Genomic DNA, 71619 nt, shown 5'->3' with positions numbered 1-71619 from the left:
CTGGTTAGAGAATTGTCTTCCCTGCAAAAAGTTGTCAAGATGCTTGAAGAAGTGGTAGTCAGTTGAAGAGAAGGTCAGGTGAATAAGGCAGATGAGGCAAAACTTTGTAGACCAATTTGTTCAACTTTTGTAGCGTGGTTGTGTGATGTGTGGTTGTGTAAAGTATGGTCATGCATTGTTGTGGAGTAGAATTGGGCCCTTTCTATTGACCAATGCTGGCTGCAGGTGCTGCAGTTTTCAGCGCATCTCATCAATTTACTGAACATACTTTTCAGATGTAATGGTGTTGCTAGGATTCAGAAAGCTGTAGTGGATCAGACAGGCAGCAGACCACCAGTGACCATGACTTTTTTTTGGTGCAAGTTTGGCTTTGGGAAGTGCTCTGAAGCTTCTTCTCGGTCCAACCACTGAGCTGGTCTTCACTGGTTTTTGTCTATGAAACCCACTTTTCATCACACGTCACAATCTGATCTAGAAATGGTTTGTTGTTGCGTAGGATAAGAGAAGACAACACTTCAAAACAATGATATTTTGGTTTGCAGTCAGCTCATGAGGCACCCAGTTATCGAGCTTTACACATTTACAATTTGTTTCAAATGCAAATGACCATAGAATGGTCAATGTTGAGTTCTTTGCCAACTTCCTGTGTAGTTCTAAGAGGATCAGCTTCAACAATCCTCTCAATTGGTTGCTGTCAACTTTTGATGTTGGCCCACTATTCTCGTCATCTTCAAGGCGCTCATCTCCTTTGCATAACCTGAATCACCACTTCACTGTACATTTGTTAGCAGTTGGGTCAAATGCATTGATGTTGTCAGTTATCTCTGCTGCTTTACGACTCATTTGAACTTGAATAAAAAAGTCCCTTGAATTTACTTTTTGTCTAACATTAGTTATATAGTCTAAAATGAACAGCAAGTGATGCTAGGAGGGATTGGGGGTGGGAGGAGAAGGGGACAACAGAGAATGAGATGGCTGGATGGCACCACCGACTCGATGGACATGAGTTTGAGTGAATTCCGGGAGTTGGTGACAGACAGGGAGGCCTGGTGTGCTGTGATTCATGGGGTTGCAAAGAGTCGGACATGACTGAGCGACTGAACTGAACTGAATAACTAGCAAAAAGTCATAAAGCGACAAATATGTACAATGATGTATAAAATAACCACACTTAAGAATGTATCCCAATATCAAATGGTAAATTTCAACAACACAAAACCCCAATTATTTTTGCACCAACCTAGCTCCAATACTTTGGCCACATCATGCAAAGAGTTGACTCACTGGAAAAGACTCTGATGCTGGGAGGGATTGGGGGCAGGAGAAGGGGACGACAGAGAATGAGATGGCTGGATGGCATCACCAACTCGATGGAGGTGGGTTTGAGTGAACTCCAGGAGTTGGTGATGGACAGGGAGGCCTGGCGTGCTATGATTCATGAGGTTGCAAAGAGTCGGACATGATTGAGTGACTGAACTGAACTGAATGAAAGAATTATTGGATGCACTAAAGATTCTGATGGAAAGTGACAAAAGGATAGTCCAACTGGCATGCAAAACAGAAAGTTTTTTTATCCTGGCATTTCCATCAGAACCCTGCCCTGCCAGCTTTGTGTTCCATTCACATTGGTATTCCCTGAAGCCAGATGAGACGTTCTCAAATATTGAACTTCATACTTCCCAAAGTGGACTGGGTCCCTGCCATGGCTATCCCATGGATATTCAGGATATTCAGATAGGACCTTTGTCCTAGCGGAGGAACATATGCTCATTTAACTAGAGACTGGAACCCTCAGTAGACTGTGTTAGAATTTTAAGAAATTACACCCAATCTTGCTTGAAAAACAAGGAGATTGGGTTTCCTGTGGAGAGTTGGGAACCCAAGGATTTTCCCCTCTGTCCACATTTTGCAGAACCCAAGTGTTTTACCCTTTGAATCGCCTTTTCTCTCAAGGGCCAGACATTGGAACCCTTGGTTTCTATTTTCTCTGGCGGCAAAACAAAGATGGGCAAAGATCATCCCTGGCTTGTAGTGAATGATCACACCAACGGGGAGGTACAATCCTAGGCATTCTAGGAGCAGTGTAGGCACTTTGCCCTCCACATGGCTACTGGCCTCTTCCCCTTCTGGACTACTTATGTAATTAGCCATCAAATCAGTTTTTGAGTGGGATTGCAATTAAATAATGTTTGGTCTTTCATGCCCCTATGGGGCAAGAAGAGCTTACTTTTGTTATGATTCTAGGTATATAAAAGAAAATTTGGTGAACTTAATATTTACAAAAACATACTCAGTGCCAGAATGGAGCTATAGGGGTGAACTGAACAAATAAGATCCTTATTCTTAGATCATTGTCGGCAACTACCCTAGAGAAAAGGATTGTCATATACTTAAGACCTTTCATCTTGCCTGGTCTTAAAAAATCAGACATTATGATTAACACATAGTATGTTTAACCTTGTAATTCTTCTAACAAGTAATCATGGCACCCAAATTAGCTTATAAATATAAAAACAGCAACAGAATAACAGTTCAAAGAGCACATTACAAAACACATTCTACTTATTTCATCCTAAGTTTGACTGAATTCACCCAGCAATTTTTTTTCTAGGAACCTTCCAAGGTTTGTCTTAAGAAAACCATCGTAAAAAAACAACAGTGTTTCAGCCCCTAGCCTCTCTGAGAAGTTTCCATGGACATAACTGGAAGCACTTCCTACATATCTACTTCTCAAGTCTATACACACACTTACCCAGGGAATTTCCCTGCCTGGCCCCCCCTATACACACACAGACAAGGTCCTTCTCAGGTAGATCAGCTCAACCCTTTGCCAGGACCAGGTGTGTGACTTACCAGTTCATTCCCTTCCAGGCAGACGATGGTAAGTTCTCCTACTCTGCTGCTAATGCTCAAGGAGCAACTCGGAAGCATGGTGGGTAGAATGAGCTTATTTCGCCATTTTGGCCCATTTCACCTCCTTGACATGTGAACCAATACAATGAAGTCAGAAAAACAATTTATACTATTCTTTATTATAGGAATTATGTTGCTTCTGCATGTACCTAACCCATGTCTACTTTGGTGCCCAATCCTAACTCAACAGTAGCCACCTTCAAGCTTAAACTACATCAGAGGTTGTGTTACACAGTATCAACATGACAATACATGTATATTGTAGCCCCTGAAAAAGGCAAAGCCCACAGTTTTCATAGGCTTGCCTCACAGTTTGATTCCAGCACAGTTGTTCCCACTTCATACTCCGAAGACCTGTAATGAATAATTTTCGCTCCACACAATAGCCCAGATACAGTCTTAATTCATCTTCATTATGATATATAGCTTTTTGTGCCTAGTCCTATTCTTTATCCCCATGCTTTCCTCCTCCCTTCTTCATTTGTCACAGATTTAGAGAAGACAAAGGCAGAATATTATGTAGTTACTAGAACTATGAACATTCCCGTGGTGACATACAAAGATCCAAATTTTTGCCCAAGGAGATTATGGGTGAGCCTTCCTTTCAACGCATTTGTTTTACATTTTTCTTTGTATTATTTCCAGTCTCTACCCTGATGTCACAGTCCCTGTTCTAATCCAAAGACAAACACATATCGATGCTGAATATATTACTGTGGCCTGAAGTTTGCCAGGCAGGGCATCTTTCTATTGAAGGGCAGGACTGTCAGAAGAGGTGCTAGGAAACTAAGGCAGTGCTGCAAAGATGCTGGGAAAAGGCAAAATGGGAAGGTCACCACAGGCAAAATCCATGGCTTGCCTTCCTTGTCCCTGAGAAAGGAACAAACGTTCAGGATGGATCTGAGATCTTCACAACTACTCTGTGAGGTAGGAGAGGATGCAGTTACTACACCCATTTTCCCACTGAGGACACTTAAAATCTTTCAAAGACTGGGGTGTTCAGTCCTGAATGTAATGAATGATATGCCAACATGTGACCTGAGAAGCGAGTTCATCAACTTTGTTTCATCTGAATGTGAGAAATACTTTACAATCTATGTACTCGTCTCTCCACAGCTCTGTGAGAAATAACTGGCTGTATGAAGGCCATTTCCGTTTCTTCATCCACGAAGTGAAAATAGAAACAAAGGTTCATAGGTTTCTGATCCTGATATTTAGAGAAAAGGGCAGGAAGAGGACACAGGTTTATTTGAGTCTGAGATAGTGACTCGCCCAGCTTGTGCTCAGAGAGCACAAGCCACTGTGGGTGATCTGGGCAGTCAGTGACACATTTTTCCATTTGGGAGGTCAGAGTGCTGGGGTCAAACATGGGTGCTCAGAGGTGGCAAACCTCAGGTGAAGCATCCTCCTGCTGGTGTTGGCACAGTAACCAGCTCTGGACACAGACAGGATTCTTCTGGTTATTGGTAAACCTGACCCAGAGGGTTTCCTGAAGGTCAGATCTACTTCATTATCCTCATTGATTTATGGCCCTGACACAGATGTGGATGAGGGGTGTGACCTGCAGAAGGGACTGTCCTGATCCTTAGGACCACTGTGATCCTCACCAAAAGCCTTGTGACATTTCCCACAGGGCTGTGATGCTCCTCTGGCCAAGCCTCGGCTTTTTAACATGAGTGGTTTAGTGGGAGACATTGGGCCAGGAGTGAGAGACCACTGGGTCAGGCAATGGGATTCCTGGGTTCCAGGCTCAGCTCAGTTCTCTGGGCAGGATCACCTCACCAGGGGCAGGGTCCTCCCTTCAGACCCCTGCGGGCCAGGTGAAATTCCAAGGCCTCCGGCTAAAACGGTGGCTTAGTCCTCCCCGTCCAGGGAGCAGATGGCCAGGGGAGCGGTGTTGTTGGCTCCGATGCTGTAGCAAGGGCTGAAATAGGGCAGGAGGCGCCCAGGGAAGGGGTAGTGGGGGAAAGTGAAAATGTGGGAGCCGTTGTCAGTCACGTTGTAGAAGGAGATGTCATGAGCCTCATAATCCAGGAAGACTCCCACGCGGCGGGGAGGGATGGGCAAGGATAGGAGGGGGTACTCGTCAGTGCCTGCCCGGTACTCATTGCCCTTCCTCAGCCTGATCACCCAGAATCCATAGTGGGGGGATAGGAAGACCACCTCCTTCCGGTCCACGTTCTCCTTACACACGCCCAGGCCCCATTCAGACCTGTCTCCCACCTCTACCTCCCAGTAGTGCCGGCCCGAGGAGATGCACTGACTGCCCAGGACAATGTTGTAGCGGTAAAATCTTTCAGGGTTGTCGGGCAGCTTCTGCTTGGTGTCTCCATAGCGCACACATTTCCTGTCCTCAGACACGATAAGGCGAGAGTAGGCAGTATCTGGATCCAGCCGCACATCCGCTGAGGAAAAAGGTCTTGGTTGCCACCCTGACACAGAGTGAGGGGGCCTGGGTGACATCTCTGTGACAGACACAGCCACAGGTTTCCTCCGTGATGGGTGAGGGTGAGGACAGATGGGGCATCCAGAGGGCACTGGGAGATCTCATTCCTCGGGGAGGGGTCCCACTCCCCACTCACCACAATTCTGCCCTGCACTCATTACCTGCATATGTCTTCAGGATCTCTCTGAGCCCCAGCACACGGCAGTCTGTCTTCAGCTCCAGGGAGACTGGTTCTGGTCTCTGCAGACTCCAGGACTTGCTCCTGGTAGATGGGGAAGGCCTTGGGGTCAGAAGTCCTGGCTCTGCCAAAGGGTGGGGTCTTCCCTTAGTACAGGGAAAGGGGCTTGGCCAGGAATGGAGTCAGTGAGCTGCCCCTCCTCACAACACCAGGCAGAACAGGGAGGTGATGATTATTTGACTGGGCTGAACAGTCTATGGCACAGAGATAGTCACATTCCTGGGCCATGAGAAGGGTTAGGTATGACTCTGATATTGGGAGAGGCAGAGGTGCAGAGTATGCAGACTCAGAAGACCAACGCTCATGCAGACACCTGCAGCCACTCCCTCTCCTTGGGCCACCTGCTTAGGCCACCACACATTTTATAGCTCTCACCAGAATTCTTATTGGTAATGGTTGAAATGAATTTGACCAAGTAACAATACAAATTAAAAAAAGAAAGATGTTCAAAGCTTCTTTATCCAATACAACAGAATAGGGAGAAGGTTACAGACTAGCACCCACTTTTCTGTAGGTACTTGGTCTATGTTCCTTCCCCATTTCTAGCTCTGGCCCGGCCCCACTATCCCAAAGATGGAAACATACCTGTTTAAGACTTCCTGAATACCCTAGAAGGAGAAAAAGGCAGCACATGAGTATGCCCTATTCCTCAAAGGGACCAGACAGACATAGAGTCTCTCTATGGAGAGGGAGGCAGAGAGCTGGAAAGGAGGCATGCAGGGGTAGAGGGGAGGAGCCTTCAGGAGTGGGCAGGGCAGACCTAGCCCTCTTGCCAGATTGGCCGACCTTGGGCTCCATCTCAACTCTCTGGCCAGAGGGGAGGAATAGGTATGATGCAAGAGCTGCCTAAACGATGCCCATCTAGGAAGTTGCGAGGCCATTCACCAGATCAGGGTATGGGAACAACCAGTATTGGTGGTGGGTAATAAGATCCGTGCTGTCTGGCTGAGTGCTGACAGGCCCTACTGAAGTCTAGGCATTCCCCTCTCTCAGAATGCCAGGTTACCTTCATCTCTGGCTCAGACTTCCCAGGAAAACCTGCTCCTCACCTGCAGCATCCAGCGGACAGGCCTCTGAGACCTCTCTTCCAGCTCTGCAATCATCCTCCATAGGACTCGGCTTTGCTGGATGAGTGCCTCATGATTTAACTCCAGTTTCTGCATGATCTCCCCTTCCTCCTGCTCCAGGCTGGCCAGAGCTGCAGCGGCCTCCACCTCCAGCCGCCGACCTGGTGGCTGTTTTTTTTTTAGTAATCGCCGATATTTCTCAAACTCCCATATGATGCTCTGCTTTCGGGTTTCCACCTGTATCTGCACAGCCAGGATAAGAAATCAGCACAAAAACCCCCAAAAGTTAGTAGAAGGAAAGAAATCATAAAGGTCAGAGCAGAAATAAATGAAAAAGAAATGAAGGAGACAGTACCAAAGATCAATAAAACTAAAAGCTGGTTCTTTGAGAAGATAAACAAAAACAAATCATTAGCCAGACATCAAGATAAAAAAGGAGAAGACTCAAATCAATAAAATTAGAAATGAAAAAGGGGAAGTTACAACAGACAGCACAAAAATACAAATAATCATAAGAGATTACTATAAGCAACTATATGCCAATAAAAAGGATAACCTGGAAGAAATGGACAAATTCCTAGAAAAGTTTAACCTTCCAAAACTGAACCAGGAAGAAATAGAAAATATGAACAGATGAACCACAAACACAGAAATTAAAACTGTAATAAAAAAATCTTCCAACAAAAAAAAGCCCAGGGCCAGATGGCTTTATAGGTGAGTACTACCAAGAGTTTATAGAACAGCTAACACCTATTCTGTGCTAACTCTTCCAGAAAATTGAAGAGGAATTAAAAACTCCCAAACTCATTCTGTGAGGCCACCATCATCCTAATACTAAAACCAGACAAAGATGCCAACAAAAAAAGAAAATTACAGGCCAATGTCACTGATGAACATAGATGCAAAAATCCTCAACAAAGTTCCAGCAAACAGAATCCAACAACACATTACAAAGATCATATTTATGATCAAGTGGGCTTTATCCCAGGGATGCAAATCAATCAATATGATACACCATATTAACAAACTGAAAGATAAAAACCATATGATCTCGATGCAGAGTAAGTTTTTGATAAAATTCAACACTCATTTATGATAAAAACTCTCCAGAAAGTAGGCATAGAAGAAACATACCTGAACATAATAAAGGTCATACATGACAAACCCATAGCAAACACTATTCTTAATGGTGAAAAACTGAAAGCATCTCACCTAACATCAGGAACAAGACAAGGGTGGCCACTTTTGCCACCATTATTCAACATAATTTCGGAAGTTCTAACCACAATAATCAGAGAAGAAAAAGAAATAAAAGGAATCCAGATTGGAAAAGAAGTAAAACTGCTTGCAGATGACATGATACTGTATCTAGAAAACCCTAAAGATGCCACAAGAAAATTACTAGTGCTAATCAATGAATATAGTAAAGTTGCAGGATATAAAATTAATACACAGAAATCCCTTGCATTCTTATACACTAACAATGAAAAATCAGAAAGATAAATTAAGGAAACATTCCCGTTCACCACTTCAACAAAAAGAATAAAATACCTGGAATAAACCTACCTAAAAAAACAAAAGACCTGAATGCAGAAAACTGTAAGACACTGATGAAAGAAATCAAAGATGACACAAACACATGGAGAGATATACCATGCTCTTGGATTGGCACAATCTATCTTGTGAAAATGATTATACTACACAAAACAATCTATAGATTCAACACAATCCCTATCAAACTACCAATGATATTTTTCACAGAACTAGAACAAAAATTTTCATAATTTGTATGGAAACACAAAAGACCCCAAATAGCCAAAGCAATCTTGAAAAAGAAGGATGGAGCTGGAGGAATCAACCTTCCTGACTTCAGATTATACTATAAAGCTACAGTCATTAAGACAGTACGGTACTGGCACAAAAACAGAAATACAGACCAATGGAACAAGATAGAAAGCCCAGAGATAAATCCACACATCCATGGGCACCTTATGTTTGACAAAGGAGGCAAAAATATACAATGGAGAAAAGATAGTTGCTTCAAGTAAGTGGTGCTGGGAAAATTAGGCAGCTATGTGTAACAGAATGAAATTAGAATACTTCCTAACACCATGCACAAAGATAAACTCGAAATGGATTAAAAGACCTTAATGTAAGACATAAACTATAAAACTCTTAGAGGAAAACATAGGCAGAACACACTCTGACATAAATCACAGCAAGATCCTCAAAGACCCACTTTCCAGAGTAATGGAAATAAAAACAAAAATAAACAAATGGAACCTAATTAAACTTAAAAGCTTTTGTACAGCAAAGAAAACTATAAACAAGGTGAAAAGACAACCCTTGGAATGGGAGAAAATAACAGCAAATTAAACAACTGACAAAGATTAATCTCCAAAATATACAAGCACCTCATGCAGCTGAATACCAGAAAAACAACCCAATCAAAAAGTGGGCAGAAGACCTAAACAGACATTTCACCGAAGAAGACACACAGATGGCTAATAAACACATGAAAAGATGCTCAATGTCGCTGATTATTAGAGAAATACAATCAAAACAACAATGAGGTATCACCTCACATCTGTCAGAATGGCCATCATCAAAAAACCTACAAACAATAAATGCTGGAGAGGGTCTGGAGAAAAGGGACACTCTCTTGCACTGTTGGTGGGAATGATACAGCCACTATTGAGAAGAGTCCTATGGAGATTCCTTAAAAAACTACAAATAAAACTACCAAATGACCCAACAATCCCACTACTGGGCATATACTCTTAAGGAAACCATAACTGAAAAAGACACACGTACCCCAATGTTTGTCGGAGCACTATTTACAATAGCTAGGATAAGGAAGCAACCTAGATGTTCACTGACAGATGAATAAAGAAGTTATGGTACGTACATACAATGGCATATTATTCAGCCATAAAAAGGAACACATTTGAGTCAGTTCTAATGAGGTGGGTGAAACTAGAGCCTATTACACAAAGTGAAGTCAGTCAGAAAGAGAAAAACAAGTATCATATGTTAATGCATATATGTGGAATCTAGAAAGATGGTACTGATGAACCTATTTGCAGGACAGCAGTGGAGGGGCAGACAAAGAGAACAGACTGGTGCGCATGGTCACGGAAGAAAAGGGTGGGGTGAACTGAGAGAGCAGCATTGAAACATATACATACCATATGTAAAACAGACAGCAGGTGGGAATTTGCTACATGAAGCAGGGAGCTCAATCTGGTGCTCTGTGAGAAGAGGGGTGGGATACGGTGGGAAGGAGGAGAGAGGTTCAAGAGGGAGGGGACATATGTATACCTATGGTGATTCATGTTGATGTGTGGCAGAAACCAACACAATATTGTAAAGCAACTATCCTCTAATTGAAAAAAAAAAGAAATCAGCAGATACTGGTCGTATAAGGGCCACCCAGGATTGAGGAAACTGGCATGTGCATATACACACACTCTGAAATGTTTTGGTACCAACTGTGTGCCCGGCACTATAAAGGCAAAGGTAAAGGCTACTTTTCCTACTTTCCTATTCCCACAGCTCCAGGACATGCTCCTTAGTCCCTATTACCAACTCTTATTGACCCCAGGAGGGCTCAGGATACTATCTCGGCACTCTATGTTGTAGATTAGCTTCCATTTTCAGAATAATATATTCTATTTTCAGAAGCATTACCCTTAAGCCTCTAAGACAGTGTAAAATTACACTGTTAGTTGCTTTTGTTTCTTACTGGTGTTATATCAATTCTTCATGCTGTTTTAGATTGATTCAATGTTACCTCCCGTTGAGTGAGATAGTTTGACAGTTTCGGGCCTTGAGTTTATTTCCAAGATGATTTTCCAATATTTTAATTACTTAACTTTTAGTAAATATGCTTTAGTTGAGGAAAGAGAAACAGAAACTATACTCTGCTAAGCATTAAACAAGTCATATCTCTGTGAGCTAAAGTACAAGTGAGGTGTGCACTTTTCCTTTCTCACATATGAAGATGTAAGCCCAGAGGTTCTCCCTACATCACATTCAAGGAACTTAAAAGCAAGTGGTTCCAAGGTTTGCTTAAAGCTGCACACCTGGTACAGAAAGCTGGTATGAGGACCCCAGGCTTTCTGACCTCAAACCCACATTCTGCCTCACAGGGATAAGGAGGGGGCCATGAGGAAGCCAGCTTCAGGACAACACAGGGACCAGACAGACTCCTTTCCTCAGGGGGAAACTTGCCTTCCAGTTGGCAGTTCGTTTCCTCTCACCAACTTCCAGCTTCCAGGACTCTTCCTGCTCTTTCCTCAGATGTTCCAGAGCCTCATGGAGTTTCCACTGAAAGAGATAAAAACCTCATGAGGACACCTCGGGCAGCCTGCGTGGATTGCCAGGCTTCCGAGCATTGGCAGGTGATGGGAAAACAAGCATCCCCCAGAGGATGGGCCAGAACGGATGCTGGGAGAAAAGGGAAGCCACGGAGGATTCCTGCCCAGATGACAGGGAAGGTCTTTCCATCTGAGAATCATTTAATCTCTCACAGTCTCTAAGTTTCTGTAAAGTAAAAGAAAAGATCTGTTTCCACCTTGCCAGAAAACTACCTTGGACTTTTCCTATGCATGCCTCTTTTCATACTCTCCTGCCTTGTTATCCTACAGCCTCCTAAACATTGTTATTCAAAGTGTGGCCCATGTGTGTCAGCAGCATCAGTATCGCCTGGGATCTTGTTAGCAATGCAGGACCTTGGGCTTCACCCTGCTGCTTCTGCTGCTAAGTCGCTTCAGTTGTGTCTGACTCTGTGCGACCCCATAGACGGCAGCCCACCAGGCTCCTCCGTCCAGTGGGATTTTCCAGGCAAGAGTACTGGAGTGGGTTGCCATTGCCTTCTCTGTGGGCTTCACCCTAGACCTCCCTGAATTAGAATCTGAATTTTTGCAAGATCCTTGCATGGTTTATATGGACATTAAAAGAGTACTATCTTAGATACTAATGCAAGAGATTACTACTGGAAAGCATAAAGTAATCTCATAACAATATTAACCATTTTATTAAAGATTTACCAATAAAACTGAGGCTTAGAGAGTGACCTATCCAAAGTTATTCAGCTGGTAAATGGCTGGGCTGGGATTTAACTTAGCTCTTTAATTCTTGTGTGTAAGGTATATTGCCTCCCTATTCTAACACTTGCAAAACAAAATAAACACTTAATTTTTCAGAAATTCTCTTTGCAGAGGAAAACAACTAAATCAGGGATTCATCTAACACTTTTACCTTCTAATCTCAGCTTTAAGAATTAAGACCCATAAAGGATCAATGTATCACAGAATCATTGGGATGATTCTGATAAAGATGTCAGCATGGACATCTAAGGAAAAAGAAGTTACAAGTCAATAAGGATAGCTATAAAAAAGGAGCAGTGTGTGTGTCAGAGATGGCTTTCCCAAAAGACCCCCCAATAAATAAAAGGTAAGGAGAAGAGAAAGAACACTAGGTAAGGAGAAAGAAGACCTGAGTTCTAGTATTTGATCTTTCTTTCACTAACTTAAGTCAGAAGGGACCCTACAACATGAGATCAGACAATCTAACTCAATCCTAAATGACTCTGCCATGGCCCTTTCTAGCTCTAAAACCAATGATCATGATCTCAGATTTCCAAGCCTTCATTTCTGTCCATAAAATTAGCAGTTTAAAGTGACTCACCTGATATCAGAAGATTATTTGTGGCTTTGCTAGGAGTTTGCAGGTTCTGATAGGTACAGTCTTGATGGTCTCATCCAAGGCACCCAGAACCCCAGCTAACCCAAACTGCTGCTGCTAAGTCACTTCAGTCGTGTCCGACTCTGTGTGACCCCATAGACGGAAGCCCACCAGGCTCCCCCGTCCCTGGGATTCTCCAGGCAAGAACACTGGAGTGGGTTGACATTTTCTTCTCCAATGTGTGAAAGTGAAAAGTGAAAGTGAAGTCGCTCAGTCGTGTCCGACCCTTAGCGACCCCACGGACTGCAGCCTACCAGGCTCCTCCATCCATGGGATTTTCCAGGCAAGAGTACTGGAGTGGCTTGCCATTGCCTTCTCTGAACCCAAACTGGTCTCCCTCAAATTCTCAGTAAGGAGAGCAAGTGTGGGTTAGGCATTAAGGTCTGTGGGATCAGGAAAGGGGTGGGAGTAGCTTTGGAAGTGGAAGGGAAGGAAGAAAGGTCATAAAAGCAAGGAGAGGTGCAGCTCACTGGATCAGGCACCCAGGACCTGGTGGTGTGAGAAGTCAAAGGAATCAGTTCTCATCTTGTCTCTGGGGCTCCCTCTCAAGTTCTTGATCTAGAGATAGCCAAGTGAGGGGCAGGGGAGAGACTGGATTGGGGACAGGGGCTGGCCTCCATCTCCCACCTTATAATCCCAGGCGACATCCTCCATGGGCACGACACTGTGGGCCTGATGCTCAGGGGACCGGCCGCAGGCCTCGCACATGATCAGGCCATCCTCTTTGCAGAACATCTTCAGCTGTTCTCTGTGGGGTTCACACACGTCAGCCCTCAGCCCCATTCCAGGATGCAGCCCCAGCCGGCGGATTTTTTCCACAACGTTGGCCAGCTGCCAATTAGGCCGCAGGTTCCTGGGCTGGATGGGAGCCCGGCACAGGGGACATGAGTAACCCCAGTTCTGGGATTCTCCTGGGACCTCCCAGAGTCCTGAGAGACAGCTGTGGCAGAAGCTGTGGCCACAGTCGATGCTCACAGGCTCCTTGAGGAAGGTCATGCAGATGGGACAGGCCACTTCTTCTACTACAGCTTCCATCAATGCTGCGGGATCCATGGTTCCTGTCACACCCTCCGCAGAATAGGAACAAAACCAGGTTGAGGCACTGAAGGCTGAGAAGGAAAGAAACACAAGTAAGAGAAAAAGGAGCAGAAGAGCAGCGGGAGCAGTAATAGGAACAGGTAGTGATTGAAAACAATAGCTGCCTCACTTGGATCTTTTATGGTGGTGGTTTAGTCACCAAGTTATGTCTGACTCTCTGTGACCCCACGGACTGCAGCCTGCCAGGCTCCTCTGCCCATGGGACTTCCCAGGCAAGAATACTGGAGTAAGTAGTCATTCCCTTTATGAACCCTGTTTATAATAAGCACTAGCCTTCCCAGCTGAATCTGATTGGGTTATGTTTCTCACATCACAGAAGGGGCATCTGGGGATGCCTGAGAGTTGGGATGTTGAGAATTCTCAGTTTCCATTCACCTGATCATCTCTGACCTCCTTGGGGTTCACTGGCCAGACCAATCTCACTCTACCTCTATCAAGCTCTGTAGAGTAACACTATTCCTCTTGAACTTGGGTGAATTCAAGAGAACTTAGCCATGTGGCGCTTCAGTAGCCAAACTAAGGCCAGAAATACTCCCAGCCTCACTCTCCAGGATGTTTCTATATATATTTACGTCAAGATGCAGAAAAGTCAATATGCCAGAAGCCTATGGCCTATAGGCTCATTTTGTTTTTGTGTGATACACACTGGATATAAGGAAACCAGCAATACTTCCCCACCTCCTGAAAACCTCTGCCCACTTCTCCAGTACTAACATTCACTAAGATTTCAAGACGATCTCCTCAGTGATATGTCAGAAGCAGATATGGACAAATAGCCCTTGGAAGATAAAAACAAAGGTCATCTGATGATAATTAAACCCATTATTGATGAATTCACTACTCCAGCAAGAGACCTGAGATTTCTGCCCAGGCTATATGTGTGTACAAAGGAACAATGGTAGGCTCTTGGTACCACTGGCAATATGTATTTGTTCACTGTGCAAGTGTGTATTACCCACTAGTCTATAAAGGGAAGAGCCCCGATGATCTTAGTCACCATTTTATCCTGAGGACCTAAATAGTGCCTGCCATGCAGTAGTGCTGAATAAATACTTGACCTAGACATACAAAATAGTTCCTAAACCCAAAATGCTTTTATAACTAGTTAGGGAGTTGAGAGCATACTATACATTAGTAATAACAGCAAACACTCCTTGAACACACTATATGCCAGGCAATCCTTTGAGCTTTTTAAATGAACTGACTCAATGTATTTCACAACCCTACGTAGAAATCATTACTCTACTCTTCTCATATTACAGAAGCTTGGTCCTGGGCTCCATCATTCTATCCTGGGCAAAGTATCTAGCCTCTCTAGCTTCAAGGATAATAAAAATTCAAGAGGAGAGAGAAATCACGGTGGTTTAGGGTAGTTCAGTAAGTCTTCCTGAAGAAGTGGGGCAATAAGTTGATTTTGAAGGACTGTTACAGGAAATCAGCAGGTCTTGACTTCTCACTGGCCTCCTTGCCTCTTGCTTTTCCTCCTCCCACTGTCACTACCACACTGTAGGATCAGTATCCTAAAAGCTTGTCTTACTGTCACTAACCTATTGAACTGCCTATCCTGGTTCCCCAGCCCTTAGTGCCTCCTCTTGACCCTGAAACAGCCATGTCAAGCAAAAGAGGAAACTTCCACACTTTCGTGCAGATCCCCCATGTCCATTCATTCCACCCCACTTGGATTCCTGCTGTCCCTCCAGCTTGAAATGACCTCCAAATTCCTGCTCTGAATGTCATTTGACATCTATGTGTCTTACTTCCCACAGTACAAGTTTCATGAGGATAGGGACATGGTTTGTTTACTACCATATCCTCAAGCCCAAAAGCAGTGCTCAAATATTTTTGAATACGTGAAAATTAAATGTAAATGTTGAGGTCCAGCTGTTAGAAGGCTGTATATGAAAGAAATGTCAACATCCTCATCTAAAACGGAGGGGCACCAAGAGATACCAGCCACACAACAGACATTGATATCTATGATTTATAGCTACGGTGGACTAACAAATGAATAAAAACAGCTACTGAAAACTGATAAGACGGTAGCTGAAGGGAAGTCGAGTAAATACCAAAATGACAAAACAAGAAAATAGGATGGAAGCATATTATTTAGAGAGCCATAAAAAGCTGTAAACATAAAAAAGTTAAGTGATGGCCTCTGCAAGTCTCTGCAAAAAGGATTTAGGGCTAGTATCTATTGCCTTATTATTTTGTTTTTATTATACACAAATTCCTCGGACAAAACTTTAATTTTCAAATGTTTAATTGCTTCAACCTTGCGTTCGGTAGAGCCGGGGGCCCTCAAGGAAAGACGTTTGCTGGGAAAGGGGGCGGAGACTGAAAGAGACTAGAGAGGTGGGGCCAGAGAGGGAGACGGGGAGGCGGTGACCTCCGCGATTCGGGAGCAGAGGGGGATGGTAACTTCCGGGGCACAGGAGGCCAGGCAGAGCCCCAGGGCACAGGGCGGGTGAGGGCAGAGTAAGGCTGATCGCTTGCAGGACCTCTGAAGGGGCACAATTGTCTACCCACCTCCCTCGTCAGCCGGAACTAGCGCCCCGAGGCGGAAACCGAAAATGGAGACGCCCAGTTGGTTCCCATGGTCGAGTGTCCGCAGCGTCCGAAGTGCTTGGCTTCGCCAGAGCGGCACTTACCGCTGGCCCGGAGACGAAGACCCCAGCAGCGTCCACCTCCTCGGCCGCCTTTCCCGCAGCGCTCTGAGGCCCCGCCCACAGGGAAGGAGCCAATGAGAGGCGCGCAGGACCGGGCGTCGGGATCCGCCCCGCCGGCGGCATCTTTGCGGAAGCAGCCAATCACAGATAGGGATCGGGACAACCCTAGCCAGTCGGAGCAGGGGACGGGGCTGCGCCCACCTTTCACGCGTTCCGTTCCGTTCCGTTCCGTTCAGTCTCTCAGTCGTGTCCGACTCTTTGGGACCCCGCGTGACTGTAGCCTACCAGGCTTCTCCGTCCATGGGATTCTCCAGGCAAGAATACTGGAGTGGGTTATCATTTCGGCGTATTTTCTGTTTTTCTGGCCCCTTCCCCTACTCAGAACCCTTTAAACTGTAGATGGGCCCAGGAGTCAGTCGAGGACAGGTCGAAGTGGTGAAACACGTGGATGAGGCCGTTCAGGCTAGGCAGTGGCAGAAGCCCAGCTAGCCCTCGGGCCAAAGACCCCTTTGCGTCTTACACTTCCGCTCTGGATGACTAGTGGTTCTTCTGGGCGAACCTTGTTCCTTCCAGGTGGTTGCCCTGGACCTAATAGTATTCCTTAGCCAGTTTTCTACGTTAAAGTCAGCACCCTATGAGATCAACCAGGTCTGGTTCTGTGACCCAGTTTAGTGCAGGTCTGGGCACTGATAATGCAGTGGACTTTGTAGTTTCCTGCAAGATGAGCGACCTCTCCTGGCTCCAGATGGTGATTTCTCATTAAAAAACCCTGGGTTTTCCTGGCAAGCTCTTATCCTTCAGTACTTCAGCAGGCAGCCTCTTATCACTATTGCCACAACCTCGCTTCAGAATTAGAAACAGATGGTGGGAACTGGCGGAGTGTAAGTGGAATCCCTCTTTCGAAGCTGCTATAGAAATTGGGAAAAAAATAATGTAAACAAGGGGTGCTCGACCCTCTCAGAAACACACAGACTGCTACTTAAGGCGATGATTTCTTTGTAGTCTCTGCACCTTGTCCTTTTCCTATCCTTCAGTGTTTCAGTTCAGTTCAGTCGCTCAGTCGTGTCCGACTCTTTGCGACCCCATGAATCACAGCATGCCAGGCCTCCCTGTCCATCACCAAATCCCGCAGTTCACTCAAACTCATGTCCATCAAATCGGTGATGCCATGCAGCCGTCTCCTTCTCTGTCGTCCCCTTCTCCTCCCGCCCCCAACCTTTCCCAGCATCAGAGTCTTTTCTAGTGAGTCAACTCGTCGCATGAGGTGGCCAAAGTATTGCAGCTTCAGCTTTAGCATCAGTCCTTCCAATGAACACCCAGGATTGATCTCCTTTAGAATGGACTGGTTGGATCTCCTTTCAGTCCAAGGGACTCTCAAGAGTCTTCTCCAATACCACAGTTCAAAAGCATCAATTGTTCGGCCCTCAGCTTTCTTCACATTCCAACTCTCACATCCATACATGACCACTGGAAAAACCATAGCCTTGGATAAGCAAATAAAGACACATCCTGTTTGCATTGAAAATAACCAGGAAATCCTCCCAGTTGAAATTTAGTTCAAAATGATTTTCTTGTTGGGGCGAATAGACTCTGTGGATCTTCATGCCAAGTCAGGGCTTGGGACGTGGTTTTAATTCTGAAGGGTGAGGCCCAGAAAATTCCTGAAACTAATGAGGCCATGAATAAAAAAAGAAGAAAAGAGGTAGTTGAGGTCTGAGCTGTACCGTACATCTCATTTGGATCTGGAGACATGGTTGCCTAACAGAATAATAAATGGATTAATTGAAACAGGACACTTTCAAAAAGTTTTGAGCACTCACTTTTTATACTTTATGCTGGGTTCTGGAATTATAACCACAGGCCACAGACTGTTCAAGAAACTCAAAATCAAATTGGTTGTAAGTTGGCCTTTAAACATTGCAGGGGCCAACTGTACAGTCAAAAATCTGTGTATAATTTTTGACTCCCCCAAACCTTAATTGCTAGTAGCCTACAGTTGACCTGAAGTCTTACCAATAACATAAACTGTCAACATATTTTGTGAGTATTATATACTATAATCTTATGATAAAGTAAACCAGAGAAAAAATGTTATTAGGAAAATTATAAAGAGAAAATGCAGTTATTCTACTCTGCTATATTGATTGACATAATAACTTTACATCTGTTTACAAGATGAATTATCTATCAGTACCTTCATCAGTGGGCTCCCCTGGTGACTTAGTGGTAAAGAATTCACTTGCAATGCAGGAGCCACAGGAGATGTGGGTCCAGATCCCTGGAGGAGAGCATGGCAACCCACTCCAGTATTCTAGCCTGGAGAATCTCATGGACAGAGGAGCCTGGAAGGCTACAGTCCCTAGAGTCGCAAAGAGTCAGACACAACTGAAGTGACTTAGCAAGTATGCACCTGCATCAATATTGTCTTATGTGATATAAAACACTGTAGATGTTACAAAGATTATTAACATTAGACATAAAAGTCAAAAGATAACATGAAAAAGAAATTAATATTTATAGTTATAACAATTCATGCATGGATAACGAAGCAGCAATATGATTGCTTTTTGGTAGGCTGGTGTAATTGATATGATTGCTTCACTGTAGCCTATACACTAATGAATGAATTGTTATAAAATTTTCACAGTATTATAGTCATATTAATAATACAGTATTGGAAATTGCTTCATGTTTTATAAAACTACTTACCTGTGATAATAGGCTTATATACAATTTCTCTATTTAAGAGAGACATACTGTACAGTAATGTAGTCCTTTGAAAGCAAAGTTATGAAACAGCAAGAAATGAACACATTATTTTATATTAAATATTACTCACCTATGTCTGTGTGAGGACAGACTAGTATCTACATATAATTTATGCATTCATGATATACATTTGTCTTATTTTTTCAGTATTTCCAGGCTACATGGTTTACCTATGAAATTTTTCAGATTATTGCAAATCTCTAAAACATTTTCTAATATGTTAATTGAAAAGCATCCTCATGTAAGTGGACCCACACAATTCAAACTTGTGTTGTTCAAGAGTTAGTGGTACTTGTCTGGAGCTTCTGTAAAGTTAAAACAGTTAAAGGGAAGATCTTTTTCATTTGTAACTTGGCAAGTTTTCCATAACTATGACTGACTCTCAAGGGCCCTGGCAAAAGGACACATTAGTATTGCTGGGGAAGGCTGTTTGTGTTCACTAGCAGAAAGCTGGACGGAGCAGTTCTGAAGACAGATCAACCCGCTGCACAGAGACAGCAGCTCTCCTTCCTGGCATCCATCAGGGTGCTTTGTTTGCTGTGAGAGGCAGACAGGTGTTCCAGGTGATGCTCTTTCTTGGATACATCCCATGATTGTAACTACAGATCCCAACCCTCTGCCTTAATCCAAGGTGGACCAGGACAAGTTGAGTGACTCACTGTGGAATAGGCTCTATTTGTGCTAAGGGAGAGGAGTGACAGGGAATTGAGTCCCAGCTTTCCATGGTGATAACCTGCTTGATAATACACACTTTATTGACTTCCTTTCCTTCCCTTTCTCATTCCCACCACCCCTACTGTTTTGCCTTGGGAACTACTTGAGTTTGGATTCATGTTTCCAGTTTGTTTCTGGGGCATTCAAACTAAGACAAATCAAATTATCAGCTAAGACAATTCTCAATTAATTTCTCCATGTTATCATAGTAATTATGAAAGTGTGATATTGGTGCAGGGTACCAGTAGGCCATTGAATAGAAATAAAAGCCCAGATGTACACCTGCTCATATATGGCCAATTGTTAAATGACAAAGGTAGTACTATGGAGCAATGAGGAAAGAGGGATATTTTTAATAAATGTTACTGGAAACACCAAATACCATATGGAAAAAATGAAACATGAACCCTAACCTCATACTATTCACATGTGTATTGTAGCTATAACAATAAAAGTCAAAACAATTAAACTTCCCCAAACAAAAGAGAATTTTCATAACCTCAGGTAGAGATTGATTCCTTAATGCTAGCTAATTCGTCCATGACTACTAATTGAGTGTCTATGATGTAATTGGTACTCTTTCAAGTGATCAGCAATATATCAGTGGACAAAACAGAAATATGCTTTTGTGGAACTTTCCGGTGCTGTAAAGAGCAATATTGCATAGGAACCTGGAATGTTAGGTCCATGAATCAAGGCAAATTGGAAGTGGTCAAACAGGAGATGGCAAGAGTGAACATCGACATTCTAGGAATCAGTGAATTAAAATGGACTGGAATGGGTGAATTTAACTCAGATGACCTTTATATCAACTACTGTGGGCAGGAATCCCTTAGAAGAAATGGAGTAGCCATCATGGTCAACAAAAGAGTCCGAAATGCAGTACTTGGATGCAATCTTAAAAACGACAGAATGATTTCTGTTCATTTCCAAGGCAAACCATTCAATATTACAGTAATCCAGGCCTATGTCCCAACCAGTAACTCTGAAGAAGCTGAAGTTGAACGGTTCTATGAAGACCTACAAGACGTTTTAGAACTAACACCCAAAAAAGATGTCCTTTTCATTATAGGGGACTGGAATGCAAAAGTAGGATGTCAAGAAACACCTGGAGTAACAGGCAAATTTGGCCTTGGAGCATGGAATGAAGCAGGGCAAAGGCGAATAGAGTTTTGTCAAGAGAACTCACTGGTCATAGCAAACACCCTCTTCCAACAACACAAGAGAAGACTCTACACATGGACATCACCAGATGGTCAACACCGAAATCAGATTGATTATATTCTTTACAGCCAAAGATGGAGAAGCTGTATACAGTTAGCAAAAACAAGACCAGGAGCTGACTGTGGCTCAGATCATGAACTCCTTATTGCCAAATTCAGACTTAAATTGAAGAAAGTAGGGAAAACCACTAGACCATTCAGATATGACCTAAATCAAATCCCTTATGATTATACAGTGGAAGTGAGGAATAGATTTAAGGGACTAGATATGATAGAGTGCCTGATGAACTCTGGACGGAGGTTCATGACATTGTACAGGAGACAGGGACCAAGACCATCCCCATGGAAAAGAAATGCAAAAAAGCAAAATGGCTGTCTGAGGAGGCCTTCCTTACACATTGCTGTGAAAAGAAGAGAAGCGAAAAGCAAAGGAGAAAAGGAAAGATATAAGCATCTGAATGCAGAGTTCCAAAGAATAGCAAGGAGAGATAAAGCCTTCCTCATTGATCAATGCAAAGAAATAGAGGAAAACAACAGAATGGGAAAAACAAGAGATCTCTTCAGGAAAATTAGAGATTCCAAGGGAACATTTCATGCAAAGATGGGCTCGATAGAGGACAGAGATGGTATGGACCTAACAGAAGCAGAAGATATTAAGAAGAGGTGGCAAGAATACACAGAAGAACTGTACAAAAAAGATCTTCAGGACCAAGATAGTCATGATAACGTGATCATTGACCTAGAGCCAGACATCTTGGAATGTGAAGTCAAGTGGGCCTTAGAAAGCATCACTACGAACAAAGCTAGTGGAGGTGATGGAATTCCAGTTGAGCTATTTCAAATCCTGAAAGATGATGCTGTGAAAGTGCTGCACTCAATATGCCAGCAAATTTGGAAAACTCAGCAGTGGCCACAGGACTGGAAAAGGTCAGTCTTCATTCCAGTCCCAAAGAAAGGGAATGCCAAAGAATGCTCAAACTACCGCACAATTGCACTCATCTCAAACGCTAGTAAAGTCATGCTCAAAATTCTCCAAGCCAGGCTTCAGCAATATGTGAACTGTGAACTCCCAGATGTTCAAGCAGGTTTTAGAAAAGGCAGAGGCACCAGAGATCAAATTGCCAACATCCGCTGGATCATGGAGAAAGCAAGAGAGTTCCAGAAGAGCATCTATTTCTGCTTCATTGACTATGCCAAAGCCTTTGACTGTGTGAATCACAATAAACTGTGGAACATTCTTCAAGAGATGGGAATACCAGACCACCTGACCTGCCTCTTGAGAAACCTATATGCAGGTCAGGAAGCATCAGTCAGAACTGTACATGGAACAACAGACTGGTTCCAAATAGGAAAAGGAGTGCGTCAAGGCTGTATATTGTCACCTTGCTTATTTAACTTATATGCAGAGTACATCATGAGGAACGCTGGGCTGGAAGAAGCACAAGCTGGAATCAAGATTGCTGGGAGAGATATCAATAATCTCAGATAAGCAGATGACACTACCCTTTATGGCAGAAAGTGAAGAGGAACTCAAAGGCCTCTTGATGAAAGTGAAAGAGGAGAGTGAAAAGGTTGGCTTGAAGCTCAACATTCAGAAAACGAAGATCATGGCATCTGGTCCCATCACTTCTTGGGAAATAGATGGGGAAACAGTGGAAACAATGTCAGACTTTATATTTTTGGCTCCAAAATCACTGAGGATGCTGATTGCAGCCATGAAATTAAAAGACGCTTACTCCTTGGAAGGAAAGTTATGACCAACCTAGATAGTGTATTAAAAAGCAGAGACATTACTTTGCCAACCAAGGTCTGTCTAGTCAAGGCTATGGCTTTTCCCGTGGTCATGTATGGATGTGAGAGTTGGTCTGTGAAGAAAGCTGATTGCCGAAGAATTGATGCTTTTGAACTGTGGTGGCTGAGAAGACTCTTGAGAGTCCCTTGGACTGCAAGGAGATCCAACCAGTCCATTCTAGAGGAGATCAGTCCTGGGTGTTCATTGGAAGGACTGATGCTAAATCTGAAACTGCAATACTTTGGCTACCTCATGCGACGAGTTGACTCACTGGAAAAGAGTCTGATGCTGGGATGGATTGGGGGTGGGAGGAGATGGGGACGACAGAGAATGAGATGGCTGGATGGCATCACCGACTTGATGGACATGAGTTTGAGTGAACTCCGGGAGTTGGTGATGGACGGGGAGGCCTGGCGTGCTGTGATTCATGGGGTCGCAAAGAGTCGGACACGACTGAGCGACTGAACTGAACTGAACTGAACTGAAGCCAAGAATTTGAGTATATCTCTGGCCAGAGGTCTCCATTATTGGTTGGACCTTTTAACATTCTGTATATGTTGAATGATTTTTTTCCTTATTTCTTTAGAAAAATATTGAAACAAAAATATAGGGATATACTGTAATTATAAAAGTTCACCATACTCAGTGAAATACCATTCTTATTACTATAATAAGTGAAAAAAAATGCTTGAAATGTGCCCATGAAACCCCTTCATTCAAAAATTGTGCCAACTTGATGCTACTAAGAACAAGATATCAAGGGAACATTTCATGCAAAGATGGGCTCGATAAAGGACAGAAATGGTATGGACCTAATAGAAGCAGAAGATATTAAGAAGAGGTGGCAAGAATACACCGAAGAACTGTACAAAAAAGATCTTCACGACGAAGATAATCACGATGGCGTGATCACTCACCTGGAACCAGACATCTTGGAATGTGAAGTCAAGTGGGCCTTAGAGAGCATCACGACGAACAAAGCTAGTGGAGGTGATGGAATTCCAATTGAGCTATTTCAAATCCTGAAAGATGATGCTGTGAAAGTGCTGCACTCAATATGCCAGCAAATTTGGAAAACTCAGCAATGGCCACAGGACTGGAAAAGGTCAGTCTTCATTCCAATCCCAAAGAAAGGCAATGCCAAAGAATGCTCAAACTACCGCACAATTGCACTCATTTCACACGCTAGTAAAGTCATGCTCAAAATTCTCCAAGCTAGGCTTCAGCAATATGTAAATCGTGAACTTCCAGATGTTCAAGCAGGTTTTAGAAAAGGTAGAGGCACCAGAGATCAAATTGCCAACATCCGCTGGATTATGGAGAAAGCAAGAGAGTTCCAGAAAAACATCTATTTCTGCTTCATTGACTATGCCAAAGCCTTTGACTGTGTGGATCACAATAAACTGTGGAACATTCTGAAAGAGATGGGAATCCCAGACCACCTGACCTGCCTCTTGAGAAACCTGTATGCAGTTCAGGAAGCAACAGTTAGAACTGGACATGGAACAACAGACTGGTTCCAAATAGGAAAGGGAGTACATCAAGGTTGTATATTGTCACCCTGCTTATTTAATTCATATGCAGAGTACATCATGAGGAACGCTGGGCTGGAAGAAACAGAAGCTGGAATCAAGATTGCCGGGCAAAATATCAATAACCTCAGATATGCAGATGACACCACCCTTATGGCAGAAAGTGAAGATGAACTCAAAGGCCTCTTGATGAAAGTGAAAGAGGAGAGTGAAAAGGTTGGTTTGAAGCTCAACATTCAGAAAACGAAGATCATGGCATCTGGTCCCATCACTTCTTGGGAAACAGTGGAAATAGTGTCAGACTTTATTTTTTTGGGCTCCAAAATCACTGCAGATGCTGATTGCAGCCATGAAATTAAAAGACGCTTGCTCCTTGGAAGGAAAGTTATGACCAGCCTAGATTGCATGTTAAAGAGCAGGGACATTACCTTGCCATCCAAGGTCCATCTAGTAAAGGCTATGGTTTTTCCCGTGGTCATGTATGGATGTGAGAGTTGGACTGTGAGGAAGGCTGATCGCCAAAGAATTGATGCTTTTGAACTGTGGTGCTGGAGAAGACTCTTGAGAGTCCCTTGGACTGCAAGGAGATCCAACCAGTCCATTCTAGAGGAGATCAATCCTGGGTGTTCATTGGAAGGACTTATGCTAAAGCTGAAGCTCCAATGCTTTGGCCACCTCATGCGACGAGTTGACTCACTGGAAAAGACTCTGATGCTGGGAGCGATTGGGGGTAGGAGGAGACGGGGAAGACAGAGAATGAGGTGGCTGGATGGCATCACCGACTCTGTGGACATGAGTTTGAGTGAACTCCGGGAGTTGGTGATGGACAGGGAGGCCTGGCGTGCTGTGATTCATGGGGTCGCAAAGAGTCGGACATGACTGAGCGACTGAACTGAACTGAACTGAACCTGTTACACATGCCTCGGTTGAAGTAACTGATTTGTGAGCTATGAGTGAACATCAATACGAGGACCAATAATTTCTGCATGAAGAGTGAGTGAAAGAGGACTCTATAAACCTCCCCTTTTAAATATACACATTAGTGTCCAACTCCCCTTTCCACAAATAGGAGGATAAGATCTGCTCAGAATTATGGAGACTAATTAATCTCAGAATGTTAAAGGCTTTATTTGAAGCAAAGGGGAAAAGAGTCAAGCGATTCCATCAAAATTAGGCTTCAGGAAAGATCTTTCTAAGGAAGGAGGTTTAAACAGATATCAGAAAGCTAAAACTTAATAAAAACAGGGAGGAGGGTGAGTATTTTTACCATGAGAGAAAATACGTGAACGTTGAAGGTGAAATAAAGAAAGCATGGCGCATTGAAGCAAGAGGCCAATTTCAGTGTGTCTGGGAGTTGGCACTCAGAAAGGGAGGTAGAGTGGTTTATGATGGGATGGAAAAATGAATGGAGATGGCACATGAAGGCTTTAATAACTGTATTATGAAGTGTGAACTTGAACTTTCTATTCTAAAGTCAATGGGACGATGTTGTGAACTGATGTGTGTTTGGAAGATCAAACTGGTGGAGAGTGAACTGATGGCAAAGGTATTCTATGAGGCTGGCAGGTGAACAAATGATTCTGATGATCTCCACAGAGATTATCTTGGTTAGGAGGCAAAAGACATGGACAAAAAGAATCTGATTCACAAGATTTCCAGGAATTAAATTTAAGAGAACTTGGTGACTGATTGGGTGGGATCAGAGAGAGGTGAGAGAGAGGGAGAAGGCAGAGATGATGGATTTTAGGTTCCTGGCTGAGGTAACAGACACGGAACAGAAAACAGACTAGGGACATAGACTGAGGATCACAGAAAGTGAACGTGGTTGGAGGCACTGAGTTTGAGATGCCTGCTGCTGCTGCTAAGTCACTTCAGTCGTGTCCGACTCTGTGCGACCCCATAGACAGCAGCCAACCAGGCTCCCCCGATCCTGGGATTCTCCAGGCAAGAACACAGGAGTGGGTTGCCATTTCCTTCTCCAATGCATGAAAGTGAAAAATGAAAGTGAAGTTGCTCAGTCGTGTCCGACTCTTCACGACCCCATGGACTGCGCCCTGCCAGGCTCCTCCATCCATGGGATTTTCCAGGCAAGAGTACTGGAGTGGGTTGCCATTGCCTTCTCCTTGAGATGACTGAGGGATGCTTAAATAATGTCCAGCAGGCATGACCACGTCTGGAGTTCAGGGTGTTGGTTTGGCCTATTTGGGGGATGATATGGGAGCAATTAAGATTTCTCATGGTCACTATATAGGGGGGAAGGACAGAGGGTCTACCTGGGTCACAGCATTGAAGAACTTCACTACGAATATGAGAAATAAAGGATTCTCTACTAATTCCATCCTGTTGACATTTACTTTTGTTTAATCTCTTTAAGCTTCAAATTTGTAGAAATTCTCCTTTGAGCTATTAATACTTCATGTATAGTCCATTTCATTCCTTCTCTTCCCATGCAGACTTATCAAAATATTGGTCTACATCCACTTTCTCCATTTCTTCCCAACTCACTCACCCCTCACTCTGCTGTTTTCAAGATTCCATTCCTAGCAACACCTCAACAGTTCTTCACAAGGTAACCAGGGACCTTTCATCTTCAGGACTCCAACTACTTGATCTCTCAGCAGCCTCCAGCACTGCTGTCCGCTCTTCCTCCCTAATGTATTTGCTTCCTTTGGCTGTTGTAGCACTATCTCAACTAGATTTTCTCCTATTTTGTTGGTTCTTCCTGTTGTTTTGAGCAATAATAATGAACATAATAATTCACTGGAGAATGGCTAGTCGTTATTGTTCAGTCACTAAGTCGTGTCTGACTCTTTTCAACTCTATGAACCGCAGCATGCCAGACTTCCCGGTCCTTCACTGTCTCTTGGAATTGCTCAAACTCATGTCCATTGAATCAGTGATGCTATCCAACCGTCTCATCCTCTGTCAATCATTCACTGGAGAATTTCTGGTATCTCGCTTTATTTTTCACATCAAACAGGCTAAGGATGGTAAGTGGTTGAGCTCAGATTTAGACATAAATTTGTTCCTTGATAAAGTCCCACATTTAAACAGCTATTCTGCTGCTGCTGCTGCTAAGTCACTTCAGTCGTGTCCGACTCTGTGTGACCCCATAGACGGAAGCCCACCAGGCTCCCCCGTCCCTGGGATTCTCCAGGCAAGAACACTGGAGTGGGTTGCCATTTCCTTCTCCAATGTGTGAAAGTGAAAAGTGAAAGTGAAGTCGCTCAGTCGTGTCCGACCCTTAGCGACCCCACGGACTGCAGCCTACCAGGCTCCTCCATCCATGGGATTTTCTAGACAAGAGTACTGGAGTGGCTTGCCAGCTATTCCACACTATCTCATTTTGGATGGGGAGGGGGGGCCAGGAGAGGAGTATTAGCAGCAGCCTGAGGAATAAAGAATTGGCTTATTAGGGAGAGGAGAAAGAGCTTAGGGGCAGCCGTAGTGCAGTGGTAGGAGCTCAGATACAAGGTAAGTTAGGTCCTTAGTTCATCGTTCTCAGAGTCAGTGAGCAAGTAGCGACGAGGCTGCAATTCGCCTATATTACCGTAAGGGGGCACCATCGAGAAGCGAGAGGCACAGCTCGGGATCCCCTAGGACAGTGCGTCGGGACCGAGAACAAGACTATTCACATCCGTGTGCTTTTAAGTGCGCGCCCTCACCTCCATTCCAGCAGCTCTTTTCTTCCAGTGCCGGTCATCTCTCACCTCCACTTATTCCCCCTCTCTCTAGTCTCCTGAGGGGCCTTAAAATAGTGCAGCCCCCCGGGGTAGGAGTCGGGGTTCAGCTTTCCTTGGGTGCCTGAGCCGAGCGGTGCTCCCAGGGAGTCTGGCGACCTTCACTGTTCATCATCCCTCACGCTCCCTAGAGCCCCCAGAGAAGCTATATAAGGACAGTTGCCTGGGGCAGCGTCGTTGTAGGAAAGTGTGCCAGGCTTAGGTCAGGGTGGGGAGGGGAGGGCACGGGCAGGGAACCTTGCCCAGGTCCTGAGAAGTTCACGGAGACCGGGAAGGGAGGGCGCATTGCCGGAGGAAGCCTGCCCTTTGCTCACACAGCCTGCCAGCGCGCCCCGTTCCCGAATCCACCGTCAGGATCCCCGACCCAGTTCAGTGACCTTCCCAAAGAGGAATTCCTTCTAACCGCTGTGAGGGTCATTCCAAACTTTGTCTACCCATGCGCCAGGAACCTCCTCAGTTCTAGCTTCTCACCCTTCACTGAAACATGAGGCAAGGGGAATAAATTTTCCCAGAGAAAAATATTTGTGTATGTTGGTGGTGGTGGTAGCAACTGGTAAATAAAGAAACAAATTGAGAAGCTTGGCAGGAAAGTTAAGTGGGAGCCACACTGGGAAGGGCTTTTAATGCAGACTGTTGGATTCCAATTTGATCTTGAAGATTATGGGAGTCACCTGTAACTTGCTAAACAGGAGCCTGACATATCCAGTTTTTCTGTTTAGATGTCAGCCATGTGGAAGGTGGATTGAAGAATCTGATTCTGGAAGCAGGGAGGTGAGTTCTGAAGTTCTTTTCATAATCAGAGCAGAATGAATGATATAATGAGGTTGGGAGGGAGGGAGGATGTGTCGAATAAAAAGAAGGCCTTGATAGATTATTTGGAAAAACAAAAATCACAGTAGAGGAGAAAGAGCAGAGACGGGACTAGCTTCCCTGACCAGGATGACATGGGTGACTCATTGGTACCATTCAGAGGGGTCCTATTTGGGACAAAATACGAAACTCTTCGGATTATCCAAGTAGAAATATGAAGAGGAAACATGTTATATGTATTTGGATCTCAGGACAGAGGCTTAGAACAGAGTGGTCTGTGTAGAGGAAGGAAGTTGAGCTTGTTCTGAGTTCACCAGGGAGGGTAGTGGAGGAAGGAGGATATGCCTGTGGATACCACATGGCACTGGCCGCAGTGAAGACTGATTTGTCTTTTCATATCTCAGCCGTGTCTGGTTTCCATGTCACACTCCAGCTAAGCAAATCTGAGAATGACTCTCATGTGGGTCTTAAGAGAGCTCAATGAAAGACTATGTTTCATTCTTTGTTAAGGGCTGGAATCTCCCTACCTCCCAGAACACCAGAACAACTTTTCCTAAATTTCTCTGATTAAAAAAAAAAAAAAAATCACTGGGACAGAAGAGATTTATTGTTCTTTTTAACCAGATTTCTGGACCCCTCCCCTGGAAAATCTGATTCTATGGGTCTGAAGTAGCACCTGAGAGACAGTGTTTTCAATAACAGCTTTAGCTAATTCCATCAGTGAAGTCTGAGAAATATTACTCAAGCTGAAACACAAACGTATCTCTTGAAATTGAGTCTTAGATGGACACCCCTACCCCCACCCTACTTTCTGCCCTGAAGTCAGTTGAGAATGGATTTTAAAAGGCAACCACAGACTGAGCCTCAAACTCTGAACCCAAACAGACCCTAACCCTAACATACACTAGCAAAGCTGGGTTCTAGAAGGATTTGTGCAAGTCTGGCAGTGCTGGTTTAGAAGGGACCAAAAGCAGGATATATGATCAGCAACATCAGCTCTGGAAATGAAAGGCGTTGCACGTGTATCCTGGGTGGGCTTCACACACTGAGATTATTAATCTCCCGGGACCCCCGGGAGGTACATCTATGACGAACTAGAGCAGATAATGTTATGTGGCAGCCTGAATGGGAGGGGAGTTTAAGGGAGGACAGTTCAGTTCAGTTCAGTTGCTTAGTCATTGTGTCCAGCTCTTGCACTGCAGCACGCCAGGCCTCCCTGTCCATCACCAACTCCTGGAGTCCACCCAAACCCAGGTCCATAGAGTCGGTGATGCCGTCCAACCATCTTATCCTCTGTCGTCCCCTTCTCCTCCTGCCCTCAGTCTTTTCCAGCATCAGGGTCTTTTCAAATGAGTCAGCTTTTCACATCAGGTGGGCAAACTATTGGAGTTTTAGCTTCAACATCAATCCTCCCAATGAACACCCAGGACTGAACTCCTTTAGGATGGATTGGTCGGATTGTCTTGCAGTCCAAGGGACTCTCAAGAGTCTTCTCCAACACCATAGTTCAAAAGCATCAATTCTTCGGTGCTCAGCTTTTTTATAGTCCAACTCTCACATCCATACATGACTAATGGAAAAACCACAGCTTTGACTAGATGGACTTTTGTTTACAAAGTAATGTCTCTGCTTTTTGATATGCTGTTAAGATTGGTCATAACTTTCCTTCCAAGGAGTAAGCGTCTTTTAATTTCATGGCTGCAATCACCATCTGCAGTGATTTTGGAGCCCAGAAAAATAAAGTCATCCTCTGTTTCCCCATTTATTTGCCATGAAGTGATGGGACTGTATGCCATGATCTTAGTTTTCTGAATGTTGAGCTTTAAGCCAACTTTTTCACTCTCCTCTTTCACTTTCAACAAGAGGCTCTTTAGTTCTTCTTCACTTTCTGCCATAAGGGTGGTGTCATCTGCATATCTGAGGTTATTGATATTTCTCCTGGCAATCTTGATTCCAGCTTCTGCTTCTTCCAGCCCAGCGTTCCTCATGATGTACTCTGCATATAAGTTAAATAAGCAGGGTGACAATATACAGCCTTGACGCACTCCTTTTCCTATTTGGAACCAGTCTGTTGTTCATGTCCAGTTCTAACTGTTGCTTCCTGACTTGTATACAGGTTTCTGAAGAGGCAGGTGAGGTGGTCTGGTATTCCCATCTCTTTTCAGAATTTTCCACAGTTTATTGTGATCTACACAGTCAAGGGCTTTGGCATAGTCAATAAAGCAGAAATAGATGTTTTTCTGGAACTCTCTTGCTTTTTCGATGATCCAGCAGTTGTTGGAAAATTTGATCTCTGGTTCCTCTGCCTTTTCTAAAACCAGCTTCCACATCTGAAAGTTCACGGTTCGTGTACTGCTGAAGCCTGGCTTAGAGAATTTTGAGCATGACTTTACTAGCATGTGAGATGAGTGCAATTGTGTGGTAGTCTGAGCATTCTTTGACATTGCCTTTCTTTGGGATTGGAATGAAAATAGACCTTTTCCGGTCCTGTGGCCACTGCTGAGTTTTCCAAATTTGCTGGCATATTGAGTGCAGCACTTTCATAGCATCATCTTTTAGGATTTGAAATAGCTCAACTGGAATTCCATCCACTAGCTTTGTTTGTAGTGATGCTTCCTAAGGCCCACTTCACTTCACATTCCAGGATGTCTGGCTCTAGGTGAGTGATCACATCATCGTAATTATCTGGGTTGTGAATATCTTTTTTGTACAGTTCTTCGGTGTATTCTTGCCACCTCTTCTTAATATCTTCTGCTTCTGTTAGGTTCCTACCACTTCTGTCCTTTATTGAGCCTGTCTTTGCATAAAATGTTCCCTTGGTATCTCTAATTTTCTTGAAGAGATCTCAAGTCTTTCCCATTCTATTGTTTTCCTCTGTTTCTTTGCATCGATGACTGAGGAAGGCTTTCTTATCTCTCCTTGCTTTTCTTTGGAACTCTGCATTCAGATGCTTATATCTTTCCTTTTCTCTTTTGCTTTTCGCTTCTCCCTTTCACAGGGGCCTCCTCAGACAGCCATTTTGCTTTTTGCATTTCTTTTTTTTGGGGATGGTCTTGATCCCTGTCTCCTGTACAATGTCACGAACCTCTGTCCATAGTTCATCAGGCACTCTATCAGAACTAGTCCTTTAAATATAAGGTAGGACAGTTACATGTGTATGTACAGCCGAGTTCCTTCACTGCTCATCTAAAATTGTGACAGCATTGTTAATCAGCTGTACCCCCAAAACAAAATAAAAGGTCTTTTAAAAATGTAAAAAAAAAAACGAATTAAAGCAGAATGAGACTGAAGTTTTGCAATTAACAGGAGTACTTAGTCATTCTGTTTGCTGCCCTGTTTCAGTGCCGTTTCCTAAGTCCCCTCTCTCCTCTGAACCATGACTGAGTAATATTTCTCCTCTTCCCTTTCATAGACTTCGGACTTGGGATGCAGAAACCTTGGCTCTTGGTTCCTGCCATGACTGTGCCAAATGGAACTCTGGTCCACCCAGCATACTTCCTGCTGGTGGGCATCCCTGGTCTGGGACCTAACACCCACTTTTGGCTGGCTTTCCCCCTGTGTTGTATGTATGCCTTGGCCACCCTGGGCAACCTGGCTATCATCCTCATCATCCGCGTGGAAAGGCACCTGCATGAGCCCATGTACCTCTTCCTGGCCATGCTTTCCACCATTGACCTAGTTCTCTCCTCCGTCACCATGCCCAAGATGGTCAGCCTCTTCCTGACAGGTGTCCAGGAGATCGAGTTCAATGCCTGTCTGGCCCAGATGTTCCTTATCCATGCTCTGTCAGCCATGGAGTCAGCTGTCCTGCTCGCCATGGCATTTGACCGCTTTGTGGCCATCTGCCACCCACTGCGGCATGCTTCTGTACTCACAGGGCCTATGGTTGCCAAAATTGGACTAGCTGCCCTGACCAGAGGGTTTGTACTCTTCTTCCCTCTGCCCTTCATCCTGAAGCGGCTGTCGTACTGCCGAAAGCGCACTGTCACACACTCCTTCTGTCTGCACCAAGATATTATGAAGCTGTCCTGTACTGACACCAGGGTCAATGTGGTGTACGGGCTCTTTATCATCCTCTCGGTCATGGGCGTCGATTCCCTCTTCATTGGCTTCTCCTATGTCCTCATCCTGAGGGCTGTGTGGGAGCTGTCCTCTCAGGGGGCAGCGCTCAAGGCTTTCAGCACCTGCATCTCCCATCTCTGTGCCGTGCTGGTCTTCTATGTGCCACTCATTGGGCTTTCCGTGGTGCACAGGCTGAAGGGCCCCACTTCCCTGCTCCATGTGGTCATGGCTAATGTCTATCTACTGCTACCGCCTGTGGTTAACCCTGTAGTCTATGGAGCCAAAACCAAGGAGATTCGTTCCCGGGTCTTCCATATATTCTCACAGAATGGCAGGTGAGCAGGATTTCCTCCCCAGTGTCCTTCAGTTCAGTTCAGTTCAGTTGCTCAGGCTTGTCTGACTCTTTGCGACCCCATGAATCACAGCATGCCAGAACTCCCTGTCCATCACCAACTCCCGGAGTTTGCTCAAACTCACGTCCATCGAGTCAGTGATACCATCCAGCCATCTCATTCTCTGTCATCCACTTCTCCTCCTGCCCCCAATCCCTCCCAGCATCAGAGTCTTTTCCAGTGAGTCAATTGTCACATGAGGTGGCCAAAGTATTGGAGCTTCAGCTTTAGCATCAGTCCTTCCAATGAACACCCAGGACTGATCTCCTTTAGAATGGACTGGTTGGATCTCCTGTCAGTCCAAGGGACTCTCAAGAGCCTTCTCCAACACCACAGTTCAAAAGCATCATTCTTCAGTGATCAGCTTTCTTCCTTAGTCCCTACCAAAGATGGCAGGGTTCAGGTCCTGTTGGACGTCTTGGTGATTGGATCATCCAACCCACTGGGCTCTCTGCTCCAAGTTATCTAAGTAGACCTTCAATTTCTATCTCTAGAAATGGGTCACTTCAGAAGAACCAGTTTTGACAGGACGTGCTGGATAGTGATCACCCTACACTCCCTTCCTATGGTGACCTTGCCTTATTTCTCTCCCCCAACTAGAAAATGCCTGTAATTTTGATATGCAAAGGCTGTAAATGATACACATCATGATTCATTCCAGTCTTGATGTATGATTTTTATTATTTTGCTCCCATGTATCCGCACAGTGAATATGTGTTAGCTATAACTTCTTTCTTGGATCCCAAAGAGGCAACACAGTCACTTTTAGGGGTTAATAAAGGTATTTGTGTGATGGTGATTGAAGAGAGGGGAGAGAGATGGTAGTAAGCAAAGAGACAGCTCCCATGAAGTGTTTATGTTTCTATATATATGGGGGTGTATTTATGTGGAATCTGCCAATGTCATCTCTGTGGATTATTTTTCCATAAGGGTGATGTTTATCGTGTTTGTAGCTGTAAGTATGTAGGTATGTTTGTGTGGCTATATGTGATTTTAGCCTGTGTGTGTCTGTGAGTACACAGAATATGTGCCAGCTGGTCTGCCTGGCTTCTGTGTCCTGTCATGTATAATATTTCATGAATAATGTCTATAATTCCACATTTATTGTGTTTCTGTGACCTTTGTTAGTCGGTATATGATATGCATCTATGTGAGAATGGTTGGAGAGCATGTGTATCTAATGAGAATAGATGCTTCCTCTTTTCCTCATATTTGTAATATGTAAATGTAGAATGTAATATATAAAATATAGACTGTATTAATAATATATAAATGGTAGGGTGTAGAATGTAGAATGTTGCGTATTTGTAACAATGTAGACTATATAATACATATAAGTGTGTGGAATATGTAGTGTTGGGATGACTGTGTCTTTTGGCTTGTTTATCTTTGGGTGTATGCCTGTGATGCAAAGTATTTGTGGTATGAAATCCTTTTGTGTAATATGTATGTCTTTAGTCATATATAGATGGAATATAATACCTGAAGGGTATGTGTTTACAAATGTGTGTATGTATGTATTGTTTGTGATTACTATGTTTTAAGGCATATTGCACTCATTTGTTCAATGGGTGGGGATTATAAGGCACAAGAATGTGCCATAATGAACTTGGAAGCTGTTAGGTCAAAAATGTTCACAGTGAAGAATTATAGGTAGAAAATAATGTGGGTTCATTTGAGGGAGATGAAAGAATACTGAAGTAAGACTTATAAGGTTAAAATCCTCGAAATATCATAAAATGGCATGCTGTAAAACCTCTCTGGATCTCATTTCCTATTCTGAAGAATGAAGCTACAATGGCAGTGATGCTGTAAAGCTTAAATCCTGCGAACCTCCTATGTAAACTGAAAAGTGTAAACATGCAAGAAATGATCGTATTCATGGTTGTCTTATTGTGCAGCTTTAAGAAACAATATCCACATCATGGTCCATGTGAATGGTGCTCCTGTATTGTGCAGTGCAACACCAGTTTGGCCTTGTGTGGCCATCCTGATTTACTGTTATTAATGAAAACATTATTATTTACTATCTCATAATAAATTGTTTTCACAGAGCTTCAGACAAGTTGACATTTATTTTTCCCATGCTGGTGTCTGATTTACAAGTGATGTTCAAATTTACAAATGAAATTCAAAGAAGGCACAACCTTGCCAAGAAGTTCCTTTAAACATGGTTGATAGCTGTATCAGAAAAAGACATTGTGGGGTGGGGATTAGAGTCAATAGAGGTTAGGATCACTAGCTTTAATATTTGGGCTCATTGCTTAGCCTACTGCACCTCAGTAATTTTGGAAATTGTAAGTGCTGTAAAAAAGGAAATATAATGTACCTCCTGTTGGGTGATTGTGGGGTTAAGTAGAATAACAGATGTGAAAACACATGGAAAATAGACAGTGATCGATACACGTTGGTGGAAATGGTTTTAAATAATAAAACTGATTAAATGAAGTATAGTTATTCCATTTTAGGGAATATTCAAACAGAGACTTCACCTTTCATAAGGCCCTGCTGTGCCAAGGGCAGAAACTAGTCTCTTATCCAAGTTACGGTGTCTCTGGTTTTAGATTAACTCGTGGCCTTCTTTCTCAGGAGATCTTGGGAAATCTTGGAGTCTTCTAGAATCTCTTTATTTTGATAAATGGTGGTGACTGGGGTAATTGTCACTGGTTTGAAAACTTGGCTAAGTGCCAGACTACATTAAGGGCTTCCCCGAGGCTCCCACAGACTCTGTTTCCCTTGATCATAAACTTTAAAGCTTTCTTTTCCAACTGGATGTTTATCCCTCTGTCATAGAGCTTAAATAGTTTTATGATAGCTGTATGTTTATCTTCCATCACAGAACTGAAATATCCTTATACATAGTTGTCTGTCTCCCTTGAGGATGAGGACTAGGCTTCTCTGTCTCCAGGGCTGACATACTGGATGCTCAATGGCTGTCTGTCTGGGACCTCTCAGAGACAAGGAGAGCCTGAGTGGGTTCTGGTTTACTTACTTAAGATAAACCAAATTCACTTATCCCTCTCTAAACCCCCTCCAACCCCCATCCACACTCATCTCTTATTCCTGTCTCTATAAATTATAGTCCTTAGTTTGACTGGTACTATTTTATAAAGTCAACAAAGTACTTTCCCCACCCATTAATGATCAATTATGGTCTAAAATTCACATGATACTGCAGATAATATTTCGTTAATTATTCCCCACTACAGAGGCAGGATCCTTCTGTATTCTCTACTCAATGCCCTGTGAATCTTGAAGTTCTCCAATCTGGCAGGTGGGAATAGTCACTATATGTGACCCTATGTGAACCCTGGGTGGGGAGGCCATCTCTAATTTTTCCAGGTGGCTCTGTCCCCAGTCTTAAGTAGCTTGATCACATACGTGTGGGCTCAGTACTCAGCTGGATTCTTGCAGAGGAACCGCTACATGTCTCTAGAGTTCTCTCTCTCTATATATAGATCTCTCACCTCCGATACCTGGTCTTCAAATTCTAGCTAGCTGGGACTTCCAGGACTATCAGCTCTCCATCTTTAACTTAAGATGTCCTCTGGACTCTGCATTCTCCTTCCCTGGACTGCAGCAGGGAACCTCTCAAGGCAGTAAGCTGGGGAAACCCCAGGTTCATTCCATTTGTTTCCCATGCCTCAGGGCTCACTGTCCTTCATTGCCTGATATCTAGTATCTTGCAAACTTTTTTTTAATGTATGCTGTCTATTTTACTGTTCATGCGGTTCTCAAGGAAAACATACTGAAGTGGTTTGCCATTCCCTTCTCCAGTGGACCACATTCTATCAGACCTCTCCACCATGACCCGTCCGTCTTGGGTGGCCCCACATGGCATGGCATCTGGTCCCATCACTTCATGGGAAATAGATGGGGAAACAGTGGAAACAGTGTCAGACTTTATTTTTTTGGGCTCCAAAATCACTGCAGATGCTGATTGTAGCCAGGAAATTAAAAGACGCTTACTCCTTGGAAGGAAAGTTATGACCAACCTAGATAGCATATTAAAAAGCAGAGACATTACTTTGCCAACAAAGGTCCGTCTAGTCAAGGCTATGGTTTTTCTCGTGGTCATGTATGGATGTGAGAGTTGGACTGCGAAGAAAGCTGATCGCCGAAGAATTGATGCTTTTGAACTGTGGTGTTGGAGAAGACTCTTGAGAGTCCCTTGTACTGAAAGGAGATCCAACCAGTCCATTCTGAAGGAGATCAATCCTTGGTGTTCATTGGAAGGACTGATGCTAAAGCTGAAACTGCAATACTTTGGCCACCTCATGCGACGAGTTGACTCACTGGAAAATAGTCTGATGCTGGGAGGGATTGGGGGTGGGAGGAGACGGGGACGACAGAGAATGAGATGTCTGGATGGCATCACCGACTCGATGGACATGAGTTTGAGTGAACTCCGGGAGTTGGTGATGGACAGGGAGGCCTGGCATGCTGTGATTCATGGGGTCGCAAAGAGTCGGACACGACTGAGTGACTGAACTGAACTGAACTGGTCTATTTTAGGTTCCTTCAGGTGGGATGTTACCTCATGTTATTCTCTCTTGGCCAGAAGTAGAAGTCCCTGGGGTGTCTTTCACACCCTTTCAGTCTATGGGAGTTTGAGGGAAGCAGCAGAGATGGCTCCAGGGCGATGGCAGTGAGTGACAGGCTGCAGGTTTACAGGTACCTGGAGATCTTGTAATCACTAGTTTTAATATGGTCTGAGTTGGAATTGTCTGATTTGACATTGTCTAATAAGCCTTTGACTGTGTGGGTCACAATAAACTGTGGAAAATTCTGAAAGAGTTGGGAATACCAGACCACCTGACCTGCCTCTTGATAAACCTGTATGCAGGTCAGGAAGCAACAGTTAGAACTGGACATGGAACAACAGACTGGTTCCAAATAGGAAAAAGAGTACGTCAAGGCTGTATATTGTCACCCTGCTTATTTAACTTATATGCAGAATACATCATGAGGAACGCTGGGGTGGAAGACACAAGCTGGAATCAAGATTGCCAGGAGAAATATCCATAACCTTAGGTATGCAGATGACACCACCCTTATGGCAGAAAGTGAAGAGGAACTAAAGAGCCTCTTGAGGAAAGTGAAAGAGGAGAGTGAAAAAGTTGGCTTAAAGCTCAACATCCAGAAAACTAAGATCATGGCATCTGGTCCTATTACTTCATGGGAAATAGATGGAGAAACAGTGGAAACAGTGTCAGACTATTTTTTTGGACTCCAAAATCACTGCCGATGCTGATTGCAGCCATGAAATTAAAAGATGCTTGCTCCTTGGAAGGAAAGTTTTGACCAACCTAGATAGCATATTAAAAAGCAGAGACATTACTTTGCCAACAAAGGTCCGTCTAGTCAAGGCTGTGGTTTTTCCCGTGGTCATGTATGGATGTGAGAGTTGGACTGTGAAGAAAGCTGATTGCCAAAGAATTAATGCTTTTGAACTGTGGTGTTGGAGAAGACTCTTGAGAGCCCCTTGGACTGCAAGGAGATCCAACCAGTCCATTCTAAAGGAGATCAGTCCTGGGTGTTCATTGGAAGGCCTGATGCTAAAGCTGAAATTCCAATACTTTGGCCACCTCATGTGACGAGTTGACTCACTGGAAAAGAGTCTGATGCTGGGAGGGATTGGGGGCAGGAGGAGAAAGTGACGACAGAGAATGAGATGGCTGGATGGCATCACTGACTCGATGGACGTGGGTTTCAGTGAACTCTGGGAGTTGGTGATAGACAGGGAGGCCTGACGTGCTGTGATTCATGGGGTTACAAAGAGTCGGACACAACTGAGCGACTGAACTGAACTGAATTTTTCATAGCTTATATCAGCATGCCCTGTGTTGTGAATTTAAAACTTGCAGTTGTGAAATTGATCAGTAAAAACACAAGGAGAAACCAATGAAAATTCACTTTGCTTTATTAATAGATTTATTAAAAATTATTTAAATATGTAACATACTTAGTTTCTCATTCCCACTGATCTCTAACCCTCTAAAATGTTCTCTCACTATTTTTGCCCTTAAGAGAGAAACCAGATGGCACTGGTCTTATATGGCTGGAGCTGGAGGTAGGGGAGGGCTAAGGAAACCACATCCTCCTTTCTCAACAAGAAGTTCAAGGCCAGGGAATAGAAGGCAGAGGCATGGTCCCCAGGGATCCCTGTTATGTATTAGCTAGAGACGGGCCCTAGAACCTGGGGGATAAAGAAGACGCAGCCCGATAGCTTTTGGGAAAGGCAGACGGGTCCACTGGGATGCAGGCCCAGCAAGGACCGAGCGGGCACCACCCTTGGAAGGAAGGTGGAGGCCAGAGAAAGCTTCAGGAAGGTGATGAGTTGGCCCTAATCATGGGGTCTCCGTGAAAGCATATCCTGCTTTTCCTCTGGTTGAGTTTGATGAGGCTGGGGGAAATTTGGAGAAAGCCTCTCCCAGAGACCATGGCCACACACATGAGTTTCTTTAGACTCTCTGTACTCATTCACCCTAACTTCACATTGGGAGCTGGCAGAAATACTCCAATGGCACAAGGCCCATCTGGGGAGGACTCTAGAGACCCCTTACCCACTACCCCTCCTTCCCCATACCCCAAGCATACCTTCTCAGGACATTAGTCCCACAGCTGGCTATGAGGGGTATCTGAGGATAGACCCTCTGGGCAGTGCCCTACCCCCAGCAGGGAGAAGCCAAAAGAGGGGAGGAGATATGACAGAATAAATAAGCCTGACGAGGGAGGGGGCGGAGACTGAGAGGGCGGGACTACAGTGCAGCCTGCCAGATCACTGCTGGAGGAGTCCTGGAGAGAAGGGCACTCGTTCCTTCAGTGCAATTGAGGTGAGTGTGGGAGGCTGGAGGTGACTCCGGGGGTGTGGGTCTCCTGCAGCTAGGGGTCCCTCATTAGACCTGCTAAGTGAGTGAGAGGCCAGGCCAGGGAGAACCAGAAGTAGGGAGTGGGGCTGGGGATGTGAAGGAGGCCCTGGACTCAAAGGACAGACTGCCTCAGCAATTTCTGTGCTCATGTGGTGAAGGGAACGTGGTTGGTGCTGGATGCTTCTTTTGCAGTTTTTAAGACATTTTCCTGTGATCAGTTTACTTGGGCGCCCATCTCGAGCCTGGTGGGGATGGGGCTAAATGAAGGTGGTGGGGCCAAGAACAGACGGGGCTGGGGCCACGCTAGAGTTGGACTGGGGTTTGGTGTGTGAACAGGGCTGGTTGCGCCCAGGTTTTTGGTGTGGTTGAAGCTCAGTTTACGATCAGGGGTCAGATTATAGCCCTGTGTGGGGTGTGGGCTCTGAATGCGGTCTGGGCTCATGTTGTACTTTACATCAGGAGTCAGGCTGTGCTGAGTCTAGAACTTAGCACAATTCCTGGGGTTCTGATCCTGACCCAGTCCACATCTAGGATCAGGGTTCAGTCTTCAGCCCACTCAAAAAACTGGATTTTGTGTCCACGCTGTGACTTCTCCTGCCTTGCACTCTTTAGGTGCCCCCTCCCCTATTCCGCCCCCCCCCCCCCGCCCCCGCCCACACACACATATGCACACACACTGAGCCACTTGCAGCTTTTCAAACAGGGTGTGTTCTCGTTCTCTCTGGGTCTTTGCACTTGTAGAATGCGCTTCTGAAAACAAATTAGATCAAGTCTATTGCTTAATTCGCCCCAAGTCACTCAGAATTAAATCAAAGCTCCAGGCCACGTCCTGCAAGTCCCTGCATGACCTGTCGCCTCCTCTCCTCTCTGACCTCATCTCCTACAACTCTCCTATGCTCTTGATATTCTGGCCACCTTGACCTTCTTCCGCCTGTGAATCCCCACAGCAGAAGAGCTTTTTCTCTTGTCTCCTCTGCCTGGAACTCTCTTTGCCTCGATCTTAAAATGGCCAGTGTTTTCTCTTCACACGTCTCTCAGTTGGTATGTCACCACCTCAGAGAAGCCTTCACTGACCCCCTGTCTCAAATAGGGTTGTTGTGCCCCTGTCCTTTTCTGTCTCATCACTCTGTCTTATCTTCAGGGCACTTACCTTTATATGAAAGGTTCTTGCTTATTTGTTTCTTTTCTATTATGGCTCTCCTAGTGCTTGAGCTCCATAGAAGCACTGATCTTTTCGGTTGTATCCACTGTTTTGGGCACATTGTAGGTACTTGATGTGTTTCGTCATCTAAATGAATGCTGCTGGCTCCATGTCCCCAAACCTGCTAACTGTGACTGGCCCTGCAAGTCTTGGCTCAGAGGTCACCTCCTCAGAGCCTGACAAGTTGGTGAACTCTTGTTTGCTTTGTTCTGAGCCGCTTGTACTTACCCCTGCCTTAGCATTTATCACAGCATGTTTTAATAGCTGCATATTTGTCTCAGTTTCTCCCCCCCGCCCCCACCCCTGGAAGGCTGAAACATGACCTGTTTACTCTGTGTTTTAGTATCTCTGGTGCTTAGTCTGGCATAGTCTGATATTTGAAAAAACCAAAAAAAATGTATATTAATCAAAGACCGAGTTCAGGCTGTTCTCCTGCATATAGACGATAGTCAAAGAAGCTCGGAAGGTCTCTGATAAGGATCAAAATGTGAAGGTGTGTGGGAACCTTATTGGCTCTGGTCCTACTTGGGAAGTGGAGGGGCAGGGCCATGAACCCTTGGAGCTCTGACTGGGGTTGATTTTGGAGGGACAGACTGGATTGAGTGAGGAGAATGGGGATGGGAGGGAGAGTGGTTATGGGAGCCTCACTCTGCCTTTTGTGAGTCAGAAATTGTACTCTCTCATCTTTCTAGTCTCTTTGTGGCCATTCTAAAAAGAATGACCAAGGCCCTGTAAGGGTTCATCTGCATTATAAAATACAAGCAAGGTATGAGGGGCAGATAATGCGGATGACTTGGGTGGATGTGGTACTCTTCTAGGGTCTTCCTCGGTGGCTCAGCGGTAAAGAATATGCCTGCAATATAGGAGACACAGGTTCGATCCCTGGGTTGGGAAGATCCCCTGGAGGAGGGCATGGCAACCCCCTTCAGTATACTTGCCTGGTGAATCCCATGGACAGAGGAGCCTGGTGGGCTATAGTCCATGGGGTCGTAAAGAGTTGGACATGACTGAGTGACTTAGCATGCATGAATCATACCCTTATAGAGTATGAAGAGAAGGTGCCCTCTCCATGAATTGGGTGATGAGCACTGGTAGTCCTCCCAGTCACAGCATCACCCCTGAGGACTGCCTTCCCTCTATGGCCTGGCAGTAACAGTCAGAGGTTCCCAGGTATTCCTGGGCTTCCCTCCAAGAACATTTTCTTCCAGATGTTCCCACAGATGCTGGCAGGGGCACCAGAGGCCCCTACTCCACTGTTCTAGGCACAGAACATTCTGTGTGTGTAGCCAAGGTAAGAGCAGTGATCACAAACCCCCTCTTCCATTCCCTTCTTTTCGCCCTTCCCCACTGAACCCAAGTGGGGACAGCTGGTCAGGTGTCCTGAGTCCTAGAGAAGCCCTTTGGATTAATGGGTTTTTTAAATTTTGGATTCCTTGGAGATTAACCTTGAAATAATCCTTAAAAATCATTCAAAAGGAGACTGGGAGAGAGGCAGGGCAGTAGCTTGGCATATTGGAAAGCACATGGATATGATGCTGAGAGCTATGATTAAGCCTCAATATCCTTGTATGCAAAATGGGATTAATGATGTCTGCTTGACAGCTTGATGAGAGGCCTGTATTGAATGAGAAGAAAGAACTCAATAGAGGGTAAAGATTTTTACTTTCCACTGTGGGCTCTGCCCAAGTCACAGCCAGAAGAATTGGGACTGAAAGGCGGGAAGTGCCTAAGTCCCAGTCCAGGAGGGTCCTCTTTACTGCCCTCTTGGTTTCTCTTCCAAGGATCTAACTGGGCCAGGTGTTCTACTTGCCAAGCCCCTTTTCTACTTTGCCTCTGGGGCAGATTTGATTAGCTTTCAGAAGGTGCAACACTATTAAAGACAGTTAAAGGGGAAAACATACAGGTGTTGGAGTTGAACAGTCTAGGTCAAATTTCTGTTTTACCAGTCAACTATTAAACCCTGGGAATATTTAACTTTTTTGGGGGGGCCTTCAGTTTTCTCACCTATAATGTAGACATGATACATAAAAGTCTTATTATGGATAATTGTTCCTGGGTTAAATAATCTCTATACAGGCAGGATCTGGCATTTTGTAGGGGGTCCGTGACTTTTGTTTTAATCATAAAAACAATAGAATCAATGCTGGCAGTGATCTCGTTATTCTCTTGGATAGTGTATCCCTGACCACTTTTCCATGCTTCTCTGACATGGAATTTAGAGACTTTGGGGAAGAATCTGAGGATGGTCTGGGATGGGGGCTGAGCTGGCACTGAGGGACAGAGTCCTGGAGGCCAGGGGGAAGGAGTGTGGAGGATTGAAAGCCTCAACAAAGATTTCTACTCCACCTCACTGGAGGCTCTAATGCCCTGTCCTCAAGAAAGGGCTAAGATTTATTTTCACAGTTCTCCAAGAAACATTCCCGAGACTTGTTAAAATGGTGTGACTTCTCAGAGAAAATCTCAAGCATAGAGCTATCCCCTGGGGGTTTAAGGCAGTGTAGGCTTTCTAAAAAAGTAAAAGACCCTTTCTTTGTTTATTTTTCCTTGATTATGTTCTGTTTTCAAAATAGAGTGATTTATCTCCAATTTCCTTCAGAGCTTCCAAATGTTATCTGAGTGTGTGCCGTGGTTCCAATTACTAACAGCTGCTCAGGCTGGCAGTCAGCTGGCAGGACTGTGGGAGACTGGGGTGCCTCAGGGCTGAGCAGTCTGAAGGGTGATGCCTGGGTCATTGGGTTGGCTCCCCCTCCAGTCCTTCATTTCTCTCCTGCAGCCGCCATCTGAGGTCCAGCCCGATTTTACCTCAGATAGCTGTCCACTTTATGCTGTCGAGGCACCTCTCCTCTGGGCCAGCTAAATCCTCTCTGATTTCTGGTGTCTCCATCTCAGTTCTCAGTCTTTGCCTTTGTGAGAGATTGGCTGCTAGTTAGTATGCATGTGTCTATGAGGATGTGCTTGAGGTAAAGTGGAAATTAAGATGACAAATGGGAGGGGGTGATAAAAAGTTTTTGGAAACCTCAGACATTTTCAGAGCCCTTATTCCCCATTTTTAAGTAAACATGAAAAAAAAAGCACTTTGTACACTGTGATGCTGTTTTATGATGTCTTTTGACATTCTTGACCTCGATTTTGCAACAGCACAGTGAGGTTATTATCATCTGCTGCATTTACTTGGACCCAGGACTTGCATTTATAGTCCCAGCGCTCCACTCAACACATCAGTTTACCCTCTATGTAACAGGATTGAATGTGCCAACCCATAATTTCTTCTCAGGATATTTCCTAAGGCAGCGCATCTTTATCCTGGGGACTGCCCAGTTTTGCATTGTCTGTCCATGTGAAGTTTCTGGATGGTATTGATATCTGACCCTCTGGAGCACCAGAGCCTTTTTGCTGACATCTCCAGGTCAGGGATCCTTGGTCACCCTCTCTCTCAGGTACAAACTGTGCTGCATGTGTCACCGAGTCCAAGCTCATTCTGCTCACCACACAATAGGCCAATAAATCTGGGAGATGAGGTATTGAGGCAAGTGATATGACTTTGGAAAGCTGGCTGACTGACAAAATGGCAGACTAGTGTCTCAAAATAATCGTATTGTTTTGGATGCCAGGGCTTAGATGCTAGGTTCTTTTATGGATCAGAGATGGGGGAGGTGAGGAAACAAAGTAAAAGACCATTTAATCCTTGCAAATGTCTCCTAGAATGGCAAACCTTGGGCAGAGGGACGTGTTAATTTCACTTCAGTTCAGTTCAGTTCAGTTCAGTCGCTCAGTCGTGTCCGACTCTCTGCGACCCCATGAATCATAGCACGCCAGGCCTCCCTGTCCATCACCAACTCCCGGAGTACACTCAAACTCATGTCCACAGAGTCGGTGATGCCATCCAGCCATCTCATTCTCCATCGTCCCCTTCTCCTCCCACCCCCAACCTTTCCCAGCATCAGAGTCTTTTCCAGTGAGTCAACTCGTCGCATGAGGTGGCCAAAGTATTGGATTTTCAGCTTTAGCATCAGTCCCTCCAATGAACATCCAGGATTAATCTCCTTTAGAATGGACTGGTTGGATCTCCTTGCAGTATAAGGGACTCTCAAGAGTCTGGTGGTATGAAATGGAGTATCTCCTGTCATATCAATAAACAAATATGCCACAGCTATCTGCGATTCCGGCTCTCCACATGTGAATTTCTGAGCCAAGCTGGTAAGCAAGAGACAAAGGGCACCATTTCCCACACAAAGAATTCAAGGATGTCCCAGTCTTTCACAGGTGGGCAGGGTCAGGCTATCTGCCTGTGAGTCAAACAAAGGGACCATAGCCCAGGGCTCAGGCAGAGGTGGGCAGGCAGGGCTCCCCGAGGCAGGCAGGCCATTATGAATGCCTATAATAACAAAAGGGCTTCCCTCATAGCTCAGTTGGTAAAGAATCTGCCTGTAACCCCTGGGTCGGGAAGATCCCCTGGAGAAGGACAGGGGATGGGAAAATCCCTTGGAGAAGAAAACAGCAACCCACTCCAATATTCTTGCCTGGAGAATGCTATGGACAAAGGAACCTGGCAGTACAGTCCATAGGGTCACAAGAGTCTGACACGACTTATCGACTAAACCACATAATAACGAAATCGGCAAAATAAGATTTAAAGTCACAGAAGCAGATCCAGTATGGAGTCAGATTTAACCCTTCCCAGTTACATATGTCCATTTTGCATTTATTTAGAGTCAAGGCTTTGCTCTTGACCTGTTCTCCATGTATCCATTCTCATGACCTCTGGATCCCTGAATGAGAAAGATCTTTTCTGTTTGAGCCTAATATTTATTGTTCTGAACTTAGAACTCCCTACTATGAATTTCCAGTTTTTATTTTTTCTCAGAAATCTCTATAGTTTAGACAGTTGGCAGTCTTTCTTATCCCCTTGGCTGTGCTACCCTCATTAGACATTTACTGAGGAATTCTTCTTGTGATAAAACTCTTTTTTATTTTCAACTAACATTAACTAAACACAGGATTGGGTCCCTGCCATTCAGGAATTAAAAATTTAGTGACAAACAAACATAGCAATAATTCTAGTTCAGTATGGCAAATGCATAAAAAGAGACCTAAACAAGTTCTTTGGGAGCACAGAACAGGAAACGTTTAATTATACCCAAGGGGATCAAGGGGAAAGAGGTTCAGGAAATTGAATAGCAGAAAGACAGTAAACCAGGATGTGGAAGATGCAATTTTGCCCAGTGGGAAGAAAACGAGGGAGATTTAGGAGGAAAGTAACAAAAGAGAAGTTAAAAAAAAAAAGACAAATCGACACAGAGGCAAAAAACCAATGCTACACTTATGAAATGGTATGTATTTCAATGTGCCTGGAGTACAGGGGCCTTGGGAAGAGTGGTTAGAGAGAAATTAGGGCTGGATGCTGAAAGGCAGAGCTTTGCTCCACCCTACCGAAATCAGATTGATTATATTCTTTGCAGCCAAAGATGGAGAAGCTGTATACAGTTAGCAAAAACAAGATCAGGAGCTGACTGTGGCTCAGATCATGAACTCCTTATTCCAAGTTCAGACTTAAATTGAAGAAAGTAGGGAAAACCACTAGACCATTCAGATATGACCTAAATCAAATCCCTTATGATTATACAGTGGAAGTGAGAAATAGATTTAAGGGACTAGATCTGATAGATAGAGTGCCTGATGAACTCTGGACGGAGGTTCGTGACATTGTACAGGAGACAGGGACCAAGACCATCCCCATGGAAAAGAAATGCAAAAAAGCAAAATGGCTGTCTGAGGAGGCCTTCCTTACACATTGCTGTGAAAAGAAGGGAAGCAAAAAGCAAAGGAGAAAAGGAAAGATATAAGCATCTGAATGCAGAGTTCCAAAGAATAGCAAGGAGAGATAAGAAAGCCTTCCTCAGCCATCAATGCAAAGAAATAGAGGAAAACAACAGAATAGGAAAAACAAGAGATCTCTTCAAGAAAATTAGAGATTCCAAAGGAACATTTCATGCAAAGATGGGCTCAATAAAGGACAGAAATGGTATAGACCTAACAGAAGCAGAAGATATTAAGAAGAGGTGGCAAGAATACACAGAAGAACTGTGCAAAAAAGATCTTCACGACCAAGATAGTCACGATAACGTGATCACTGACCTAGAGCCAGACATCTTGGAATGTGAAGTCAAGTGGGCCTTAGAAAGCATCACTACGAACAAAGCTAGTGGAGGTGATGGAATTCCAGTTGAGCTTTTTCAAATCTTGAAAGATGATGCTGTGAAAGTGCTGCACTCAATATGCCAGCAAATTTGGAAAACTCAGCAATGGCCACAGGACTGGAAAAGGTCAGTCTTCATTCCAATCCCAAAGAAAGGCAATGCCAATGAATGCTCAAACTACCGCACAATTGCACTCATCTCACACGCTCGTAAAGTCATGCTCAAAATTCTCCAAGCCAGGCTTCAGCAATATGTGAACTGTGAACTCCCAGATGTTCAAGCAGGTTTTAGAAAAGGCAGAGGCACCAGAGATCAAATTGCCAACATCCGCTGGATCATGGAAAAAGCAAGAGAGTTCCAGAAAAACATCTATTTCTGCTTTATTGACTATGCCAAAGCCTTTGACTGTGTGGATCACAATAAACTGTGGAAAATTCTGAAAAAGGTGGGAATACCTGACCACCTGACCTGCCTCTTGAGAAACCTGTATGCAGGTCAGGAAGCAACAGTCAGAACTGTACATGGAACAACAGACTGGTTCCAAATAGGAAAAGGATTACGTCAACGCTGTATACTGTCACCTTGCTTATTTAACTTATATGCAGAGTATGCCATGAGGAACTCTGGGCTGGAAGAAGCACAAGCTGGAATCAAGATTGCTGGGAGAAATATCAATAACCTCAATTATGTGGATGACACTACCCTTATGGCAGAAAGTGAAGAGGAACTAAAAAGCCTCTTGAGGAAAGTGAAAGAGGAGAGTGAAAAGGTTGGCTTGAAGCTCAACATTCAGAAAACAAAGATCATGGCATCTGGTCCCATCACTTCATGGGAAATAGATGGAAAAACAGTGGAAACAGTGTCATACCTTATATTTTTGGGCTCCAAAATCACTGCAGATGCTGATTGCAGCCATGAAATTAAAAGACGCTTACTCCTTGGAAGGAAAGTAATGACCAACCTTGATAGTGTATTAAAAAGCAGAGACATTACTTTCCCAACCAAGGTCTGTCTGTCTAGTCAAGGCTATGGTTTTTCCCGTTGTCATGTATGGATGTGAGAGTTGGACTGTGAAGAAGGATGATCGCTGAAGAATTGATGCTTTTGACCTGTGGTGTTGGAGAAGACTCTTGAGAGTCCCTTGGACTGCAAGGAGATCCAACCAATCCATTCTAAAGGAGATCAATCCTGGGTGTTCATTGGAAGGACTGATGCTAAGGCTGATACTGCAATACTTTGGCCACCTCATGTGATGAGTTGACTCACTGGAAAAGACTCTGATGCTGGGAGGGATTGGGGGCAGGAGGAGAAGGGGACGACAGAGAATGAGGTGGCTGGATGGCATCACCGACTCTGTGGACATGAGTTTGAGTGAACTCCGGGAGTTGGTGATGGACAGGGAGGCCTGGCATGCTGTGATTCATGGGGTTGCAGAGAGTCGGACACGACTGAGCGACTGAACTGAACTGAACTGAACTGAATAGTTCTGTCTTTATTCCAGAATAAATTTGAAGTTTTCAAAGGTATTTTTTAAAACAATAAATGGTGACCTGATTTCATTTGGGTAGAAGATTCTTGGGATTGTGCTGATAACAAAGTTAACACTAGGGTCATGGCTATGAGAATCAGAATATCTGTTTGCTGTTTCAGTCGTGTCCGACTCTTTGCCACCCTATGAACTGTAGCCCGCAATGTTTCTCTGTCCATGGGATTCTCCAGGCAAGAATATTGGAGTGGGTTGACATGTCCTCCTCCAAGGGATCTTCCCAACCCAGGGATCACACCCGGGTCTCTTATGCCTCCTGCATTGGCAGGTGTGTTTTTTACCATTGGTGCCACCTGGAAAGTCCTGTGTCTGTTTAGGCCACCATAACAGAAATAGGGAAACACTACAGAAAAACAGTTAACAACAACACATATAATTTTTCTTTGTGTGTGTGTGCAGATTTACTCTGTTCCAGGTGTTGTGTTAAAAGATTTACACTGATCATCTCAGTTAATCCTTACATTGATTTCTATTAAGCAAGGACTATTATCCTCATTTTAGAGATGAGGAAACTGAGGCTTTAGATCAGTTCAATTCAGTTCAGTCACACTCAGTTGTGTCCGACTCTTTGTGACCCCATGAATCACAGCACACCGGGCCTCCCTGTCCATCACCAACTCCCAGAGTTCACTCAAACTCATGTCCATTGAGTTGGTGATGCCATCCAACCATCTCATCCTCTGTCAATCCCTTCTCCTCCTGCCCACAATCCCTCCCAGCATCAGAGTCTTTTCCAATGAGTCAACTCTTTGCATGAGGTGGCCAAAGTATTGGAGTTTCAGCTTTAGCATCAGGCCTTCCAATGAAAACCAAGGACTGATCTCCTTTAGAATGGAGATCTATTGGAGAACTGGTTGGATCTCCTTGCAGTCCAAGGGACTCTCAAGAGTCTTCTCCAACACCATAGTTCAAAAGCATCAATTCTTCAGTGATCAGCTTTCTTCACAGTCCAACTCTCACTTCCACACATGACCACTGGAAAAACCATAGCCTTGACTAGACGGACCTTTGTTGGCAAAGTAATGTCTCTGCTTTTTAATATGCTGTCTAGGTTGGTCATAACTTTCCTTCCAAGGAGTAAGCGTCTTTTAATTTCATGGCTGCAATCAGCATCTGCAGTGATCTTGGAGCCCCCAAAAATAAAGTCTGATATTGTATCCACTGTTTCCCCATCTATTTCCCATGAAGTGATGGGACCAGATGCCATGATCTTCGTTTTCTTAATGTTGAGCTTTAAGCCAACTTTTTCACTCTCCTCTTTCACTTTCCTCAAGAGGCTTTTGAGTTCCTCTTTACTTTCTGCCATAAAGGTGGTGTCATCTGCATATCTGAGGTTATTGATATTTCTTCCAGCAATCTTGATTCCAGCTTGTGCTTCTTCCAGTCCAGCATTTCTCATGATGTACTCTGCATATAAGTTAAATAAACAGAATGACAATATACAGCCTTGACATACTCCTTTTCCTATTTGGAACCAGTCTGTTGTTCCATGTCCAGTTCTAACTGTTGCTTCCTGACCTGCATATAGGTTTCTCAAGAGGCAGGTCAGGTGGTCTGGTATTTCCATCTCTTTCAGAATTTTCCACAGTTTATTGTGACCCACACAGTCAAAGGCTTTGGCATAGTCAATGAAGCAGAAATAGATGTTTTTCTGGAACTCTCTTGCTTTTTCCATGATCCAGCAGATATTGGCAATTTGATCTCTGGTTCCTCTGCCTTTTCTAAAACCTGCTTGAACGTCTGGAAGTTCACTATTCACGTACTGCTGAAGCCTGGCTTGGAGAATTTTGAGCATTACTAGCGTATGCGATGAGTGTGATTGTGCAGTAGTTTGAGCATTCTTTGGCATTGCCTTTCTTTGGGAATGGAATGAAAACTGAGCTTTTCCAGTCCTGTGGCCACTGCTGAGTTTTCCAAATTTGCAGGCAAGAGTGCAGCACTTTCACAGCATCATCTTTCAGGATTTGAAATAGCTCACCTGGAATTCCATCACCTCCACTAGCTTTGTTTGTAGTGATGCTTTCTAAGGCCCACTTGACTTCACATTCCAGGTTGTTTGGCTCTAGGTGAGTGATCACACCATCGTGATTATCTTGGTCGTGAAGATATTTTTTGTACAGTTCTTCTGTGTATTCTTGCCACCTCTTCTTAATATCTTCTGCTTCAGTTAGGTCCATACCATTTCTGTCCTTTATTGAGCCCATCTTTGCATGAAATATTCTCTTGGTATCTTTAACTGAGGCTTAGAAACGTTAAATGATTTGCCCCAGTTTGCACTGCTAACAAAGTTGTTGCCTGGGATTTAAATCCAGGCTCAATTTAAATCCAGTCTTAACAGCTGTACAATACTGCCCCTGGAAGACCTTGGTCTTTGGATGTGGAAAGTTTGATGTGCTTCAGAGACAACAAGGTGGATACTTTTAGTGATTTTAGAATTATGAATCTGGATCACAAAAGATAATTCAGGCCTTCCCAAGAATATTTGGGAATCAACTGTTTACTGAAGGTTTACTGAAGTGGGTGAGATGGCTCAGGGAATGTATATAGATTGAAAAGAGCTCTGAGGATTAAATTCGAGAGCGCTATCATTTAAAAACATGCTTAAGGGTCAAGTGAAGGAGGCTGAAGATCCAGAAGGAACCAAGAACTAATGGTCAGAGAGAAATGAGGAGAAGCGGAAGGATCAAGGAGAAGTTTTAAGAAGGAGAGAAATAATCACGGTGTCATATTCTATGGAGAGGTCAGTACAGAAGATTTAAGTGACTTTGAAAACTTTGGTTTCTTAACCTGAAGTTCTTCATTAAGCATGACTCCTTAGAGCTTCTCCCTCCAGTTTTTGGAATTAAACACTGTCCCTCTCTGTTCTAAAACTCATGCTCTCAGTGTTTTCCCCTTTGTGTCTGGCCCGAGGGAACCTCTGGGTGACAGATCAATGGTGGAACAAAAACCATCAACACATCCTGAGCCCAGTGAATGCTGTAAGCCCCTTCTGATGCTGGCTGTGAGCTCTTCTCTGCATTCAACTGCTGACTGGTAGCCTATGTAGAAGCCCCTACCTCAGTTATCAAGGACCAAATCTTAAGAACCTAGTACTTCTTCTTTCCTTGCTGTGCTGTGCTTAGTCGCTCAGTCTTGTCTGACTCTTTGCAAACCCATGAACTGTAGTCTGCCAGGTTCCTCTGTCCATGGGGATTCTCCAGGCAAGAATATTGGAGTGGGTTGCCACGCCCTCCTCCAGGGGATCTTCCCAACCCAGGAATTGAACCCAGGTCTTCTGTATTGCAGGTGGATTCTTTACCGTCTGAGCCACCAGGGAAGCCCCCTTTTTTCTTACTAAGATAAAATTATCTCAAACATACCCTAGCATAATGGGAAGAGGAGAAAGCCATACATTTTATATATATATATATATATATAATATATACACCTATATAGTGTGTGTAAATACAATTTATATAATCTAATAAATAACAGGAGCATGTAAATATTCGTGAATGAATGGAGGAAAAGGAAAAAGGGAGAAAGTTAGTTAACTCTCTGATTGTTTCAACAGAGAGATGTGATCTGAGAAAACTCAAGTCTGATATTTCCCACCTCAGGAATCTCTACTTATATCCCTCACTTCAGTAGCCAGATTTGGGGATGATGGAACCCTGGTATAGGATTGATTGTTCCTCCAGTGCTTCTAATGCCGTCATCTTTCACGTTTAGTCCTCTGTGTCAGCCCCACTCTCTTCAGCCTAGTAGGTCCCCTAGAAACACGGCCTAAATAGAAATTCTTATTTAAAGGACATATTGTCACGAGCAGATGAGTGAGGGAAATAGGATAGAGCAGGGAAAGAAAATAATGTGAGGCTGTTGTTTCAGCTGGAGACCAGCTACAGGTTTGGTTCCTCAGGAAGCTTTGGATCACACATTGCCTCCCAGCTTTGGTCCCACCTGGAGTCAAGGAGGCTGGCCTTGTGTACCATTGTGTCAGGCACTCATTGACTTCTAGAGCTGCCCTGGTGGGGATAACATGACTTCCTGGGTGAAGTGCCTCTCATTTGGTAAGTAAAAATTTTCTGTAGAAAGGGAGAATTCTGAGCCTGTCTTACTCAACATCCACTGCAGAAGGGATATAGGTGCATTGGCTTGGTGAAGGGGATCTGAGTGGGACACCTATGGCATCCATTGCAGTCATTGTTCCTTTAATCATATAAACTGGGCAGTCTGAACAAGTGTAAGACTTTGGGTGAACATTTGAGCAAGAGTGAAAATGTAGAGCTAGAGTTCAGGATGAGTTTAGTGTATCTTTTTTTTTTTTTAATTGAATTAAGGCTTACCATAAAAAATAGGTATTATTTGAAGATTGATGTAATTGTAATTTGGACCCATGAAAGGAGGAAACTTTGGAGACAGAAGTTCTGGCCCCTATGGTGCTGCTACTGCTACTGTTGCTAAGTCACTTCGGTCGTGTCCGACTCTGTGTGACCCCATTGATGGCAGGCCACCAGACTCCCCCGTCCCTGGGATTCTCCAGGCAAGAACACTGGAGTGGGTTGCCATTTCCTTCTCCAATGTGTGAAAATGAAAAGTGAGAGTGAAGTCGCTCAGTCATGTCTGACTCGTAGCGACCCCATGGACTGCAGCCTACCAGGCTCCTCCGTCCATGGGATTTTCCAGGCAAGAGTACTGGAGTAGCTTGCCATTGCCTTCACCCTATGGTGGTGGAGGCCAATATTTTGCCAAACCACGAAACCAAGGTGGCTATGGTGGTTCCACCATAGCAGTAGCTATGGCAGTGGCAGAAGGTTTTAATTACTGCCAGGAAACAAAGCTTAGCAGGAGAGGAGAGCCAGAGAAGTGACAGGGAAGCTACAGGTTACAACAGATTTGTGAACTCAGCCTAACACAGTGGTGGCAGGGCCTAGTTGCTACAAAGACATGTTTTAGATAATACTCATGTGTATGGGCAAAAAACTCGAGGACTGTACTTGTGACTAATTGTATAACAGGTTATTTTAGTTTCTGTTCTGTGGAAAGTGTAAAGCATTCCATCAAAGGGTTTTAATGTAGATTTTTTTTTTCCACCCATGCTGTTGATTGCTAAATGTAATAGTCTGTAACGTAATCATGACGCTGAATAAATGTCTTTTTAAAAAAAATAAAATAAAATAGGTATTATTAAGTTTTACATTAAGTTTTATTTTTTTTTCTTGTTTAAATTTTTATTGGGATATCCAATGATAACATTTACAATGTTGTATTAGCTTGTACTGTAAAACAAAGTGAATCAGCTGTTCAGTTCAGTTCAGTCGCTGAGTTGTGTCCAACTCTTTGCAGCCCCATGAACCGCAGCATGCCAGGCCTCCCTGTCCATCACCAGTTAAGTCTTTGTTGTTTAGTTGCTAAGTCGTGTCTAACTCTTTCATGACATGGACTGGAGCTGTCCATGGGATTCCCCAAGCAAGAATACTGGAGGGGGTTGCCGTTTCCTTCTCCAGGGGATCTTTCCAACCCAGGCATCAAACCCATGTCTCCTGAATTGGCAGGTGGATTCTTTACCATTGAGACAGCTGGGAAGGCCATTATTAAGTTTTACATTGTTTTAAATAGCTACTGGAGTGAAGTCTTAGGTTAATGCTAACGTTAGGGTTAAGGCTAGAATTGGAGAGGTCATTAGAATTAGTGATAAGTTTATATTTCAGTGTTAGTCTGCATTACTAGAGTATTGCTACATTGGACTGTGATTAGTCTTAAAGATAGTCTAATGATAGAATTACAGTAGGTATTAAAGACGGGAGCACAGGGTAGTTAGGATAGAAGCAATGGGAGTTTTTATAATCTATGTCTGATATAAACTTAGTCAACTACCTCTTCTTGGTGAACTACATGATTTAAAACACTTAGAATTTTTGCTTCAGTATTTTATTTGTTTTCAGAATTCACTCTGAGGTGAGGCTAGTAAGTAAGACTGGGTGAATGCTCATTTGGGCCTTGAGTTATGAAGGATAGTTAGGTTGAATTTATAATAGAATCAGAGTTTGGATAGGCAATGAAGTTAGAGTTCTTATCAGAGAATAGGGAATGGAACAGGGAGAAGGGTGTGGGGAGGAAAATGACAGAAAAATCTTAGAGGATCTGACAATGGTTTATCTTTGTATTCCAGACTCTACCTGCCTGGCACTGGTTGCAGCTCAGCTTCTTCACAATGGTGGGTCCCAACGGCAATGAATCCAGTGCCACATATTTCATCCTAATAGGCCTGCCAGGCTTGGAAGAAGCTCAGTTCTGGCTGGCCTTCCCATTGTGTTCCCTCTACCTTATTGCTGTGCTGGGTAACTTGACGATTATCTACATTGTGCGGATGGAACACAGTCTACATGAACCCATGTATATCTTTCTTTGCATGCTTTCTGGCCTTGATGTTCTCATCTCCACCTCATCCATGCCCAAAATGATGGCCATCTTCTGGTTCAACTCCACTACCATCCAGTTTGACGCTTGTCTGGTACAGATGTTTGCCATCCACTCTTTATCTGGCATGGAGTCCACAGTGCTGCTGGCCATGGCCTTTGACCGCTATGTGGCCATCTGCCACCCACTACGCCATGCCACTGTGCTAACATTGCCTCGTGTAACCAAGATTGGCATGGCTGCTGTGGTGCGGGGGGTTGCACTTATGGCACCCCTGCCTGTCTTCATCAAAAGGCTACCCTTCTGCCGCTCCAATATCCTTTCCCATTCCTACTGCCTGCACCAAGATGTCATGAAGCTGGCCTGTGCTGACATCCACGTCAATATCATCTATGGCCTCATCGTCATCATCTCAGCCATTGGCCTGGACTCACTTCTCATCTCTTTGTCATATCTGCTTATCCTCAAGACTGTGTTGGGTTTGACACGTGAAGCCCAGGTAAAAGCATTTGGTACATGTGTCTCTCATGTGTGTGCTGTTTTCATATTCTATGTACCTTTCATTGGATTGTCTATGGTGCACCGGTTTGGCCAGGGGCATGGCTCCCTCCTGCCCATCATCCTGGCCAACACCTACCTGCTTGTTCCTCCCGTGCTCAACCCTATTGTCTACGGAGTGAAGACAAAGGAGATCCGACAGCGCATCCTTCGTCTTTTTCATGTGACCACCCACACTTTGGATCCCTAAGGGATCAAATTTCTTTTTAGTGCAAAGTCTTTTGGTTTAGATTTTAATATCAACATTTTGGAAGACAGTATTAGGAAAAAAATTCTTAATAAAAACACAACTGATCCTTCAAAGATGAAACTGATTGGAGGATCTCCATGTGTGTAGGGGCAACAGAACTGTATACTCCCAATCCTTATTTTTCAATATTATTTTTCCCTTTAGTTCTTTGGGGGTAGTTGTGGTTGGAGGGTTATTACTTCTCATTTGGTTGGGGTTCAGTTCAATTCTCAAGTCCAAACCATTCAGACAATTGCTTGTGCTGATAGTTCACAGCATTCTGAGAAAAGGGCAATATTTCTAAAGGATGTTTACCAAAGGTTTGAGTATGACAACAATTAAATACAAGAACATAATACAATTAGATAATCTGGCTTAAAACTGATTTCCTCTTCAGAGTCCGCTACCATTTGGATCTTAGGAAAGGAGACATACCTGGATTTCCCTCTTCAAAGTGATGTCCACAGAGAAAACATGATCTCTTTATTTTTTTCTGACTACCATTCTTTAAGAAGAAGATTGAAAGTAAATTCACAAAAGATTACATTTATCTAAATTAATGAAAGATGATACTGTATCTGAGCATTTTCATAGACTTTGACAGTTTTCCTTATTTTCCAATTTTCTTATCAACCTTTTGATTTTGGCAGGAATATGATTAGTGTTCCCATTGTACTGATGGGGAAACCGATGTTCAATGAGATCACACGGGCTTAAAACATTATCTTTTGATGCCCAATCCCATATTTGAGGAGGGGCTGTTAGACTAGTGGGGTAGTAAGCCAGACATTCTAGAGTCTTGAATTTTCTGTATTTAAGTTCCTTTCTCGTTCAGTATTGTATTTAGGAATTTCCTGTTCATGTTGTTGATGGCTTTAATTTCAAAGGTTCCTAGCCTATTTGCCATTATACTTATGTCATAGCAACAGGAATATGTTTGGGTAATTCCCAAACAGTGGCTATTTCGGGTAATGGTATGATTAGTAGTTGGGGCATTCACTGGATATCTGGAGAGACACTTTATAGAGAAACACAGCTGATAAAACTTAGAAGCTCATGGCAGAAAGAGCAGGGCTGGTACCAGAGACCAGGGAGCCAAGGGCACAAAGCAATGTGAGACTGAGTAGGGTCAGTGGCCCAGGTGACTAGTGAGGAAGAAAAGCTAAGGCAAGCATAGGTCCACAGAAAGTGAGTAGAGCATAGACGTGGACAGCATGTATTCCCAGGGTTCTGAGGTACCCTGCTGGGGACACCCACAGCATCAAAGTGCTTCGGGTTTGATTCATGGTTGGGGAATTAAGATCCCACATGTTGTGTCATGCAATGCAGACTTTTTTTTTTTAAAGACTGTATCCCTGATAGCTGTATTTAGCATGAGTATGGTTCCAAAGGCCCACCCAGGAGCCCCACAGGCCGAGTATAGCACTTTCAGAAGGAAGCCAAATGGGAAGACTGTGTGTAGGCATTGCAGGAGTGCGGGAGGAATGAATGAAGCAGGAGTGAGATCTCCACCCACAGGGGAGTGCTATGCTAGGCAGACCTATGGAGAGGTAGGTAAGTGTGAGAGGCAGGTAGCAGAGTAGAGAGCATGGCGCATGGCTGGCCAGACTTTTTCTGGCCATAGCCAGAAGCACAGGACTATTTGGTAGAAAGGATATCAGGAGAGCATATCCAATTTCTTGGACTGAAATCCAGAAGATGAGAATTGTGAGCAGTATGGAATCTGCTGTGCCCAGTGAGTGGTGACCAGCAGATCAAGGTATATATACTAGTCAGTGCCAGCTAGGGTCACTCTGAACTGTATAGAGGGTCATCCCAGTTCCCAATAGTGCCCTGACACTGAGATTGAAAGAAAGAAACAGAATGAGAGAGAAGAGAAAGACGTTTTTCTTATTAGGAAAGCAATATATGATCACAGTAAACAAAAATCTTAGACATTCTGAAAATATAACAGAAATAAAAAAGTAAACCAATAAACTTGTCACCCTAAAGAAAAAAAAAAGTACTGCTGGCATTTTGGTGTTTATTCTTCCAGATTTCTATTGTTTGTATACATGCTTTTGTATGGGTATACGATGAATGTGGGTGTCTATTTTATAGTTGGAATCCCACAAGAGTAATAGATAAACGAGTAAAAGAGACAAATCAGAAAGACACATTTTTACTTTTATTTCTGGGGATGCAGATATTATCTTAGATTTCAAAAGAGATTCCAAGTGTATGATAGTTAATATGCTCAGGATAAAGTTTCACGGTTTTGATCCTAAATGAATTAACCATTTGGTGAATGTAAACCCACATGCACACACATCAACACGTCCACTACTTTCCTTCCCTCCTGTGTTTCTCAATAAGCACTAAATGCCAGATTTAGGAACACAACTATATCTGGTCATCTACTTCAGTACTTACTGGGTCATCCGGAGGGCCCGGAGGTAAGAACTAGGATGAAAGAGAGGCTGCCTTTTTTAGGAGAGTTGACTGGAAATTAGAGGTTTCCTGGGTAGTTTTAACAATAAAGAATCTGCCTGCAATGCAGGAGACCTGAGTTTGATTCCTGGGTTGGGAAGGTCCCCTGCAGAAGGGAACGGCATCCCATTCCAGTATTCTTGCCTGGGAAAACCCACAGGCAGAGGAGTCTGGTGGGCTACAATTCATGGGGTCGCAAAGAGTCTAACATGACTCAGCAACTAACACTTTCACTTTTCAAAGAACTTTATCATATACATTTAACCTGGACATATTTTTATTGGCCCCATTTCCTTTGTTCAGATATTTTTGTCTCTGGCCCCACCATTGCAGCTAATTGAACATTTTCTAGAAAAGTCAGAATAACTGAAATTTCAGTCTTTAAGTCACTTATTCTTTTTTGTTTGTTTGTTTTTAGGTTTTACCTAGAAATGATTCATAAACATGTCTTGTGTTCTCAGTTATAACTACCAGCTCTCTAGTCCAGATACTCCCCTGCTGCTTGGACAATTGTCAAAACCTTCCCACTGGTCTCCTTGCTGTGAGTATCATTTTCACCAGTCCTAAATTCCACAGAGCTGGTAGGAGTTTTTTTCCAAACACACATCTGATTAACTTCCCTGCTTAAAATCCATCAAAGATCTTTTGTTACTTCCTATGAAAAGTTTTTTACTTCTCAGAAAGACAGTAGGCTACACCTTTCCCTTTTATACCTGTTCCTGTCTTATTTTTTCAGTATAACATTTATAATTCTTCCACACAACTTATTATTCAGCTACTTGGTGTCTCTGATTGATTTCATGCATTTTTAAAGCCTTTGTTTTACTCTGTTCCATTGTATGAACTGATCTTTTGCCATTTTTTTTTCTTTTTAGTAACTCTTTATAAAATGAAACTACTCATGATTTGTCAGGCCAGAAGTAGTATTCTCTCTTCAGTGTGCTCTGACTTCTTGAAGATTTTTAGAACTGGACTGTTTTCAGTTCAGAAAAGCTAGAATGAGATCTCTGAGTTGTATCTGTTTAAGATAATAACATATCTTATATCACTCTTTTAATTGAGAAGATTCCCTTGTATGCAATGGACATACACATGGAGGGTCATTCCCTTCCACTATGGCTGGCCTTCTTGACATAGGCAGATCTGAACTTGGGAAAAGATTATATTGTAACATTGGTTTCGGCTTTCAGAGTTGATGTTCATTGTTTATCTCTTAAGCAAAGTACTTTCAAATTTCATGACCATTCCCCTGGAATCTCATAGATTTTTTAATCTTAGATTTGATCCAAAGACTATGAACCTGATGCAGAACCAGACTGTAATCTGCTATTCCTAAGGAAACCAACAAGGATGTAGAGTTCTTAACTCTAACACACTTGAAGAATAAGGGTATGAAGACTCTGTTGGAAATCTGAAATGGGGTTATAGGAGAGGATGCAACTGTCAGTGTCAGACTTCACCATGGAATCTGTCAGGCAAATGAGTCTCTTGAAGAAAAAGACACTCCTGAGAGGGGTTATAAGAACAGTTAGTGCTTAGGCAGGTGATATCATATCACATGATTAACACATTTATTCCTTGTTCAATAAAAATTCATGAAAAAATTAAAAATGGCTTTTTCATGTTTTTTTTTTCTCTAGATTTTCCTCTTCCTTAATTCATACTTTGCCTAGAAAAACCCTATACATTTTCCAAGATGAAATAAAAAACCTTCTCCCCTTTATAGAGGTTTCTCTGATTTTCCTAGGAAAGTTCTGACATGTATGGATTCATTGTCCTTAGTGATCTCTTCCACTGAATTTTATTATGGTATGTATAAATCTATACTCTGTATTTACATGCCTTTATCCTGGCACAAGATTGTGAACTCCTAGAAAGAAAGGACCATGATTAAAATATTTCTTAGCCTTTCCTCCTCAGCACTGCTTCTGGTACAAAGTAAATGGTGAGCGTCCATTTGTATCATGAAGAAGCCTCATTGTCTTCCCACTGCATGAGCACAGACTAGGAATTGTCAGAGCTTGCTGAGGGTAGCAGGATCCTATGAGGCTACAGAAAGTATCTTTTGTGGTATCCAGACTCTGCAGCATGACATAATTACATCAGCCTTTGTCTTTCCCCCTGAGGACCCTGAGCATGGCCTCCCTGATGGGCTTGGACTTGACACTGTAGATGACGGGGTTGAGCGCCGGGGGCACCACTAGGTACACGTAGGCAACAAGGGTATGTACCACAGCAGGAAGGTGCCTCCCAAAATGGTGGATCATGGACATGGTGACACCTGGGATAAAGAAGACAAAGACAGCCAGGATATGGGAGGCACAGGTGTTGAGGGCCCGGATGCGCTCCCTGGGAGAGGCCAGACTCAGGACCATGCGCAGGATGAAAGTGTAGGACAGGACAATGAGCAGGGAATCGATGCCCCCAGTGGACACAACCACACAGACCCCATAGCGTATATTGATGCTGATGTCAGCACAGGCTCTGCTCATGACGTCAGGATGGAAGCAGAATGAATGAGACAGGACATTATTGCCAGGGCAGAAGTTTAGACGCTTAATCAAAAATGGCACAGCAAAGAGGCACAAGGTAGCACGGGCCACAATGGCCAGCCCAATCCTGATGATGACATTGTTTGTGAGGACAGAGGCATAGCGCAGGGGGTTGGAGATGGCCACAAAGCGATCAAATGACATGGCCAGGAGCACCGAGGACTCCACCACGGAGAAGAAGTGGAGGAAGAACATCTGGACCAGACAGGCATTGAAGCCGATGAGCCGATGGTCCAACCAGAGCACAGCCAGTGTGGTGGGCATTGTGGACAAGGTGAGGCCCATGTCGGTGAGGGCCAGCATGGACAGGAAGTAGTACATGGGCTGGTGCAGGCTGGGGGTCCTCCTCACAGCCAAGAGGATCAGGCAGTTTCCAGTGAGGGCCACAGTGTACATGGAGGAGAAGGGGATGGAGAGCCAGCCATGAATGGCCTCCAGGCCTGGGATGCCAGTCATCAGGAAAGCAGGTGGCTGGAAGAAGGAGATGTTGGCAAAGGACCAGGAAGAGAGCATCTTTAGTTTACAGATCAGGTATCCAGAAAGATGTGACTTCTTCAGTCTGGGCAGGCACTGAGAGGATCCCGAATGATAGAAAAGAAAAATCTAATATTGAATCCAAATTCTAAAAATCAAGTCCCATACCTGGTCAACTCCAAGTAAAATCAAGTAACTGGTTGTACTGTTTGCCAACATGTCTAAAACCTAACAATAATAACAATTTAAATCTTTGCAGACCCCCTATTATATTCCATGTACTATGCTAGTGTATTTCCTAGATTTTCTCATTCATTATCAAAGTCATAAATTTCTTTTTAAGGCTGTTCCCCCTCATCCACAGTATCAGACCCTATGAGTCATGTCACTATGACATAATTTTACCTAGCAAAAGTCTACCATCCCTAATGTTGAGCCCAGGTATGAGCTGATGAAATTTCTTGTAGGGAAATAGCGATTAGAATTCAAAGAATCTGATCATTGTCTACTTGATGACCAATTTATCTGCATTGGGATATAAGAAGAATGCTTGTTTGGAGAGAGAGAAGGACAATTGAATCAGATAGCCAGGGAGAGGCAAGGATGAGAGCTCATGCAGTCTGATAGAGAGAGGGTCTGAAAGAGTGACTAGCTGCTTTATTCCCCCATGGAGATGGCCTTACACTCCCTGAAACCAGGCATTCCTAAGGTGCCATGTTTTTCTTGCTTTTGACTTTTGTATAAAACATTTTGATTATAATAAATGGATTGATTTGTGCATAAGAATTTTTGACTGAATTTCTCCATCTCAGAACCAGCAGAGACTTTGGACAAGGCCACCTCCCCCCTCCCATTATACAGATGGGAAAACTGAGACTCAACTCTGGTGGCTGGCCTCTGAGTGAAGTGCTCCTATATTGTAGTCCTTCACATTAAATCCGAGTCTCTCTGACTCCAAATCCAATATTCTTTCCTGTGACTTCTTCAAATGAGAGAAAGTATTTGAAAAGTGTCTTAAGTGCAAAGCACCACAGGCATGATTTTGTTATTATTGTGTAATATGTATTTCTTTAAATCTTTCACTGTCTATTATTCCTTGAATCTTCACAATTATCTTGTGATGTAGACTCTGAAGGGATTACTATCCCTACTTTAGGGATAATGTAACTGAGATTCAGAGAAGTGACTTGTTTATGCTACTCCCCTGCTTAAAATCTTTCAGTCATTCCTCAATACACTCTGATAAAATGCTTGTGACATGATGTTATATGGTGATACTGACCCCTATCATTTAAAACATTTTTTTAATTTGGATATAGTTGATTTACAATGTTGTGTTAGTTTCAGGTGTATAGCAAAGTGAATCAGTTATATACATACATATATATATATATATATATACACTCATTTTTAAGATTCTTTTCCCATACAGACAATTACAGAGTGAGTAGAGTTCCCTATGCTATATAGCAGGCCCTTATTAGTTATCTATTTTATGTATAGTAGTGTGTATATGTCAGTCCCAAGCTCCCAATTTCTCTCTCTCAACCCCACCTGCCTAACCTCCTCCCTTATCACAGAAAACCTCTTGCTCAGTATTCTTTAACCACACAGACCTTATTTCAGTTTATTAAAAGAGCCAAGTTACTGCTTCACTTTGGGGCTTTCTTGTTCATCCTTTATTCCTCTATTTGCTTTCTTCTGCCTCACTCCTCTGTCCTTAGATCTTAAATATTTTCAAAGAGACCATTTGGGTTGACCCTCATTAAGTAGGTGTGAAAAGCCATATACCAAACCCATTATCCTCACCCTACACATACTTAATTTCCTTGATACCACTCCACATATTTTAAAATTTTATGATTGCTTCTGTCCTTGAAATCTTTTGTTCTCTCACTAGACTGTAAGAGCCATGAATACAATAGCCATATGGACTGTTGCTGACACAGAGCTCTTGCACTGTGCAGTGTCTGGAATAGAGCAGATTTTCGTCAATATTTGCTTGTTTGAATAAATAAATGACAAAATAAATAATCAAATCTGTAAACTCAATGAAAAGAGAGGAAGGAAAAGAAAACTACTATTCTCCTATCCTCCAAATATTGGGAAAAGGGCTGATTTTAAAGAGGAAGGTGGTTGAGCTCTTATCCCAGGCATTAATGCATTTTAGAATTGAAAACGTGTTTGATTCCTGGGTGACTGGGCATAAGAGAAATGCCCAATGAAGGGTCTTGTTAAATTTTTAAAAATGAATTTATAAAAAGAATTAAGGTCAACAATAAATCTCAAGTATTTGGGTCTATCCGTACTGCTTTGAGAAGTGTGATGGGGGCCCTCACGGACATATGTGTACTTACAACCTTACTATTGGATAATCTGCCTAGAATTAAAGCTAATGGATGTCCTTTCATCAACTTCCTCTATCTGCCCAACATGCCTTACATCTGTGCTCTCCTTCCTATCATTCAGTCCCTAATTCAATAGTTCATAATCTCATCGTTTCTTTTATAGTTTCTTAGGGTGGCTGCTTGGCTGGTATCATTTCTCTTACCTACACGACCACCTCCTCCCCTGGCAGATTTCTCAAGCTACTTCAATCACCTCAATTTTCCTCATTTTCCTTTCCACACTGAAATTGGTGTATCCCTACACCACTGAACTTCTTAATCATTTTCTAGGCCAGGCTGCCAGTGCCTTTGGCTGGAGCTCTGTACTGTCACTTGGGTGTACTTCCCTTCAAGGCTTCAGCATCTCTGGGGCAACCGCAGGAGCGGAGGCCCTAGGTTCTGTCTCCATGCTTTGTAATTGGTGGAGTAACACTATCACACAGCACACAGCAGATGCGATGCATTCCAGTTTATTTTAATGTAGAGAATTAGAGTTACGCCGCTATATCACTGAGTTGTGCTGGTTATGTACGGCACAGATTAGAAATTAGTCAAGTTATGATGAACAATGAATTCCTTCCGCTCTGAAGCCACATGGTGGGATATATCTAACTTTTCCCATATATATCAATGAAGACACTGAAGCTTGGAGAAGTCAAGTTTCTAGTGAGTATACAGTATTGAATGATCTAATCTTAATTCTGTTTGTCACATAATATGTTGTTGTTTCAAATAAACTGCAATGTTTGCCACAGACTGCATGTGGTACCAGGCTTACTAAAAATCTGTCAGTGTCTCCTTGTGGTCCTCAATTTCCTCATCTGTAAAATCGGAAACTGAGACAGATTATCTTTCTAATTCTGGCATTCTATGATTGCAAGACCCAGTGTTCCTAAGATAGATTTGTTTTTCACTTTCCTACCTTTTCCTTTTATTGTTTTTCCCCCCTCTGATTCTCCTTCCCTTAAGGTTCTCATGAACTTTTGTTTTTGCTAAACCCTCCACATGCCCAACCATTTTTTTCCTCCCTTCTGTTTCTTCATTCACATCTCTTAGAAACCCCATTCAATCATTCAGTCATTTACCTGGTGATTTCTGATTTCTCTCTCCTCTCAGCTAGCTTGAGCCTCCCAAGAACAGCAATTCTGATTTATATTCATAAGGCTCTACTCAGCACAATGTATGGTATATCTTGGGAATTTGGTTGCTGTGATGAACAGGTGAATGAATGAAAGTCACCAGAGTAATTTGCATACTATGCTTGCATGTTGCCAAGCATGCATCTTTCTATTTTTCTAGAATGGTAGCCCAGAAGAGATTTTGGTACCCTTAACCATTACCACTCTGGATCACCAATATAGACATCAGTCTTAGAAACAGAGCCTTGGATTTTGAGGCCTTCTCTGAGCTAATCCAGGAGCCACAGGAAGAGATTATCCTTGATCTTTCCCTTATGCAGAATATGAAACTACCACTGAGGGTACTCAGTACTCCTGTCTCCATATTTCTCTGCTACCTCTGCCTTCTGTCACTTACCTCCATTTGACTCTTATTTTGAAGGAGGAGAGGGGGAGGTAACAGAAGTATCCTCCAGGACTCTGGACATAGACAAGGCTCTGAGTCTGGGCCCTGGCTACTTACCCTGGCTGCTTCCCCAGGCTGCTTTGTTGTGCCACTTCTTATATAAACTCGGGAAGACTCTGCAGATAAGACACTCCCCTTTTATGCTGCTTCAGGGGAGTGCAGCCCATCTCTAGGGATATCAGGCTTTGGGTCACAGAGAAATTTTTTCTGCTCTGCTTCACTCCTGGGATGGGAACATGTGATGAGAGGGTAAGAAAGATGGAAGAGGTTGAAGGGAGCTTTCAGGAGAAAGGGAAACCCTGATCAATTAGAGATATGAGCCATCAGAGCTCTCCGAAATGTAGAGACTCTCTGGTTATCTACCCCAGCCCTCTGTAAAACTTGCTTTCAACAGGTTTTGATGCTTCAGGGGCCCATCTATGTAGTACACATCATTTTTTTAAACAAAAAATAAGATTTAATTATAATAGGTAAATCCACAAAATGACTATTTGTTGAACAATATTTTCTATATATTTCTTACAAAGTTATTGAAAGTTTATATTTTCTATTTCTTCAAATTGAAAAAACAATCTCGGTTTGACCCTGTTTTAAAATTCCTATAACTAAAATGTATATATATATATATTTTTTTAAGTAATTAATTTATTTTTTTATTGGAGGCAAATTATTTTACAATATTATATTGGTTGGTTTTGCCATACATTGACATGAATTTGCCCCGGGTTTACATAAGTTCCCCCTTCTGAACCCCTCTCCCACCTCCCTCCTCCCTTTATCCTCCCTCTGGGTCATACCCGCATGCCAGCCCGAGTATCCTATAACATGCATCAACCCTGAACTAGTGATTCGTTTCACATATGACAACATACGTGTTTCAATGCCATTCTCCCAAATCATCCCACCCTCACCCTCTCCCACAGAGTCCCAAAGACTGTTCTATACATCTGTGTCTCTTTTGCTATCTCGTATACAGGGTTATCATTTGCATCTTTCTAAATTTCATATATCATTTTAAAAAGAATATCTTTCTCTTTGCTGGAAAGGGGCAGAGTTAGCCAACACAGAGATGACATTACTTATGACCAATAACTAAACTGAACATTCAGAAGTAGGTCATGAGGAAAAAAGGAATGCCTATCTCACTGAATGAAAAATGCTTTTCACCAAAAGAACTTTCAAGAACTGAAGGAGCATGATATTTGGACACGGATATTAAGATCACTGGCCAAGGTTTTGGAGGAGACCAGGAAGTGGTAAATCCTCTGAATATCCTCATAAAACATATGTATGTAGGGGACTTCCCTAGTGGTCCAGTGGTTAAGACTTCACCTTCCAACGTAGGGGTTGCAGGTTCAATCCCTGGTTGGGGAGCTAAGATCTCACTTGCATCGTGGCCAAAAATACCAAAGCATAAAACAAAAACAATATTGTAACAAACTCAAGAAAACCTTTAAAGAATCTTGAAAAAATAATAAGAACCTCAAGGGCTGGTCCAACCACAATTCTGGTTATTCATAGGCTAAGGCCATCATTAAAATAATTATATATATAAAAAAAGCTATTGGCACATCATAGAGTGGGAGAAAAAATGCTCAAATATTAGGCAGCCAGACGCATCAGTGAAGCTCTTACAGGTTCAGTGCTCTGTGTCCTGTCAGCCTACCCTCTCCAAGGTAAAGGGAAAATTATTTCACCTTGTTCTTCCTACTTCTTCCAAAGAGGCACAGAACCTATTAGTCTTCCTTGGGTTTTAGAGAGAGCACTTATACACTTGAAAATAATCATTTGACCCATTTATTAGGTGCATAAGAGGATGTCAGTTTTGATGGGGAATACCAGACCACCTTACCTGCCTCCTTAGAAACATGTATGTAGGTCAAGAAGAGACAGAACCGGACATGGAACAACAGACTGGTTCCAAGTTGGGAAAGGGAGTATGTCAAGGCTATATACTGTCACCCCGCTTATTTAACTTCTGTGAAGAGTACATCATGCTAAATTTTGGGCTAGATGAATCACAAGCTAGAACCAAGATTGCTGGGAGAAATATCAACAATCTCAGATATGCAGATGACACCACCCTAATGGCAGAAAGCTGGTTTAAAACTCAGCATTCAAAAAACTTAGATTATGGAATCCTGTCCCATCACTTCATGGCAAATAGACGGGGAAAAAATGGAAATGGGGGCACACTTTATTTTCTTGGGCTCCAAAATCACTGCAGGTGGTGACTGCAGCCACAGAATTAAAAGACGCTTGTTCCTTGGAAGAAAAGCTATGACAAACCAGGTTCCTCTGTCCATGGAATTCTTCAGGTAAGAATACTGGAGTGGGTTGCCATCCTTTTCTAGGGGATCTTCCCAATCTAGGGGTTGAACCCATGTCTCTTACATTGGCAGGAGGATTCTTTACCACTGGTGGGCTATAGTCCACAGGGTTACAGAGTCAGACACAGCTGAGCATGTACACTTACTTAATTCAAAGGTGAGATGTTTGAAGGGAAAAACCATTTGTAAATCATTTCTGTATTCCTTGTACTTAGCATAGGACCAGAAAAAAGTTAACATTGAAAAAATGTATGTGAAATAATGAGAGAATAAATAAATAAATGAAAGTTTCCCATGATTATCAATCACCTCTTTTCCCAGATGCCCAAAACCGTTCTATGGTGGGACTTGATTTATTCAGGAGTTGAAATTTTGATTTGCCAAACTTTTCTCAAGGCCCCCAATCTTGTAGGCATCTGGTATCATCAACTCTGGCATTTCCCCCTCAGCACCCAGAGGATGGCCTCCCTGATGGTCTTGGACTTGACTCTGTAGATGATAGGGTTCAGCACAGGGGGTACCACCAGGTACACGTAGGCAATAAGGGGGTGTATTATGGGGGGAAGGTGTCTCCCCAAATGGTGGATCATGGACACACCTATGACTGGAATGAAGAAAACCAGAACAGCTAAAATATGAGAAACACAAGTGTTGAGGGCCCGGATACACTCCCTGGGAGAGGCCAGACCCAGGACCGTGTGCAGGATGAAAGTGTAGGACAGGACGATGAGCAGGGAATCTATGCCTGCAGTGGACACAGCCACACAGAGCCCATAGTGGATGTTCATGGTGATGTCAGCACAGGCTCTTCTTGTCACGTCAGCATGGAAACAGAACGAATGGGACAAAATGGTCTTATTAGGGCAGAAGTTCAGACGTTTAAGCAGGAAAGGCATTGGGAAGAGAGACAGGGTAGCATGAGCCACAATGGCCAGCCCAATCCTGATGATGACATTGTTTGTGAGGACAGAGGCATAGCGCAGGGGGTTGGAGATGGCCACAAAGCGATCAAACGACATGGCCAGGAGCACCGAGGACTCCACCACGGAGAATGAGTGGAGGAAGAACAATTGGACCAGACAGGCATTGAAGCCGATGAGCTGGTGGTCAAACCAGAGCACAGCCAGCGTGGTGGGCATTGTGGACAAGGTAAGGCCCACATTGGTGAGGGCCAGCATGGACAGGAAGTAGTACATGGGCTGGTGCAGGCTAGGGGGTCCTCCTCACAGCCAAGAGGATCAGGCAGTTTCCAGTGAGGGCCGCAGTGTACATGGAGGAGAAGGGGATGGAGAGCCAGCCATGAATGGCCTCTAGTCCAGGGATGCCAATCATCAGGAAAGCAGGTGGCTGGAAGAAAGAGATGTTATCAAAGGACCAGGAAGGGATCATCTTTGGAAGGCAGCTGAGGTCTCCAGAAAACTATGACTTTTTCAGTCTCGGCAGATAGAAAGACACTGACCAGATATCTGTCAAAGAAGACATTTATTTATTCTTTTCATTTATTATTTTTCCCTTTCTCAGCTTTTACTTTGTATTATTAACTGTTCCAAGGATGTAAATGCATTAGCCAATGTGTCCTCAAAACAAATGCAGCATGTTGGGGGATAGTTTAAATTTTTCATGGCTGGGTGGGTGCTTGGTTGCTCACCCATGTCCAGCTCTTTGCAACCCTTTGGATCCCATGGATTCCAGAGGCCCACCAGCCTCCTCTATCCATGGGATTTCACTGGACTCCTCTGTACATAGGATTTCACCGGCAAGAATACTCGAGTATTGCCATTTCCTCCTCCAGGAGAAAATAAATGACTGAAATAGATTTAGAATTTCTTTCTTTCTAAATATAAATGCTATACTCTTTCTGCCCTTTGCTTGCAGTCAATGTCTTTTAATACTGAAAAAAGTGATGCTTGTTAACACTCTTCACTAAGTAAGTGAAACTGAAAATCGCTCAGTTGAGTCTGACTCTTTGAGACCCCCATGGACTGTATAGAAGAAGATCCAGTGGATCTTCTCAATCCAGGAATTGAAATGGGGTCTCCTGCATTGCAGGCAGATTCTTTACCAGCTGAGCTACCAGGGAAGCCCTTCACTATGTAAGTTCAGTTCAGTTCAGTCGCTCAGTCGTGTCCAACTCTTTGCGACCCCATGAATCACAGCATGCCAGGCCTCCCCGTCCATCACCAACTCCCGGAGTTCACTCAAACTCATGTCCATCGAGTCGGTGATGCCATCCAGCCATCGCATTCTCTGTCGTCCCCGTCTCCTCCCACCCCCAATCCCTCCCAGCATCAGACTCTTTTCCAGTGAGTCAACTCGTCGCATGAGGTGGCCAAAGTATTGCAGTTTCAGCTTTAGCATCAGTCCTTCCAATGAACACCCAGGATTGATCTCCTTTAGAATGGACTGGTTGGATCTCCTTGCAGTCCAAGGGACTCTCAAGAGTCTTCTCCAACACCACAGTTCAAAAGCATCAATTCTTCTGTGATCAGCTTTCTTCACAGTCCAACTCTCACATCCATACATGACCACGGGAAAAACCATAGCCTTGACTAGACGGACCTTTGTTGGCAAAGTAATGTCTCTGCTTTTTAATATGCTGTCTAGGTTGGTCATAACTTTCCTTCCAGGGAGTAAGCGTCTTTTAATTTCCTGGCTACAATCAGCATCTGCAGTGATTTTGGAGCCCAAAAAATAAAGTCTGACACTGTTTCCACTGTTTCCCCATCTATTTCCCATGAAGTGATGGGACCAGATGCCATGATCTTCGTTTTCTGAATGTTGAGCTTTAAGCCAACTTTTTCACTCTCCTCTTTCATCAAGAAGCCCTTGAGTTCCTCTTCACTTTCTGCCATAAGGGTGGTGTCATCTGCATATCTGAGGTTATTGATATTTCTCCCGGCAATCTTGATTCCATCCTGTGCTTCTTCCAGCCCAGCATTCCTCATGATGTACTCTGCATAGAAGTTAAACAAGCAGGGTGACAATATACAACCTTGACGTACTCCTTTTCCTATTTGGAACCAGTCTGTTGTTCCATGTCCAGTTCTAACTGTTGCTTCCTGACCTGCATACAGGTTTCTGAAGAGGCAGGTCAGGTGGTCTGGGATTCCCATCTCTTTCAGAATTTTCCACACTTTATTGTGGTCCACACAATCAAAGGGAACATTTCATGCAAAGATGGGCTCGATAAAGGACAGAAATGGTATGGACCTAACAGAAGTAGAAGATATTAAGAAGAGGTGGCAAGAATACACAGAAGAACTGTACAAAAAAGATCTTCACGATGAAGATAATCACAATGGTGTGATCACTCACCTGGAACCAGACATCTTGGAATGTGAAGTCAAGTGGGCCTTAGAGAGCATCACTACGAACAAAGCTAGTGGAAGTGATGGAATTCCAACTGAGCTATTTCAAATCCTGAAAGATGATGCTGTGAAAGTGCTGCACTCAATATGCCAGCAAATTTGGAAAACTCAGCAATGGCCACAGGACTGGAAAAGGTCAGTCTTCATTCCAATCCCAAAGAAAGGCAATGCCAAAGAATGCTCAAACTACCACACAATTGCACTCATCTCACACGCTAGTAAAGTCATGCTCAAAATTCTCCA

General features: G+C 43.6%; 4 protein-coding genes and 1 pseudogene across 5 annotated transcripts; 2 read left to right on the top strand and 3 right to left on the bottom strand.

Moving 5' to 3' along the window:
* Positions 1-3011: 3011 nt before the first annotated feature.
* TRIM68 (tripartite motif containing 68) lies at positions 3012-16226 on the bottom strand. Of its 2 annotated transcripts, none has more exons than XM_055423521.2 (7): positions 16037-16226; positions 13040-13521; positions 10898-10993; positions 6647-6907; positions 6183-6205; positions 5521-5621; positions 3012-5318 (listed from the first exon to the last, which is right to left on the bottom strand). In XM_055423521.2, exons 2-7 carry the CDS (start codon positions 13463-13465, stop codon positions 4768-4770), a joined length of 1458 nt encoding a protein of 485 aa, XP_055279496.2. In that variant the 5' UTR covers positions 13466-13521; positions 16037-16226; the 3' UTR covers positions 3012-4767. The 2 variants fall into 2 exon arrangements, with proteins under 2 accessions (XP_055279496.2, XP_055279497.2); XM_055423522.2 differs by having other exon boundaries at positions 16159-16221.
* A 15920-nt stretch (positions 16227-32146) lies between these two features.
* Positions 32147-33157, top strand: OR51D1 (olfactory receptor family 51 subfamily D member 1). The gene has a single exon (XM_055422658.2). The coding sequence runs from the start codon at positions 32183-32185 to the stop codon at positions 33155-33157; it is 975 nt and encodes a 324-aa protein (XP_055278633.1). The 5' UTR covers positions 32147-32182.
* A 21971-nt stretch (positions 33158-55128) lies between these two features.
* LOC129554601 (olfactory receptor 51E1) lies at positions 55129-59610 on the top strand. Its single transcript, XM_055423519.2, has one exon. It carries the CDS (start codon positions 55220-55222, stop codon positions 56171-56173), a length of 954 nt encoding a protein of 317 aa, XP_055279494.1. The 5' UTR covers positions 55129-55219; the 3' UTR covers positions 56174-59610.
* A 1173-nt stretch (positions 59611-60783) lies between these two features.
* Positions 60784-61746, bottom strand: LOC129554602 (olfactory receptor 51I2-like). Its single transcript, XM_055423520.2, has one exon. The coding sequence runs from the start codon at positions 61744-61746 to the stop codon at positions 60784-60786; it is 963 nt and encodes a 320-aa protein (XP_055279495.2).
* A 6687-nt stretch (positions 61747-68433) lies between these two features.
* On the bottom strand, positions 68434-69457 carry LOC129553996 (olfactory receptor 51I2-like; annotated as a pseudogene).
* Between the last annotated feature and the right edge of the window lie 2162 nt (positions 69458-71619).

Source organism: Moschus berezovskii, chromosome 14 (genome assembly GCF_049115385.1).
Source record: "Moschus berezovskii isolate FMDL1 chromosome 14, NW_MosBer_1.0, whole genome shotgun sequence".
Lineage (NCBI taxonomy): Eukaryota > Metazoa > Chordata > Mammalia > Artiodactyla > Moschidae > Moschus > Moschus berezovskii.
This window is presented reverse-complemented; position numbering and strand designations above follow the sequence as displayed.

What these genes read in the sequence shown, in the direction of transcription:
- LOC129554602 (XM_055423520.2), bottom strand. Translation starts at nt 61,746, where the DNA reads ATGCTCTCTTCCTGGTCCTTTGCCAACATCTCCTTCTTCCAGCCACCT.
- LOC129554601 (XM_055423519.2), top strand. Translation starts at nt 55,220, where the DNA reads ATGGTGGGTCCCAACGGCAATGAATCCAGTGCCACATATTTCATCCTA.
- TRIM68 (XM_055423521.2), bottom strand. Translation starts at nt 13,465, where the DNA reads ATGGATCCCGCAGCATTGATGGAAGCTGTAGTAGAAGAAGTGGCCTGT. An exon ending in AACGAACTGCCAACTGGAAG is followed by an intron (nt 6,908 to 10,897) that starts GCAAGTTTCCCC and finishes CTGGCTGTGCAG; the next exon opens with ATACAGGTGGAAACCCGAAA. An exon ending in CTGTCCGCTGGATGCTGCAG is followed by an intron (nt 6,206 to 6,646) that starts GTGAGGAGCAGG and finishes TTCTCCTTCTAG; the next exon opens with GGTATTCAGGAAGTCTTAAA.
- OR51D1 (XM_055422658.2), top strand. Translation starts at nt 32,183, where the DNA reads ATGCAGAAACCTTGGCTCTTGGTTCCTGCCATGACTGTGCCAAATGGA.